Source organism: Thunnus albacares, chromosome 2 (assembly GCF_914725855.1).
Source record: "Thunnus albacares chromosome 2, fThuAlb1.1, whole genome shotgun sequence".
In the NCBI taxonomy this organism is placed as follows: Eukaryota; Metazoa; Chordata; class Actinopteri; order Scombriformes; family Scombridae; genus Thunnus; species Thunnus albacares.
The window spans coordinates 30,838,764-30,910,852 of record NC_058107.1 but is presented as its reverse complement, the minus strand read 5'-3'; the positions used below and the strand labels follow the sequence as shown (position 1 = coordinate 30,910,852).

The window sequence follows — 72,089 nt, the reverse complement described above, 5'->3', positions numbered from 1 at the left end:
AGTCTTGCATATTCTCCAGCAGACTCCACCCTTCCCCCTTTCCCCCTTGCCGGAGAATGGCTTATAAATGGTCGGAAGATCTCCATTAGTATCTGCATGTGTGATTTATTGAGCCCGGCGAGACTTCCGCTGAGGTCTAATGTAACAACTGTACAGTCAAGGCTGTATTTAGCCCCAATATAATGGATAACTACACAGAACAGCAGGCAAGAATGTGCTGAAAAGCCAGAGATTAAAATGCAAAAGAAGAAGACAATGTTCCCGAGGATAAAGAGTTCTTTCATGTCACGTTGTATACTCTGTGGTCCAAGATGTACAACTTTTTTCATTCCCAGCCAATAATTGATATTGTTATGTAAAACTGTAATTGCCATGTGAACAGTGTTTTTAGGTATAAAAGTGTCACCTTGACATTTTGTGCTCTAATCTATCACATGCTAATTAACATAATGCTTCAGATTTATGCCTCTGTGAAGGTTGGCCTGCCCTCATCACAAACTCCCACAACTATGCACCACTCCTCTGATCATCCATTCTGGCAGCAGTGCTGGGCGTTTGAACATCAACTGCCCGTAAACCTTCCTGACAGGAGAATGAAGACATATTTCCCTCGTCTGTCCATGTATCCCTGGTGATTGTCTGGGAGGATGAGAACATCATCAATAACGTAACGTTAGGAAGTAGGTGGGTGGCTGTTGCAACACACACACACACACATACACACACAGATGTAATAGTTTAATATTTACAAAGACAAAAACAGAGTTCTGCTCCACCTGCTTGTTTCAGTGTCGGGTTGTGTGTCGCAAAATGACAGAAACCAATAAGCACCCTCCAATTTGTAAATGTATCAACACAAGAGGAGAGTCCATCTGTTTCCATTCTCCATACGTGGCCAAGTGTACGCTTACCTTTTGAAGGCATCCTCCAAGTCAATGCTGGCAAATTACAAAGAAAGAAAGAGGCAGCAATTGAAGGCTCAGACCATTAATTTCCCTGGAGAAAGTGTGCACTCTGCTTGGAGGGCCAGAGTGACCTTTTGCTGACAAGACTGCAGCGGCAGAGACAGGCGCAGTGGACAAATGAGATATTAGAATACAACAGCAAGTGAGGATGGAGAAGAATACAGACAACGAGGTATGGATATGTAATCAGTGTATGCAAAGCATGTTGTTGTGACTCAGATGTATCTGAGGAAAATTATGATATACAGTAATAGTGTTGTTTTTTGTGTTGTCATTATATCAATGCCTTTTTTAAATGTATTTTTATTCATAATATTGTAATTATTTCTGATTTAATCAGCGATACCCATCCTGTGTTTTAGTTTATATAGAAAGATGAAGTTCTGAGGAAATAAAAAGCTTGCAGGCAAATTGCCTTTGGTGCTTGTTTTTCACTCAAAAGCATTTGATTCAGAACAAAGAAATCTTTCTACAGTACCTCTCTAAATCAAATAACAATCTTTTTTTCTTTTTTTTTTTTTTTTGGATTGCATCTTAGCACATATACAGTTTGTCAATCATGAATCCACTCAGGGCGCTCAGACTGCTTTACAGCTTTGAACAGAACACTTTAAAATAGCAGCAGATTGAGCATGTGCTTGCATTTTTTTTCCTTTTTTTTGTTTTTTTTTTTGCTATGTACTATTTTCTGGTGCTGAGAACAAGGTTTTGTGATACTCATTTAAAAATATAACCAGCAGTACTGTACAGCTTGTCACTCAGCATGATGCAGATGAAGTTGAATTTAAGTTGTCAACACAGGTCTTATTGAATTTATCAGCTTTAATAAAACTGTATTTATTATATATCTATTGAAAGAACACTCAGCAGTTCTCACCAATCTGTAAAAAAGTTGGTGAGTCTTCTTGATTTTATTCTTTCCTTAAATTGATTGTTTTCTTTGTTTTAAATGTTAGATACTGACTTGACCAAACTAGACTTTATCAAATGTGCTTGAAATATTGTATTTCTCCTAGAGTCCTAGTAGAATTCAAGTAAATCATTTTTTTATATTGAGCAGAATACTTTTTTTTTTAACAGTATATTGTTGCATATACTTTTAAGTGCAAATATGGGAATCAAGCTTTTCTGTGGAAGGGAATCTATATTTCAACTTTCACTTTTGAGGAAAGACACTGACTGAGATGACTGTCTAGTGCTCCCCGAGAAATCATGATTGTTTTGTCACAGTCCTGGTCAACTGTGGTTCCAAATCTGGTTCTATACCTAGCTCTCAAGTATGCTGAGAATTGAGAATTTATTCATGTGCACATGTGGAAAAAGATAAAACAGAAAGAAAAAAAAAGAACAGATTATGCAGAAGAGATTAAAAAGAACCCAAGGGGGTTATAAAAACTCCTCACCTCAAAATAAACAAAGACACACAAGTAAAAAAAAATGCAAGATGATAAATAAGAATAAAACCAAAGTTGGACTGCAACACCTATATGGCTCAAGTTAGAAAATAATAAAAGTAAAGGGGGTAGAGCTATATGACTGAAACCCGAGCCCATAACTGTCTCTTGGACCAAGAGGCAATTTTATGACTGTGTAGCATGTGTCATTTTGATGGACAAGGTCACCCTAAACTGTATACGAGTCTGTTGCAAGCTTCCTTCAATTTTCTCATGTGAAGCTCTCCTGTGAAATTTATGTGTATTGTTTGCTTTGAGACCATACTTACCTGGCAGGGCTGATGCTATGAGAAGTAATAAAGGTAAGAAGCAAAGCATTGTGAAAGTTATAACCAACCTGTGTAGTGTACAGGCGAGGCTGTAGCTCTGGTGTCTGGTGTCATTCAAAGCCACTGCAGTGATGTTTAGGAAGCCTGATTTCAAGTGGACACTACTTGATCATTATAGGGTACAGGGTCCTAGTTTTGGTTTTAAAACTTAGGTCTCATTTTCATGGTTTTGGTCATCATTACTATTGGTACAGTAAAAATATTTATTTTCTCAATGAGTCAAATGCTAATACATGTATCTGAGAATATCAAAAATATATCTGATGGGGCAAGAAACACGAGCAGTCAGACAATCATACGGATTTTAAACAAATTTTAAGGTTAGCCAAGCTTGTTTGGAAAAGAAAACACTTTCAGTTTCACTTAAAGTGGTTTAGATCCCAAAATGAATCAGAGGGGACCCAAGATAATAAAAGGGATAAGAATGTTTATTTATTCTGACTTCTCTCTAATGTTTGTTTTTTTCAAGAAACACTGGATTGAACACTCTAAGGCTATAACTTATGATGAGGGGTCACACGTTTGCACTGCTTTGTTTATAACCAAGCCAATCAGGTAAAAAGAAAAAGGTTTAGGTAATGTTGGCTTCTTTACAACCTGTCTGATCATCTGACCTGATGGCTAAAACTATGAAAATACTATAAAAGTCACCTGCATATATCTACAATACATTTATCTTTATTTTAAAAGCAAAACTTAATGTATTTTTGTCCCTATTCCTTTATCAAACCATTTTATCTTATGAGTCTTATTAGTTTCATTATGATGGTGATATTTTAGGTATCTGATGCTTTACATACTTAGATGCCTACAGTAAATGGATGAATGGAGGCATGTATATCTCCCACTTTACTTCTCCTTCAATGTTTGGCTCTCAGTCGTGAATTTGAATTTGAAGACATTAAATCACTTTTAAATGCCTAAAGAAGGTCTATCTTCCTATAATAGTAACAGTATACAGAAAGCCTACCTTCTTGATACATCAAATCACAAAACTTCAGGAGGCCCATCAGACAAAGAACAAGCACAATAAAGTACCTTTTTCAAGAGTACATTGGAGAGTTTGCATGGACTAAAACCAGCAAGCTTTCAGCCAACCTGCAGTCCTGCATTAATTATAACTGTGAGGATGTGAGGATCAGTGCAGTAATCTCATAATATACATCCCCTACCCACACAGAGAGAAAATCAACAGCAACCCCAGCAGTGACTAATGACTAACACCCACTTGCTTGGTCTAAAGAACACAGTAGCCACTTCAGTTCAATGGATATGGTGCACTAATGCACATCGCTGTGTTGTGTACTAGAAATATATGACAGGTATGGACACTGGAAAATATCTGAGAGGGCACTTAGGCCAGAATGTCTAAGGCTATATAATATAGAAATCAATTGGAAAGCAAAAACATAAGGGTGTCATAACCGGAGTGGGAAATTGTGTTTTTGGTCAAACAGGAATAGTGACTGGTGCCAGCTACTCATGTTCTAATCAGATCAATGCAATTTTAACACAATGGGAGCAATTTGAGGCTCAGTGTCAAGCTCAGTGACACTTCCTGAGCAGGGGATCGAACAACTACCCTGATTATGACCAGAGTTTTTTTATTTATTTATTTATTTTAAAGAAAATTTGTAGAATTGTGTCTTGTGTGACAATATTTCTAATAACTTTCACAGAACATTCTGGCAGCATTCCAGTTAGGTTCATTAGTTAGGATTAGGATTCAAGATTTTGTCACATGCACAAGCAATATGTGCAGAGAAATGCCTTGTGGCATGCCTTAAGGCTTTGCTAAAAGACTAGCATGAAAAATAAGAATTAAAAAATATTATATACAGTTCAAAAATGAATGGATAAAAAAATCTAAATAAAAATGTGCATATGTCACAGTTGCAATACATTGTTTTTCACACATTTAGTGCAAATGTGCAGGACAGTGTGCATTTTTCACAGAGGACAATTAAATTAAAGACTACGGTCAAGACCTGCTGTATATGAAAAGCACGATGAGATAACTTCTGTTGTGATTTGACACTGTATAAATAAAATTGACTTGATTTTACTTGACTTGACTAAGTAATACGCTGAAGATATATACCGAGTTCACCATCGTGATGACCTAAGGAAAGAAGTTTTCATTTCAGTCTCTGTATGTTGGAGTTACAGCTACAGAGGTGTTTGCCTTTAATAGCCTATTGCTGGGGTGGTGAAGATCCTTCATAATTCTACAGGTTCTGCACCGTCTCTCTTCCTTTCTGCATGGTTTTAAAAATACCTCCACAAAAGTTTCCATTAGACTCTATGCAACTTCATACTACTACTACTACTACTACTACTACTACTACTACTACTACTACTACTACTAGTAATAATAATAATAAAAATTATTTATATAGCACTTTTCTTAGCAATGCTACCAAGTGCTTTACAAAAAGAAAATAAAACCAGACAAGGCAGATAAAAAGAAAGTAGAGATAATAAAATGAATAGGATCAAATAAATAAAAGCATATATCAAACATTTCTAAAAGCTTTTACAAAGAGAAAAATTGTAAGAAGAGATGTAAAAGAAGCTAGCGAACGAGTGTGTCTGAGTTCAGTAGGCAGAGTTGCATAGTGTGGGGGCTTTAATAGCAAATGCCCGATCACTCTTAGTCATCAACCATGACCTGGGAGTAACCACCAGGGCTCCATCCGCGAATCTTAATGGCCGAGAGGGCACATACCAGGTCAATAAGTCAGAAATGTATGTAGGTGCAAGGCCATTCAAGGCCTTAAAAGTGAGCAATACGATTTTAAAATCAATGCGAAATTTTACAGGGAGCTGATACCCGAGTGAAGTGCGTTTCAATAATCAAGCCGAGAACAGATAAAAGCATTTACAACTTTTTATAAATCAGCAACTGATAAAAAACTTTAGAGAGTACTTGAGCTGGAAGAAACATGACTTGACAACATTTTTGACTTGACTGTCAAAACATAGGTTAGCATCAAATATCACCCCTAGATTCCTAGCTGCCTGCTTAATATTATTTGACAGATCATCAAGATTAGCACCAAAAGAGCTGATGAAATTTCATTGTATAGTCTGCAATGCTTGGAGAACAGCAACAGTTACCGTAAAGTTCTCAAACTTGGTTAAATCAAATTTCAAGTGATTGTATGACTGGACACACACATGTGCACTTACATACAGTACATATGTTAGTTGTATGAAATATGTCTGAGAAGGCAAATAAATTACACCATTGACTGTGTTCAGGAAGGAGCCTTTAATTGGACCTGAATGTATTGACCACTGGCTGCGTTGGCTACTGAGGGTAGCAGTCAAAGGCGAGAAACTGCCCTCCTGCCTACATCCTCAGTTTCATGTTTCTGCCCTCAGGTCATGGATGAGTCTGTGTATCATGAGCAAATGTTCATAGAGGAGTCCAGTGTGTTTCCTTTTGAGGTTCCTGGTGGAGTTGGCAGCTATCCTATACCTGTCTCACAATACTAGAGGTTCAATTTGGTAAAGCGTTAAGCCATTTCAGAGGAACAACTTAACACAAGCATGGAAAAACACATTCATTTTCTCATCCGTCTCACTAATGTCTCCTTTTTAACAACAGCTGGATCCATTACAATGTTGCAAAAATGTTCAACGAGTTGATTGTCTGTATTTTGAGCATTTACATTTTATCCTAAATGTCATATACATTATAAAAACTGGATTTTATAGAATTATTAATGAGCAAAGTAAAATTGTTTATTTTGAAGTCAACCTCAGAAACCTTATGTAATACTAATTCATAAATTAGCATTCATTAATTGCAATTAATTAAAAACAAGATAAAATGTTACAATTAAAGATTATATACTGTACCTAAATTAGCTCTTGCATGTTGTTTTACATAACTGCAATCAAAGGCATATGATTCAGAATTTATTCAATTTTCTGTGACACCCTGTACAAATAGTCAAGATGCTATAGACATACCTGTGAAAAATCTAGGCATGTGTTAATATACTTGCGTCTTTGATGTCGTGGAAGTGGATCATAAAGCTAAGACTGCTGTTTACTAGCCATAACAACTACATGGAAATGCGCTTCCTCCATGTGTTCAAAGGGGACATCAATTGCCATTTTGCATATATCACAGAAAAAAAAACATGATTTACATGAATATAAACACATTATTTTACATAAAGAATGTATGCAGTCATGGGATTTTCAGCATGGCAGCTAAAATGGACCAAAACATCTCTCCCATGGAAAGAGCTTCCATGTCCTGACTTGGTGTGAGTAGTGTGTTTTTTGTTTTCGTGCAAAAGATTGCCACTAAGACATGATAGTGTTGTGTCATTTTATGTATGGGCACATTTAAGCTGTACATTTCTTTGTTCAGCTGGTGTGAATCACGCCTGAAATAACCAGTTTCATTATCACAGCCTAATTGCAGTGAACAACATAGCATGATTAATCAAAGTGTTTTTCCGAACCTGCTGGAATTGCCTCTCTCTCATTTAGAGGAGCACATCCAATCATGACATCACAGGCACATCACAACAAATTAGATGGGGCGGTTTCCATCTAATGATGTTTATCGCTTGATGTGTTGATGTAGGGACTTAATCACATTTCCTTCACTTGGTGTGAAAGTGTTTATCCTTGAGCCGGGCTAACACATTTGTGTTTAGTGATGTTATAAGTGCATCATGACTGGAAAGTTATCTACAGAGGACTCTCAATTACATCTTGACAAGAAGGGAGGTTTTTCAAACTCTACGCAAATGCTTCTCTCCTTTAAGCCAATTAAGGGCTTTGGACGAAAACACTTCTTTCATTATTCATCATAAAGCGAGTCAAGTAGGACTGCTTTCACCCTGATCTAAGTGCTGTTTAACACAACACCACCGTGAATAGTGAAACGTGTCAGAAACACGGATACTGGCTCCGGGTGCTGCCGGTCTGTTTCCACCAGCCCCTGCCAAAGATTTAGTCCTGTGAAGATGGCCTGCCGAGCTGACGGTAATTAAACTCCACATTTCCATTGATCTCCTTCATCTCTTCCTACATCCTCCCTGCCTCCCTCCTCATTCCCATTCTCATTGTAAGGAGGGATCCTGAATAAATGATGCAGGTTTCCAAGTGCGGGTGTGTTAATTGGCCTGTCTTTATGAGCCCAGAGGGTTCCTGCTGACCTTTTGCGGAGATAGCCAGTAGCCCGGGGCCAGACGCCTGCAGAGAGACAAAGTGAGAGCTGTTAGCCATGGGATTGTATGGAAGCAGCTGCCCAGATCTTCTGCACTAGCAGGGATAAAGTCCAGGCTTTGAGCTCATCATGCCAGGTCTAATGCCACCTTAACTGTGATCATCCCATGATTACCATGATTACTCCAAGACTTATTCATGGCTATCTTTATCTAAACCTTTATTTTTGTAAGTAATTTCAATGAAGCAAACATCAAACAACAAATAAAGCTTTACTTTCGTGTATGCACTGCTGCACATTCACAACAGGGGGCCTCCCAGTACAAGCTTTTTGACCACTACCCAGCAATTAATGTGCAGCACTCCATACAGAATTGAAGCCCACCCATAATCAATCATCATGTTTTTTGATTAATGCAACAGATGATCAGTACTGTTATTTCAAGTATGTGCTTGGAGTACAGAAAGTAGCATCATTCAGGGTTGGGTTGCCTTGATTTAACTTTTAACTGAATTTTCTACATGATGAGGTCTTTCTTATTAACAAACTCAGTAGAAATTTAATTCCTATAGTGCTTGTTCTGGGCAGATCTGAGGGAAATCAACAGTTGCTAGCAGCTAGCCAGAGAATTAATCAAAGTCTGAGCTGGACTAGCAATGAGGTAAGTTGCCTTGATTAATATTTTGGCAAATAGGACATTCTTCATGCTTACAGTTTCACTTCCACCCCAGACACATCTGAGCAATGAGCGAGGCAAACATTTTCATGTGTCTTTTAGTGATGCATTTTGCTTTGCTTGATCTTTTTCTGTATGACAGGTAAGAGAACCAAGGGGTAGACACAATAAATTTACCATCTCATCCACTGATTCGGACCAGAGCAAACAAACTATAGGTTTGAAAACACTCTGCTGTGGAATAATATCTACTCTTATCTATTCTTTTCAGAGATGAGATGCTACCATAAATGCCCAACAGAGACACTAAAATGTTACCCAACGGTCCATCCCCGCGTGGTGCCTGGCTTTGCAGATGGCAGGTTCAAGAGTCAAATCTGTGACTGCAGGACTCGTGAAGTGTGTCACAAGCTGACATGTGAGCAATCAATCACTTATGATTTTTTCAAAGATGTTTTGGACACGGAGAGGTGGCAATGGACTACTAGCTGACCCTAGAATATTAGGATCATTTGTCATTGTTTTTGTTGTAAACTGGCACGTGTCATGAGTCTATCCATACATACTCCCCTGGCGCCTTTTATGGGTAATGTAATGGACTTCAATCCATTGTTCATTAATTTCTGCAAAGCATTGAGCTTATAAGCGACTCATGTTCACATGAAAGAACAACATGTTCTCCTTGAGAGATCATACTAGCAAGGGTAGTCGTCATTATTTCACTTAGAGTAGATTGTCATTGGTTTTAATGTAAATAGGGGCAGCTCTGTGCATCTTTGGATACATTTGAATGTATTGAATTTGAAAGACCTTGGATTTACCATCGTCCTCTTTCTTGGATAGATAGAGGATCCTCGAGCTACATCTCCTGTGATTTTCTATTAATTTCATAGGCAAAGCTGGTAAAGTGAAAAGATGCAGCCTGCCAGGCTCAGGGCTACTCGGTTTTCTCTCTCACTTCCTGCTCAGTGCTACTTTGAAACCTCCTGTGCATGGTCCAGTTCCTTAAATCAAATGGACTGCCTCATTTGTTATTCATTTGGGCAAAGTTCTCTTTCAGCACCTGTGAAATGGATAATGAAGATTTACACAGTATTTCTTGGAAAAAGATGTATATTCATATGTTCCACTAAGAGGCTTTTAGGGTTTTTTAGGCTTAAGAGGTTTTTAGCAGTCAGAGAAGATTTCTAAAGAAAATGAATAGTTGTGCAAGCCGGACTGGCAGATTAGTGACAATCAGAGAAATATAGCATGTTTTTTGTGGTTAATCGCCATGTAGGAGTCATCTTTTAGTGTCCATGGTGATGCAATCTTGATGTTCATGTCTTATCTTCTTTTGTAAGCTTAGAGAAAAAAAGATTTAGATTCTATGTGAGATTGATTATGCATTTTCACAGAATCTCAATATCTCACAGGAAACTATATTATTCTGAAAGATTCAACAGCAGACTGCATTTAAATTCTAACATGGACATGCCATCAGACTGTATCAATCTGCGTCTATAACTGTGCAATACATGTATACCACACATTATTGATGTCGTCGTATGATACCATCTGTATATCTAGGGAGTAAGAAGATCTCATTATATGATTTCACATCATAAACTCAGTAACTGTGGCCAGGGATTGCATTTAAATTTTAACACTGAACTCCAGTGGATTCAAAGATCTTCAACTGATAAAGCTCTCTGAAATAACTTTGTGCCGTATCATGTTACATTTACTGAAAAGGAATGACTTCAGACAGTAATTGTCTGGAGGAATACAACAAATCTGATTGTGCTGGGAAAAAGCACTGCATCATTGCACTCCTTGTGATGCTTTACCCAAGACTAATACAATGAGAGAACAGAAAAAAAAAATAGCCTAAGCTCATAATCCAGTCTGATTCAGAACTACAATGAGATCTGCCTTCACTCAGCTTGTGAACAACAGAAGCTCCAAAACAGCCTGGAATTCGGTGGTAAATCCTTGACTTCCTTAATAATTTGATAGGTGGAACTGAGACAACCTTTGTGCTTTCACCATTTCTTTTATACCAGCTGTAGTATGTAGAGAGTGTAAGAAAACTAGCTTCTGTGTCTCAACTACCATAATTTGGACATGACATCCTAAACATATTTTCAGGCTCTAAATTTAATAGTAAAGAAAAAGTCAAGTGAGGGAGCAGTTGAAGTGATGTTGGCAGTAGAGATTACATTGAATGAAGTGAGGCAAATTACCTAATTCCATTTTAGAAGCAGTGTATAATCGGCTTTATCTGCTATGGAGATGGTATTAGAGCCCTAAATAATCCGGAATGAGAAGGACTTAAGAAATAGGAAACTGAGAGACTACTGTCTCAGATGGTGCTTGTCAGCTCACCTTGTAGATTTTTAATCTGACCTGCATCGACCTAGAGTCCGAGGGAGCGCAACATGGCTACTTTATATAAGGGCAAGTTGGCACGAATTGTTCTGCTGTATGGCTGTTAGTAACATACACACAAAGCAGACTACATAAAAGACATGTGTTTGATCTTAAGGGGGGTTTTGTCCGCTTTAAAAATGCAATGACCACACACTGCTAAATAAGAACCAATAAATCCTTGTCTTTTATGAATAAATAATGTTGAATTTAAAAAAGACTTTCAAAAGACAACAGGCTCAAAGAATAGCAGGCGGAGATGTGTGCAAAATAGAATATTTAAGAGCTGTGGATATGGTCCTTACAAGATGTTTAATTATTGCTTTATGTCTGCCAGTCCGCCACTTTGGTCCAGACTGAATTATCTCAGCAAGCATTGACTGGATTGCCATTAAACTGTGCAGAGACATCCATGGTTCCCAGAAGATGAATCCTACAGACTTTGGTGATCAACTGACCTTGTATCTGGTGCGACCAGCAGTTTAAGGTTCTCACATATATCTCAGTATTTAATAGATTGATTGACACAACGTTTTGTACAGACATTTGTGGTTCCCAGACTACATATCCCAGTGACTTTGGTGATCCTCTGGACTTTTTTTGTCTTATGCCACCATAAGGTTGACATTCATGGTTTCCAGTGTGATGTCTAGACAACTATTGAATGGATTGCCGTGATTTGGTACAGTCATTTATGTCCCCTTCAGGATTCATTGTAATAACTTTGGTGATCTCGTAACCTTTTTTCTAGTGCCACCATCAGGTCTACATTTAAATTTGTCCAATTCGTTGGTTTATGATCAAATACATGCAAAAATAATATCATATTTTCATAATATTTGTGTTTGACAAATGTTAGCATGCTAACACACTAAATTAAGATGGTTTATATGATAAACATTTTAGCTGCTACACATTATCATTGTCATTGTGAGCTTGTTTGCATGCTAACATTAGCATTTATCTCAAAGCACCACTGTGCCTCACAGAGCTGCTATCATGGCAGTAGACTCTTAATCTTGTTCAATTACACATACTGTATCTCGTAAACCAATACTATGCAATTCGCTGAGCACATTCATGCTCAATAGTAAGAATAATAATAAGAATAAATTCTGGTGTATTTAATGGCCATTCATCCTCTGGAACCCTCAAGAGGAACTTGATATTTTTTTAGCCCTCAGGCAAGGTAAAAATATCAAGATTAACAGTATGTTAATCCAACTTTCAAACATTTTTGCATCATGAGGTGTAAACAATATTGGGGCCTCTGGGAGCTGCTAGACCTTAAGCCTTTTTTATCTAATAAAAATGTGTGTAATAAAAGTGTGTGTACTTGCCAACAGTTTTTACTCAGGTTTCAAACAACTTTGTGAACTTGTTTCAAATTCATTTTAGAAACACAAATGTTCCTCATTAAGTACTGACATACCAACTAAGATACTAAAAGACAGCAAAATGTCTGCCAGCAGTGAACTATTCTCCAATACTAGAGACTAGAGACAACTTTTGTGTGACTTTAAATTTTACATTTCCATTTTCACTGAGAATTTGGAATCAGGGGTCTGTTTTGCTTAGATATGTGAAAATTATTGATTTAAATGCTCCTGGGAGCAAGGCCTTAATTTTTACAACAATGTACACACGTTTTTAAGAGTTATTGCTGACAGACAGACCAAAAAACTTTGGATAAAATCATGATCTTGCTTAAGGTAGTGAGTTGTCATCAAATATAAACCCATATTTCCCTAAATTCATGAATTGATTCTAAAGTGAGTTGGGAATTTTGGTTTACATAATTTAAAAAAAATCCAATTCATTTAATGAAGTTAATTAAAGATTGTGTGTGTGTATATTACTGTGGACTGAAAAAGGCAGCAGGAAGAAGTCATGGCTGACATCCGCTACCTGTGCCCTATCACCCAGTAGACAAGACCAAATCAAATCCACATGAGACTGATGCACAAAGCCTGTGTTCATCCAAGCATCACTCTGTCTCACTGTCTCTCTATCTTTCTTTCTCTTTTTTTCTCTCTCTGGCTCTGACTTGAAAAAAAAAGAGAGAAAATCAAGGTCAGGCCACTGAACATGCGAAGTTGCAGGAGAATAAATTTCCACATACTTGTCCTTTGCGACCCACTGACAGTCTCAAGGAACGTAGCCTTGTCAAGTTAGGTAATATATGACTAGTGAAGACGTATGGCATGTTTGCACTGTCTACCTTCCCCTCCCTCGCCTTTTTCTCCCCTCTCACACGACACTCAAATCCATAAAGGAAGTGATGGGTGGGTAGGTGCTTAATTCATGAGTCAAAGGCACGTCCACATTGTCAGTGTTTGAGTAGAGGAGAATCTAATTAAAGTGCCAAATGGAAAGAGAAGAGAGAGAGGTAGGAACTGAGTGAATCAGCATAATTACAGCTTAATGCAAACAACTCCACATTGTCTTTATTCCAATGAGTTAATGAGGTTACAGACTGGAAAAAACAATTCCATCACTGCTATTGTCTTCTGCAGGCCACCAAGGAAAATGAGCTGTCACCCGATCTTAATGGCGACAGAGTTTTCACCCAGGCCAGAATTAATATCTGACTCCCAGGCCTAATGAGCAAGAGCTGGGAGAGCAGAGTGAACTCTTTGTCCTGCAAGTTTGGAGAAGAAAGAGAAGGAAAAGCAAAAAAATAAGACAAGTAAGAAATAGAGAAATGGAGAATAAGAAATGGATGGCGCAGAGAGTAATGGCACTTGTGAGGGAATACATTGCTGTGATTGGATTCCGCTCCCCAAGGGCAATTTGAATTCAAAGATGCCTTATCAGTGTGACGATCGGAAAATTAACAATATTCTCAAAGTGTTTCACTTTACACTGCAAAATTATATATACAAGGACTTAATTAGGTGGTAGTAGTTGTAAAGCTTACTGTTTATGTCCACCACCTGCACCTACTATCCTAAAGTCAGGTATAACGTACACATATACATACTGATCCTAAATTCTCAGTAGTTACAGTATATGCATACATATTCATACACAGGAACGCAGTACACAGAGTTGCAGGGCTATAGCCGTCGCTGAGGACACTGAGGTTATGTATTTTTTTTCTTGGGAATTAGGAGATTTTAGCAACTTACAATACAAAATTTCCATATTGTAGACATTTTACATGCTGATTCCAATATTTTGAGACTAATTATATTCCAATTTTACTACTTTTAAGCCAACTAAAATAAGTAAAAAAATGTATCTATTTTTTTATTCCTGGCTCCAGGCTTTGAAACAACATTTTTTTTTTTAGACTTTCATGTTACGGAAAGCATAATTGTACAGTTTACTGAATAAATGATAAAATATCTCAGACCTCAGTATTTCTAAAATCCTGCCTGTGGCTCCAGTAAAATACTAGTTCAAGTTCAAGTATGGTTTATTTGCATGAATGGGTAGCCACTGTTGCAAAAAGTATATGCACACATACACTGTAAATTGGCTTCAAAGTGTAGATAGACATTTTTGCTCCGATGGCAACTGAAGTCTGCAGATAATGTATTTGTGTTTTTTCTGTATTCTCACTCACTCGGGACACAGACCTAACCTTTCACAGCTAATTCATACAACTGTGCTATTTTGCCGACACTTTTGGGAAAAAATGCTGCTCATCTTCTATGTGTCCCAATTGAAATTGAAACATGTACTTTATCTACCTACTGACATGTGCTTATATCTCTGTTTATTTATCTTACTTTATCTTACATGTACCCATCAATATCAATATGTATGTATATATATATATATATGTGTGTGTGTGTGTGTGTGTATATGTATATATGTATATATATGTATATATATATATATATATATATATATATATATATATATATATATGTGTGTGTGTGTGTGTGTGTGTGTGTGTTTGCATAATGTGACCTACAGGAACAATCCACCAATTCCTTTATTATGTGCAGCTTTATGAGACCATTAAAATAAAAATAAAAAACTCTCATTCCGATGATTAGTGTAAAAAAATATAAAACAACTAATCCTGTGACTGGTTTTACCAATCATATTTGAAAAACACATACTGAGGAACTCAGCCAGCAAGGATTCCCTCCCCAAGGAGAGTTTGCATTTTCTCTTTTTTCCTTTACACAGGTTTTTAAATTTTTTTGGTTCCTTTTATTAAATTCAAGCATTTTTATCGTAGTCACCCCATGCTGCGGGTTTGGAGGGGAAGTTGTAAAAATAGTGGTATTGCCTAAAGTGACAAATGTACTATTCCGGCTCAGTTATGGACTAGCAACGGCCAAATGCAGCAGAGAATATGCTATGAAGGCAAAAGCCAGCATCCCTTATACCATTCTTGAATATTTGCATACGTTGGAGTACTTTTGAAGAGATGAGGAATGCTCAGTCAGGAGGAAAAATGAATATGCCACAGTAACGCTTGATTTGAGTGTATGATGGATTTATGGTTCCAAACATGTACTGTATGCCCCTCAGGAAACTCTATGACCTTTGATAGTAGCACTACAGTACACATAACATGTATGTGGTCACTTGAACACCTACACTATGTTTTACCTTTACACTAATCTAGAAAGTGAGTAAAAAGCAGCTTACATTCATATAATTAACACTCTACTGTACCGTAGCTCCTGTGGCAGTGGGACACAACTAACTTTCCCATTAACAAAGGAAGTCATTTATGCCCCTGTTCTCCTTTTGATCCGTTAGACTTGTGATGAAAAGAATAGTAGAGCCTCAGCCTGGGGACCCACGGCCTTTGAGACTCAACAGCTTGACTCATTTCATTACTGTCATGAATTAAAGATCCCCAATCTCCTTTTTTCATTCGCATGGCAATGATCCACCCTTAGTTAATTTACAGTTGCTCGTTGTGCAAGGCCTCTAGCCTCAAAGCTCCCATGACAATTTACCTGTGTCCTTTTCACTTGCTGGTGCATATCATTGTGATATGATATAATGGAATGAGCCGAGGACTCAGGAGTGAGTGGGCATGTTGTATAATGAACTGGGGGAGGTATAGTAATCAGTTACAGTATACCGTTCACTTCCTGGCACAAGGAGACATCTTAACCATGTGAGCCAAGTGTTTTTCTAGCTGGGGATATATTTAGGAAGAGTTATACTCTGGGAATGTCTTGTTGTGGCCAATTTTTGTGATCATGTCAACACTGTACTCTGTGACTTCATTAAGATCCTGTTTTATATGCGACTTGTGTTCTTGTCCGTTTAATGATGTTTCTGTTTTGAGCTTAAGAGTTACTTACCACATGCAAAAAAGTTATTTCACAGCAAGTATACAAACATGTCTCCAGAACTGGGTTAGAAATCATTTTCGATGGGCTACAGTCCTGAACATTTGATTGTATGCGCTGTCTGTTGCTCTTCGCCGTGTTAGTAGTGGTGGTAATTCTCATCATAATTATCTTTTCTCTTGTGAAAAGCCTAATAAAATTGAGTTCAAGAAACTGTTACAGTACGGTGCTCTTCAGGGCACACAAACACACGGCTCACAAATGCATGACACGATAATGCACATGCATGTATTTGCCCACATTAATGCATTCCGATAAAGCAGGAGAGACAGAGATAACTGTGAAAGGTGACAGCATTTCCTTTTCTCACGGGGTGACCTCGTTCTCAGCAGGTCACTGCGGTGGCTTTGGACTGTGTCTCTACTGGCCATCTGGCCCTGCCGGTCTCCACTGTGAGCAAATACCAGGCAAGTGGCTCACTGACATATTTCTGATGGTGTGATTCAATATTGGTGGTAGTTGTAAGCTTGGGATTAGCCTGCTGCACATACCTCTATTTCACTCGACTACACAAACCCACCTGGCTGTGGTTTCCATTCACCTGCTCCCTATGGTAATCACTAGATTTTTTTTCCCCGTCTCAGTGTGCTCACTATACTGTAATTAACGCAAGCATTTGATCTGCCAGTGTGCCTCATAATACACACAAGCTTGTATTGTGTGTATGTGTCACCATTTAATAACTAAGCTGCTATTCCAAGCAAAAGATTAAGCATTGAATGTGCAGTTTGGAAACTTTACCATATTTAATCTTCCATGCACATACCAGCAGATGGAAATATACCAGGTTGCCTTATAGTAAATGTATTAATATATAAAACATAGCCTCCACAGTGGATTCAATAATTTATCTGCTACAGCTTGCACACATATATGATTCCTTGCTGTCTCACAGTGAAAGCAGAGAATCATTTTTCATAGATGAGGCGTTTCTGTCTCTGTCCATGGTGCTGAAAATCCATTTTCATGTTTGCCGGTAGGGGGCGTGTGGTACCTAAAGATAATATCCTGCTGCTGTGAATCCAATCCCCCTGGGTTTCAGCAAACCCAGCATAGCTGCAGACTAGAGCGACCGTGAATTGGTCTGTGGTCCAATCGGCATTGCCAGAATGTGTATGTGCTGTGCAATAATCTAGGCTTAATCACTTTGTAAAAGCAACCATTATCACATCAAATGCATGCAAATGCATGTATAATGTTGGATTCTGTTGCTATGCTTGCAGGCATTTGATTTTCCATATGTAGAAAATGCAGAGAAATAAAATGTCTGCCTAAGTTTAAAAATATGATCATAATAATATCAATAATGATATAAAATTATATTTTCTAGACGATTTCAAAATATAAGCAATAAACTATAAGGGGGGACTGAAGTGGATTTTTTTTTATCAATTGATGTAAAGCTTTACATTGAAATAAAGATCAAAAACTGTCTGGAGAACATTTAGCAGTAGCCTGTAGGTCTCATGTAAGTATAAAGATTTAAATGTTATCCTTTCTGTCCAGTAAACCAAGCAGAACTGAAATCTTTGTTTTTTTTTTCCCTGCCGGTTTTTAACAACTCCGCCTACGACATCAGACCAGCCAAATTGTCCAGTCCCCGGGAGGAAGCGCGGGTCCCACCAGCAGGCCTGGCTCTTCGCCTGTCTTTTGGGGGTGTTTTCGTATGCATGTGCGTGCCTGGCTGTGTCCGATCCAAATAGATTCGCCTCACGTCACCTTCCTACCCACCCACCACCCCCTGCACATAAAACATTCATTAGAGCGCAGCCCTGCGCTGCAAGAAATGTCTGTCTGAATAAGTTATTAAGTCTCAGATTAACTCTTCAAATCTTCCATCAGTTATGTAAATTACTTGTTTTTTCCATTACTCGTCTATTTGTGTGTGGGGTTTTCTATAAATAACTTCAGGTTTCGTGAAACCAGGCAGAAAATGCAGCAGAAAAAAATTAATAAATAAATAAAATCTCTTTGCCTTGGCTTGATTGATGTGGAAATTCCACTTTTAGATTTAAGAGGATTTTTTTGCAGCGTGATACAGACCCATAAAACATTCATCTCTGAATTCTTTCTCCCTCTTTCTCTCTCTTTCCGCCAAACGCACCTCACTGCCCCGCCCTCCCTTTCCACCTCCCCGTGGTAAACGCACACTGACGCGCATCAGTGCGACCGACATCCGTGCGCATCCACTCACTTTTCTCCGTGTACTTGGGAAATATACACCGGGGCAAGTGATCGGACTGGATATGTGCTGCGATTTCAAAACATGGATCCAATACTGATTTTTCGCCTGTGTCGTTGATTCTCCACTTGTGCGTTAACACTTTGAGCTCTTCTCCGGAGCTGTTTGCGCGCCCTATATTTTGGGGAGGTGTCGACTGGTGTGTCTACTGATCCCAATTTGGATGTTTATCGCTGACTATTTTTTAATCCCTCGTCCAAATGACTGAGCTCGGGTGCAGCCGGAGACGTGGCTCCCCACTCGGGAAGACCTACGGCTAAAGTTTGAAGGGTGCAGGGGTGCTTTAGGCTGTTCGTCTCCCTCCGTGCACTGGATTTGCAATTACCCATAAATTGCAATAAACAGCGGATATCCTATCTGTCTCCACACGCGCTGGGATACATTCGACTTGGATTTATACAGCTTCTATTTTCACCCCCATCTAAATCATGAAGACCGTTATTATTGATGGTGAGTAGGCTACACATTAGACAATAGGGCGTCTGTAAAGTTTTCACACAAGGCAGACAGGGGGATACTGATGGGTTACTGCGCACTGATAAAATCCACATCGGGCAATGTCACTGATCTGAAGAGAACAGGCACAACCAGTGATAAATCAGATGTCCTAATTGGAGTTTACTCTGCTGGCTCCTTCGGGGTTTGGTTAAAACGGTACATGACTGACAATATGCGCATAAACACCTCGAATTTGTACAATCACCTAATTATCGGTTTATTTTTGGAGCAGACTAACGAGCAGCGTCTCTATCAGTTATGGATATTGCGACTGTAAACGACCTTGACTCAGTGGCTCTTAATTGAGCCATAATTCAGAGCCGATTTTGTGCGCGCCCCTTCTCTTTCTCTCTTTGTGTGCGTGTTTTATTAGTGCGCGAGCAAGAGAGAGCGCGCGTGAGAGAGTGAGAGGCCATGTAGTGTTTGTGGCGGTCAATATGCTCTGCGTGATATCGCAACTTAACCCGGGCATCCGCTTCATCCCGTCTGGACGCTGTGGGCTGAGCTTTTGATGAAGTCTGCAGATGGTCCGCTTGGCGGCCCAATAATACCGCTTTACTCTCCAGCTCCTTGGCTTATATTTGGTGTTTTAGTGGCATCGTCCCACTCGGGGTGCCGCCAAAGTGGCAGGAAATTAGGCCTTGTAGCTTTCACCGACTGGACTTGGAGCTATTCTAATGAGGGCAAGACATGCTCTCCCATTCCCGCTGGAAATAGCTAAGAATTTCATTTCTTGGCAGTAGCATGCTGTAGGCTTTGAGTGTGCGCGCGCGTGCACAGATAGGTGGAGGGGGGCAGGTGCCTGTTCTCTGTAAATATGTGTAATGCAGCGCAGTGAGGATAACACTGACATGGCGTGTGATGTTTGATATGCAGCACCACGATGAGATAAGTGCATGTATGTAACATTCAATTTGTTCCATCAAGAGCTTGTGGAAAACCCTTATCTCCACCCTGCCCCACCCCTGCACACACTGCCTTAGCACACACACATTCAAACACACACACACACACACACACACACACACACACACACACACACACACACACACACAGACACACACAGAGTGCTTATGCAACATGCTGTACACTCCCTCTCCCTCACGTTGTTCATTACTTGGCTAAAACTGCAGGATTATGGCAAGAAAGCTGCAGATTATTGTGGGCCTACAGAGTAACTTTGCATTTCACAACTAGCAAAATCAAAGAGGCACATCTACTTGTGCATTCTCTTTGATATGTCACAGGGTGATGCAAATTCAAGTGCACACCCCTTCATTGGCACAGAATGGCTCTGGGTCCCACAGACCCTACAGCCAGGTTTTCATCATCCAACTGCTGGTGTGATTTAGCACCAGGCTCCTGACACACACCTATGTCTGATTTTTTTTTTTTTTTTTTTTTTTTCCCTGCTGCAATTATAATTGGTATCCATCTCTCAGCTTCCTGATTTGGTGGAGAAAATATGGCCTGTCATGTCTTGTGTTTAAAGTGTCAGAGTGAGGAGGGACTTTAATTTACACTCTTTTTCACCCAGTCAGCATATGATCAAATGCCTCTGTGGGAAAGCTGTTGCTCGGGGGTGCTGTTGCTCCCTGTCTACTGCCAAGCAAAGCCAATAAAGCCCAAATGAATGGATAAAACCATTATGGTGGAACTGAAAGCTTTCTCTTCAGGAGTTTTAAACCACTACACAATGAGGGCATTTTTTTTTCAATTAGTTAACTTTGTTATTGTTTTAGTAGTGCTTTGCCAAAAACTCTGCCCTATTTTCAAAAAATAGGCCACAAGATGCAGCATCTGAGGTGGCGAGATAATTGTTTGGAACACATCAAGCTGTAAAAAAAAAGATGGCACTCACACACACACAAAAAAAAAGAATAACAATACCTCATTTGCATAGCGGCATTAGGTGGGATCAAACATCATGCCATAAACTGACAATGAGACACGGCATCTTCCGCACCCTGAAAGGGAATGTGAAATTGATCCATCTTTGTGTTTGTATGGGGGTGTATATGAGCACAGAAGGAGGGCTGGGAGGGATAATGTGTGTGGGTGTAGTGTTTATGAGTGTATGGGGAGGTCTGAGGAGAGTCTGTGAGTAAGTAAATGAAGAAAGAATGCGTGTGAAACCGAAGGTTATGTGACCTATCGTGCCTGCCGTTTTTTTCTGACTCACCTTCTATGCGTTCTTTCAGTTAAAGCGTCTTTCATCACGCGTCAGTATGTCAACTGCATGGATGCTGGGGCGAAGTGAGAGAGAAAATCATTTGTAGCTCTGCATTTTTCTTTAACAACGACTCCATCAATAAGGAGCAGTGTTTAGATTCTTGTGAGTTCTAGCCGAGACTTTGTTTTCCCTTTTAATTGGCCAAGGTCAGCAATGAGACCAAGAAAAGCATAACTCTTCCCCTGAGGTATTAAAGGGGAAATATGTAGGATTTTTGCAACCCATAAAAGAAAATGACTGTGATTTATCTGTATCTGGGAAGGTTGTTGATCAATACAACTGACTCATTGATTACTCTGCCAGGTGCTGAGATTTCTGGCTCTCATTTCTAGCTTTTCAGCCTGAATTTCAAGTCCCTCCCAGTCTCCCCGTTCTCATTTATTCACTTTTTCCAACTCTTTAACAATTGAGGATGGTGCTATGAGCAAGACCTTTTATCTATGAAGTCTAATACACATACAAATCCATTAACTGACATGCGCCTCCTTACCTACAGGAACTGATCATACCACAAACCTCCACCCGCACCCTCAGAACTGCCGGCAGCTTGCTCCTCCGGGCCCTTAGTACTAAGCTCCAGAGGATCTGGGGATTGAGCCTTCTGCTCTGCTGCACCACGCTTGTGGAACAGCCTTCCTAACCATTTGAAGCAGCAAGACCTTAGTCTCTTTTAAAAAAGGCCGAAAAACCTTTCTATTTGGGAAGGCTTTTTCATCTTATTACTATTTTCTTTTTGTGGTGTGTTCTATGTTATTAATACTGTAGCACTTTGAGTTTCACTATGAATGAAAAGTGTTGGACAAATGAAATGTATTACTATTATTATTAATAAGCCTCATTACCTGTGCTTGAGACTTGTGCAGCTCCAAGAGGAGGAGATAATAAGTCCTGTTACTGTTGTTGCAATTCCTTCTGGTCACCAATAGAGGTCGATAAAGGTCACAGAGTGGTTATTGCCCCTTTGTCATGAAGTTTTAGGGGTCAATAGGAGTCAACACAGCTCTGCTGAGTGCAACATGTGGTTTGGCTGCAACCCAAGACCAAATTACATCAAAGGAGGGAAACAATAGGTTTACCTCGGCAATTCAGTTGTTTACTGCTACAAAACAAATCCGCATTGTCTTCGGGGTCCCCATTGGACAATGAGGGTAAATACAGAAAGTAATTCAAGGGTAATTGGCTCCAAACAATGCAGACATCCAGTCATGCCTCTACTTGTCTTATCTGCACAACACTGCATTTTTTGTTCCATCACAACAGAATTTCTTTGTCTCTCCTTGACATTGACATGATATTCCCATCCAATTACCCAATTACCTGGTCATCCAGATTCATAACTAAAGTTTCTTAGCAACAGGCAGTGTAATAACAGTTTATAAATGATAAAGTTTTAATCCCTCTAAATATGCCCAAAACATAATTGTTCTCTTCATGTAATGCACTACTGAATAACATAATCATGTCTTTGGAGAGATGTTGATGAATTAGAATGAAAAGAGACACTATTTACACTTCATAATGAGAATTGTATGTAATACATGACAGCTTGTGCAGCAATATACTAATGACCCATTTAGTTGGCATTTTATTGCAATTAGTTAGTTTTACAAGATTATAATTGTTTTATTAATGTTAATTCGTATGATTGTTTCAAATTTGATGTTTTAGTGATGATTTTATATCATATTAGGACTATTATTAATACTAATTTACCAGTATTATATAATTAATATTAAATTACTAATATTTGCATTTCAAGACACATCATACACACACAGTGCAGTAAGATACAAGTATTTGTGCAGAATTAGTGAATCATATATCAACATGTCTTGGATTCCTTATACATTTCTGATGATGTCAGCTATTGTATTCATATTTCTTATTGATTACAGACAGTCTAAAGGATGGAGATGTCAACATTTTGTGCTACAGAGCCTTGGTGGTATTAATGCCTTAGTTACAGTGACAGACTGCAGCAGGCTATCTGAGAGTGGATCTGCTAGTATGTTCACTGCATCCTGATGAGCATGTTCCTTCAGGGGCTTCTTTTAATTGGCCGCGCCTTCAAGTAGCACTGCATTTGTTTATACAGTACATGCACACACACACACACACACACACACACACACAGAGATTCCCACTGATACACACAAACACACACTGATGCAGAGGCATGCTGGCCTCAGATATCCTTGGAACCATCCGCTCTAGGTTATCCCAGTCTCCCAGCCCTTCACTGCTAATCAGCAAGACAGAGAAACTAAGTGGATAAACGAGTAAAATTCTATTTGTTTATACAGAGGAAGCTAAGGGGCGAAAATATACAAAAAGCAGTAGAAATGGAATACACTATCCCCTCAGATTACCAGTCCTTAATCCTCTCTGTGCAGAAAATGCACTGTAAATGCTAACCCCCATCTCCCTACATTCCCCTTCTAAAATAAAAAGATTAAAAAAAAAAAAAGTAAGTGTTGGCTCTTGTCTTGAGGAGGGTGTGGGAGAGGAGGGGAGGACCAGATGAACAAGCGTTATGCAACTTTAGGGTGGTGGGGCGGGTGGAGTCTTTATAGGGGATTTATTTATGTCTTTTTCTAAAAATCCACTCTGACACTGTATCATAATCCTTTAAAGGTGCCTACGCATGACAGAGCAGATCAAACCTCCCAACGTGCCTAAGCCCAACCCTTTAAAAAAAAAAAAAAAAGACAAGTGAAATTTTCACACAGTATGTAGTTGCATCAGAACTGTGTTCACACCAGAGTCGTGATATATATCCACCAGCTGAGCCAGCGAACAAAACAAAAGCCCCCATCCCTCAGGGGAGCAAATATGCATCTGTTGATTCCTTTGACACGTCAGTACCATATAGCTGCAGCTCCTAGCGTGCACAAACATGAGCTGGCTAATTTGTTGAACACGTTGCCCATCTCACTCCACTGCAGTGTCATCTTTCAATCTGGGATTTCATACTTGTTCTCGCTGTGTCCTTGGAACTCACTGTGCCCACTTTTCTGTCCGTGTATCCATGAAAGTTGCATGGTTGTTCTAATCCACTTGCAGATGTGAAAGTGCGCCGAGCTGCCTGAACGTCGGTGACGCTGATTATACCACAATAGGGAGGCTGACTGATGGCCTAGTAAATTGTTAATTAGACAGAGCAGAAGCCGCTCTTAAATTAGACGCATGAATGGAGCCGTTGTCAGCCTTATAAGTCAACCCTGCTCCATGCCTCTCCTTGCAGGCTGCAGTGCCACTCAGATAGATAAAGTGGCTTGCTGATCCAAGTACAATGTCATTGATCACACTGTTAGGAGGAGGTTTAGCAGAACTGATTAACACCAGATAGATAGATAGATAGATAGATAGATAGATAGATAGATAGATAGATAGATAGATAGATAGATAGATAGATAGATAGATTGATTGATTGATTGAATTTGTTGGATATAAACTATACAGTATGTGTATATAAAACATCTTCTCTCATAGATCTACAGCAGAGAGCTTGATGGTGGCAAAGAGGCAGGTCCATCAATACTTGGCTTCAGTAAACTCAGAGGATATTTTGATATAATTAGCCACATTTTGCTGACATATGACCTAATCTGAAGTCAGCACTCAGTTAGTATTGGCAGAACAGTCAAATATTCAATCAGGATATCCTGAGGAAGGACCTTTTTTTCCCCCTCCATGAGCAGATAAATATTCTTGGGTATTTTTAGCTGTGTTGATCTCATTAGCGCTAGTGACGCAAAATGGACTCCCTACCAGTCCTTCTGATCATCCTGTGTGACTCTGCCTGTTTAGTGATTAGTGATTAGTTTGCAAACTCGACAGATGGGAGTTGGGTTTTTTGATGCTGTGTCTTACTCAATCCCTGGCACCACGTTGTTGAGGCGCATAAACCGAGGTGTCACCTTTCTGTATCTCATGCATTGTTGGAATCCTATTCTTCTCTTATTTATCCTTATTCAAGGCAGAGTTCTACAGGACCAGCTCAGGAAGACTCTGACTTGTGTAAAGAGTTATGTATATGGGGGTTTTTTTATGTAAAGGAGAAATTGCTGATTTCAGAGACTGCATGTTTTAGCAAGCTTTAGCAAAAGGTGCTTCTATAGCATGGGGGAGAGAGGCTTAGATAGATAGACAGATAGATAGATAGATAGATAGATAGATAGATAGATAGATAGATAGATAGATAGATAGATAGATAGATATAATGCTGAATTTTACATTGCACCATAGTTCCATTAAAGACTGAGTTAGAACAAAACCTTTCAGAAACTCAGCGACAGACTGTGCTTTCGTACAGCCACACTGCAACACATTCACGACTGTCATGTGTCTCCCCGTGAGCTTGGTAGGTAGTTCACAGCTGAAATATGTATGGGGAGCCCTTCAAAGGAAATAGGTCATCACTCCATGGCTCAGGAGAAATTGATCTGTTATAGAAGTGAAAGCCCATTCTGTAGGTGCTAAACATATATAAAATATACCTGTTCTGGTGGCTTTATACAACAATTCCACAAATTTCCGATGGCAGATATAACTTTCTTTCATACACAAATCAATGTCCTCAATGGCAGGTGGGAGTGAAAGGATTTGTCGAGCAGGAAATGCATAATCCCGCAAGTGCTGCAGGAGCACAGTAAGACTTTCTAAACATACTCAGGCATAAAAGTGGAATCAATGAGGATCCCACTCATCTGCTACAATAAGTGTGCCCCATAACCTTTGCTTTCAGAGAACAACACTATTGTTTATCTACATGTAATTGGACAGGCTTGCCCTCGCAGAGCAAAGTACAGTATGAGGGAAAGGCACCTCCCTCCAAGCTAAGGTGTAACATCTGTGTTCAGGGACGTCTGTGTGAATCCGGTTTTGCTCTTTGTCATCTCAGGGGCCCAAAGTAGGTTATTCTTATTAAAATGCAAATCTGACCAGTACGCTTCATCAGTACTCTCCTTTTGTCCCTGCGGATTGTGTGCTGAACACATATTCCTTCCGATTCTTTACAATCTTTCCCTCACTCTCACTTTCTCTTACTCCTCTTACATTGTGATGGTCATTCTTCTCTCTCTAATTCTATTACCGTCTCACTCACATACACACTGTCGCTCATCTTTCTGTCTTCACTCTCAGGTGTAAATGCTGATTATCTTGTGTAGATATCAGGCCACGGCAAATTAAATGTGACCGCAGCTAGCCTGCCAGGACGTCCATTATAATGATATCTGTAATCTGCTGGGCTCAGGGGAAGCAGTGGGGAGGGCAGGGAAGATAGAGGGATGATGATGGAGGGGGATTCAGTGTGGATCTGGTGGCTGGCAGGAGAGAAGCGGACATGGATTTTCCTCCACTGATGAGGTTTGCGTGGACATCAGGACCATATGTCATCCGTGGGTTTAAGTCCCACAAACCAGAGTCTCATCCAAAGCTTAAACAGCATCCAATGCTGAGGTCATGACCTATGTTTATGTTTAGCTGGTGGAAAGCTGTTTCTTTCCCCTTTTATTTTAGTCTTTTTATCTTTTTTTGGCTACATCTGTGCTATGCATTCCTTGTAGCTGTGTCCATAAATGGTGGTTTGACATCGTAATCCTTGTATTTTCTCATTTAAGTGTGTGTTGGTTTTTGTCTGTTCAACCATATGGTGGCAATCAGCGATTACCCGACATTATGTATTAAGAACAGTAAATATAGATGTCTTTTTCTTCCCGATGTGTTTCAGTCAGAGTCTCAAAATGGAAATTTATCCATCTGAAAGTATTGAGGATGATTACATCAGGACACCGTGCAGGATCGAAACAACAGCGTTTAGATCCTGCGGTGTAGCATTTTGACACGTCTCTAAACGCATTAGAGAGGGAGGTAGACCTGTGTAAAAAAATTCCCATGGAATCCCTTTGACATTCGGTATGAGAGAGCACAAAAGAAGAATTGATCTGATGAGAGAAAAGATTGTACTGGGGATATGACGATTTTGCGGGCACGTCAGCTTGGCTCAGTTTCCACAACCTCTAATCAGAAATGGTGCTTGTTTTCTCATGCCTGTACGTGTTCCCAGCAAAGCCTATCATCACAGCAATTATTCCAATGAGGGAGATGAGCACTGCCAACACTCCATCTACGAGCTGTAAACAAATTATGCGGAGGGGTCTTGATGATGTCTGTGTGAGAAACGAAATAGTTTGAAACCATTTCTGATGGTCCCGCTGTGCCATTGTGGGTCCTCAGCCAGCAGATACCCATGAGGGTTCACAAGTGAAACTGTGCCACCACTGGAAGGAAGCTGGCTGTTACAGCGGTGCCTTCCAGATGTACAGTGTATGTGTAATGTATTGTTTTTTGTCTTCGCAAGCTGCATCTATGTATTCTGCATCTCTAAACAAAAGTGCAGACCCCACTCTGCTTGTTTGGATAATGAGTTTTGACAGATCAGCTTTTTTCTCTGTTTGCATAAATCAAAGCCCCAAATATCCACCTGGCACTTTCAAGTAGCAATTGATCAAGATACAATTGCCATATGCTTCCTTAAATGTAATGTAATTCAACTTGATGCCATTAAGTCAGAGGAGGTTAATTTTATTGACGTGATTTTGTAATTAGTCAAACAACCGGTGGCTTATGTTTTGATATATCACATGTTTAAACTCTTTTGTCTTGTGGAAATTTCAGGTGGTTTTCAATAAATCTTTCAGTGGTTTTGCTGTGGGTAATTGACAGGTTATGTTTTCTCCCCCTCCATCGCTCCCTTGGAAGGCATTAGCATATTGAGTTTCGTGCTTGACTGTGAAGCGATTCCCACCATGCCTTTAAAAGGCATCGCATGAATAGGCGGTACATTATACCGCAGAGAAATATGAGACAGGAGAGAGGGCACACTCTTCCTCCACTTTACTCTCGGCTCATACACACTTCAGCGGGATGAGCTCGACATACGTGCATGCACACGCACACACTGGCTGCTAGAGCACCCCGCTGCTTGCTGACTCACACAAGGTTTAGGGGGCGGGCCGTATTTTCAGGAGGGGTGAGGAGTACATGTTACATTCCCATCTCCCACAGTTAACTCCGAAGAACCAGCCATGAAATAGGTACACCCCCCTCTTCAAGTCAAAGACACCTGAGACTCCCCACGTTTTTTCCTTGTTTATTTTTGCCTACACTACCGTTTCACTGAAATTAGGGCTGGAAACTTACAGCATCTGATCGACAGAACTGCTGGACTACTGATAACCTCGTGATCAGCGTGGATGATGCTGGGTTCTTTTCCATGAAGTCTCAGAGTACTTTCAAGACCGCAAATTAAAAGTACTGGAATGGTTTTCTGTCAAGTCAAATACCAGAGTTTAGATCTACTGTCAACAGCTCAATGTACCATCAAATACATCTCTAAGACAGCTAATAAATTATCTGTAATCTCGGACAGTGTTTATTTCATTAATAACATTGATTTACAAGATTTTGACTCACATAAATTAACACCAAAATGAACAAGAGAGCTGTACTCTTACCTCCAAATGTCTTCCCTGAAAATATCTTCATCAACATAAAACCAAACTTCTTTTGAGTTATATAGGCTACTGTATAGAAAAAGACTTCCATCCTCTGACATCCATTTCTAAATTATCATTATTCTAAGGACCAGCAAATAACAAGAAAGTATAAAACATATAGATGCACATACTTTTAAATATATGTCTACAAGAGAATACAGAGAAAACATCAATTCCATGTATAAAAGTTAAGTGGTTAAAAAGCAAAAAGTGTTGTAAATTGCCTTTAATAAAGATATATTATTACATGACTGTAGATACAAAGATATTTGAATGCACGCATTTAAACAGAAGTGAATTTAAATGTCAAGTGAGACTGCACACTTCATGCAGTGTCAAGATTGAGATATTTGCTGCTGAGATTTTTTTTTTTTTGGTGCTTAAAGAATCTAACAATTATCTCTCAAAAGCAAAACGTCCTTCCAGAAATAATGTCCTGGTTACTCAGGATGATCCAAAGACCTCACTGTTAACACCAACGACTGAAACGTAGTTTACATTTTTTAATTGCTCTACATATTTGGATAATTTTGAATTGTACAACAGAATGATTTGGTTTTTTTTCAATTTCATTTTTGTTTGTTTATTTCTATGTTTGTCTTTGTGGAAAACTTCTGATCTAAAGTTCGTAGGCCCTTTGCCTAAATTTTGATAGAATACCTATTAAATTACAGTTGACTTTGACTATTGGGAGCTGTTTTTTGGTGGAAAATGACTTTCATCTTTTAATAGAGTATTCTAGGGGCTTTATATAGAGGTCTGTGTGTGTGTATAGATGATCAATAACACCAGTTACCAGCCATTAAGCTGTGCCTTGAAAGTTTGCCTACTTCATGAGCTCCTTCTGCAGGTAGCCAAATGTCATACACAGGTACTCTTCCATTAAAAGTGGTTCGTTAAATAGCTCAAGACATACATTCAGAAATTCTAGGAGGTCACTTGTGGTATTACAGTATTTCCCGTCAATGGATTCTATCTGCGCATAACCCCGTAATAGAGACCTGTTATTTCAAAAGCTATAGCATCATGCATTAGAAACCATAAACAGCCATTAGCTTCATCCAGTGTGAGAGCACTGCACCTCACCACCGGCTGGGCAAAGCATTACTCAGCAAATGGAGACACTGGAGACTGGAAACTTCATCGCAGATGAGCGGATGAAAGCAAATATGGTTTACTGACATGGACTTTATGGGTCTCTCTTCCTCAAAGTAGCCCCATTTACTGAATCTGTAAGGTTTTATTGGGGAAGCATTTATTGGGCAAACATTGTCAACTACAGCTGAATTAAGGTTGATGTGTTTGGATTGGCGGTATCATTTTAGACACCTGTCAGTTCTGAAAGACGAAAAAAGGCCTGTATTGTTGTTTTTTCCCAGTTGTGATGTACCCATGTTCTTTGTCTTTCCACTCATCCCGAGGACATGTTTACTTTATCTGACAGAAAGATAACTCCCTTTTCCCTATGTTGTATAGGCCCTACTGATGTTTCATTTGCTCCAGTGGAAACTTTTTATATATTATGTAACTGACATTGAAACAGCCCCTCCATAAGGATTTCTCTGTCAATACAGCAGCAGCACTCTAATTATGTTCTTCTCATATCAGAACAGTGAGTGAGTGCTGTCTGATATGCTGTGGAGTATGTGATACCTTCTTTATTACTGAATGGGTTTATCCAGCCCGCCCTCAAACTATTCTCCTGTGCACCACCTTCCCAACTAGATAGAGTTGGACCTGTGCGTATTGGGACTGTATTACAGTATCGACTCCTCATCCACTTAACAGGAGAATCAGCTCCGTTTACGACTAATTAAAGCCATTAAAGAGGGCACACGCTAATGCATTTTTGCACAGATAACAGAAACATGGGCGGCAGTGGCAGCCGGGCTCATTTTACCGGCAGGTCAAGATGAGAGTAATTAACTGGGTATTAAAGTTGTAGCATGACGTGTTCGCCAGCTCTTAGACAAGACAAGATGGAGGTTCGGGTGCAGAGTGCTGATATGGGTGTCATCAAAACTCTGGCGGATTGCTTCTCATACTTCACACTTTTTAGTTCAAAAGCTCTGCTCGAGGATCCTCTGTTCCCTCAGCTGCTCTCAGAATCAACAGTGATGAAACAAGGAAGCACATAAAATGTTTTGCTACTGAGAGTATTAGATAAGTAGAACTCATGCACCTGCATTTATTCTATCTATCTATCTTTGAACGCCATTTACAGGATAGTGATTAAAAGAATATGTTAAGATAAAAATACAAAACTTGCAGCAGGTAAAGGTTGGGGAGGTGGGTGGTTGAGGAAATGATGAAAAAGCTGTTTCCAAAGTTATTATAGCTACAGATGTAGCTTTTACTGGTTTGTATTGCAGTATTTGCTGAAACTCTGTCTCACTGTGGAGCAATTCTCAAGAGTAACTCTTGGGAAAAATTATAGGTTACATCATCAGAATTTACATAAAATTGTCTGGCGATTAACTGAGTTTTGCACTGCGGTGTACCAAGTTATGTCTACTTTATAACATTTTCATTATCTACAATTCTAATAGAGAATTATTCAGGTTAAATGCATGAAGGACTTGCATAATGGCTGCGACCGCACACATGTACAGTCTGTGCAGCCATTATTCAGCACTATGACAGCAACCTGCAGCCTATAAGCAGAGATAGTTTTGCTTCCACCTCCTTGATGTACAGCTATATCACATCCATTGCACATTCCCGTCATACAAATCGCAATGATAGTCGATCTATACTTATGAAAATCCAGCCAGACAGGTGCAGTCAGTGTCTCTCTGCAGGGAAGGGTGTATGAATAAGCAGAAATTACATAGATAAATATTTAGTGTCCAGATGTAGATTAAAAAGACAAAACAAAGCCTGGTTTCTGCCACAAGGAGCAAGATGAAAGCAGAGGGCTTTAAGAGTTCCTCCACCCAAGGTAAGCTGTTGCTAAGCTGAGTCTACAGTATCTCTTATCCACTGTGCTGAATACAGGAAGAGGGGAAAGGGAAGGGAAAATAAGGGCTAAGCATTCTGTTGCCAGATTGACTCCATCTTCAAAGAGATATTAACATAGTGCCAGTTTCCCTTTTATCTTCCTTTAATTTCAAGGATGCCAGCCCAAATTAAAATGCAATGTGACTGAAATAAACCTAAAATATCAGACACAAAAGAAGGAGAGAGGGAAGGAAAATAAAAAAGCCAGGTTGGAAACATTGATGTGAAAGAAAGAGAATAACATTTTTCATTAACTGGGGCATCTCAGGGCATATTTTTCTATTAGTCCATTCCTGTATTGACTGCATTTTATTGCAACAGACCAAATCATGTGTGCTGATGTTCCCCTAATAAATATATTAGGGGAACATAAATAAATAAATATCAGATACTAATGGGCTGTTGTAAATCCTTACTGATTACAGAGAAAAGTACAGATATTTTCAAACCATGCAAGCCAGTCGCAGGTGTAACATTTCACTTACAGAACTGTCAAACTCATTAACATTCAGCTAGAAAAAGATCAGCTTTGCATGAAATTTCAACAATGCCAAATGGGACACTTTGAGCTTAAAGAAATTATTATTTGGTGATGGCATCATAACACTCTAATAACACTGAATTTCAATATTTACCAGGGCAAGCTGGTTTGTGTTTTCACAGGATTCCCAGGTGACAGTGCGATTCCACTGGTACGCAAAATGGGCTCCACAAACACTCCAAGTAACTGCTTTAATGACTGCTTTCCGTGTCCGCAACAAAAACTCCAGACTTGCAGCTGTTCCCCACTCAGTTTGTTAAAAAAAATTAGCTTCTGAATGCTGCCTTCCAAATGTGGTGTGGAAATTAAAACGAATGAAGCTGAGTGCAACTTGCTCTGAATACTAAAACAGAGGTTTCAAATAAAGTCAACATGAGCTAGCAAAGGTTGCCTACTGTATAGGTTGTTCAGATCAGCAGGGAAATGGAAATAGCTTATTCTGTATCGACTGGCAACACAATACAAAACACACATCTAGCAGTGTGACTGCAAGACAAAACCCCCTCTCTCTGTCACCCCATCTCCATATATATTTCACTGGCCTTGCATTTCTTTGAAAGTTTCTTTGCCTTCTGTGTTTGTATCTCAAAACTTGTAGTAAATTTTAACCATGTCCCCTCGGCAGGAGTTTACATCCTTCTTACTTCTCTGCGGAGCCGGCAGCTGGCAGCATAATGTTAGAGATTGAGTGTCACAACAGTTTCTTTAGCTTCTCAAAAGAAGATTTCAGCTTCTCTTTCCCCATGCGACATCGCTGTCACAGACATAGCATGTTTAAGATAAAACAGGGAATAAAAGATCTTGGAAGATGATGTAGCAGGGCTGGTGATGGCACAGAAGATCAGCCTGCAGTAGAGAACCATGGGAAGTGAGAAAGACAGAGAAGGAGAGGGAATCCATGCATACTAATGCCACCCTCTGCATTCTTGTCTCTCTTTCATTACTTTACATAGGGGTCTTTATTTCAGCTTTAAAATTAACTATCTTCATATAATGATGCCTCCTATACAATATTCCTGTTTCCATATAACTTATTCACTGGAGCACTCGTGAATCACCAAGCTGGGGATGTTTCTATTCTATGCCATCAATCTGTCATCCTGATTTCCATCCAACTGCTTTTACCTACATGTCAACCTGATAGTGGTGTCTGCACTGCATAGAAGTAATTTGCCTATGGTATAATGTGGGTAATAACCGACACAGCATATTGACTTGGCTAATTGACTTAGAAATGGTGGTGATAAGAAGATAAATGGTGGGGTGTCCGTAGTATATTTGTGTCATTAGCCACACACTGTACCACAGTGAATACCTGAGGAGGTGCTCAGATGGGTTATCTGTCTGAGGAGAGGCGATGAAAACAGATTGAAGTGATTCATGCTGGTGTCCTCACAGCATGGAGGAGAGGCAGAAATATAAGGTGTAATTTTCAAAGACACATATGGTAATACATGACCTTGGTCATTTGTTGAGATGCTCTTTAAAGGGACATTTCGGTTTCATGCCAACTAGATTTTATTTTTGTTTCCTTGGTCATCATTTCTGTCCTTAATTATAACATCGTGCTCTTCAAGTTAATTGCTGAGACCTTGGAACATGGCGACATGGCTAGAAGATGTCCAATGGGGAAGAAACACAGTCAGACGATCACACAGGATTTAAATAAACCCTCAATAAAATTAGCAACCAAACTGTCTGTCATGAACATCCATCCCAGTTTACAGACAAGCCTCTTTGTTCAGCTTTGACCTACAGTACTAGCTGTTACTGTATGCATGTGCACATTTTTCCTGTGCAACGTGGAATTATTATGGACATTTTCGGTGCACACACTTAGGTTTTACCTCCAAATAAATGTATGGTTTGTTTACAACCTGTCTGATCTTGTGTTTCTTTCCCTGTCAAGCTTTATTGTATCAATTTGCTATGTTCCCTGATCTCAGCAATTGCTTTGATGTTATGTTTTTTTTTTTGTTGAGTACATTCTGTAAATTGTTTCTTTTACTTTGCTGAATTTGTTATCATAACCAATAGAATTGACAGACAAAACTAGGAACTTAGACTGAATTACAAACTGTAATTTTCCTTTAAAGGGTTGCACCAGTAATTTACTTTCATTCATATACTTTTACTTTCACTTGCACACAATTGGTGAAATCATAAGAGACAGATTTAAAAATAAATAAATAATCAAAGCATCAGGGGCTGAGATATCCTGTCTTTTAGTCCCTAGCATGAATCAAGCTCCAAAAACACTGGATCCTACACTTCCCATAATGCAACCTGATGACAACTTTCACTAGACCCTTCCTGCCTGGGAAATACCCATTTCTCAAACTTCACACCAACAGCTTGCAACACAGCTTTTTGTTATGAATTTGTACTCTAAGACCAAACCAAGACAACCCAGATGACATCACTATGACTTCATTAGGGTTATTTTTTTTTAGACTATGGAGTGGACCCTTCAGAGCCACAAAAGACATTATACAACTGTTTTCACATGCATAATAGTACTCCTCATTACAAGTCAGTTCAAAGTGATTTGGAAAATTGGTGGAGAGCACCTTTAGATCTAGAAAGACTTTATTTTCTAAGACGGAATTTCTGTATCAACTTTTAGTTCACCTCAAAATCCTTTGGCTTTTTCAAGCTTGGAGGAATGCAGCATGCCACAGCGGGGTGGTATTTTTAAAGTAAATGTGCAATGTGAAAAGATTTGACTTGACTTGTGTGAAATACCAAATGGCAATGTTTAACTGCAGGGTTTGATGTTGGACAGAAAATGTCAAAATACGGTTCTGAAAGCAAAAGTAGGTCAGAAGTCGGCATGGGACTTCTGTGTAAATACATTCACACCACCAACACAATGCCTTCAAACGAGTAAAGGGTTCCCAGCAATATAAAAGCAGTGTGCTCCTAAGTAGCTCACAGACACATGTTCAAATTTCGGGTGACATCCGTAGTCAACAGGTGCCAGAACACAACAGCTGCTGCTGCTGTGACTCGCCTGCTCTGAAGTTGCCTTGGGGAGCCTGGTGCCAGAGCTGGTTTGGGTTCATCACGCATCTCTGTTTTGAATTTCTGCAAAGTTTGTTATGGCAGGAATGAGACGTGACAATGAAAAGGCTGAGAGGAAGTAGAAGTTCTAGTATGGAGGGGGGTGGACTTGTCTTTTAATATCTTCCATTTTATTAAGGAATAATGTGCATGGCATTAGATTTCCTGACTCTAAGGGCAGATCTTGTTCGAAGCAACCACTTCAGAAAAAGCAGGTGATAAAAAACGAAAAGAGAGAGAACTCTTTTTGGAATTCAGAAAGTGATTGGTTCTCAATCAAAACGGTATAATGACCTCTTGACCTATCTCCAAATAAGAGAGATGGAGAAGGTCTCCAGTTGGCTCCTTTGGTGCCTATTTAAAGAGCCGCCAGTCTGCGCTCCCTATTTTATCTGAGCCACAGAGCGGCTATTGGAGTCCACATGATTGATGTGGTCTCATCTCTCAGGCTGTCACGCTCTCCTGATGAGCAGATACTTTATCGACTCAGTTTTGGGAGTGTGTCTAGTCTCACCGCTCACAAGAAAGTATAAGCTCTTTTAGGGAATAGACTCCAAATGGTGACCTAAGCCCAGATCTTCAAAGTGTCGATTCAAGTGTAAGGTCCCATCAGATAAGTTCTCCTGGTAGGATAATAGTCTCGAGGAGAGGGAAGAAACCAACAGTCTGTTAGTGCTCTGCGCCAGACCCTATTGACAGAACACAAAATACTGGAGTTTGAATAATGGCATTAGCTAAGGTGACAACAGTCCATTGATGTCTGCTTTTGATCTTGAGTCTTCTTTTACAGTGAATATTGGCTCCTTTCTATAGTCAATAATGTCTAGCTGGTCAGCTTGAAGCGCACATCAATCCTGCCAGCTTTTTGAAGAATGGAAGTATGGAAATGCCAAACAAGACACTATTTTAAACACAAACCTATTAGTACATTTAAATGTACAAGCAGATTTCCCGCTGTTGTTTGCTTATCCCTGCTTTGTGTTGTGATGTTCAGTTCGGGGGAAAAATATTAAAAGACTGTAATCCACAAAGTCTCTCTTTCCTACCAATAAGGTGATGGCTTTGCATTTTCGCTCCTAAGCTCTGCCGGCTGTATCAGAGGGCAGCCTTCACAGAGGAGATTGTACAACCCCATGTAATAGGCTACTTCAGTTCTAAAAGGGCAGCTGCTTATCTTGTCCATATAGGATCCTTTGGTCAGACTGATCTGGTGTAGAGACATTAGGTCATAACCTTCATGTCCAGTTCTGTGTCAACTGACCATCTCTAGTGGCGGAACAAGCTCTCAAGTGAAAAACCAGAAGAAACACTCTGAGAAAAACCCATTCAATGAGAAGCTGTCTTTTGTGTGAAACTTGCTTTTCTTCCCATGCCCTTTCCCCCTTTTGTATCTTGCACTGTGTAAGGGAGTTGTGCTTAAGACAACCAATTTGTTCCACTAAGGGAAGCAGAAATGCTTAGATAATAGGTCTAAGTATCAGGGGGTTGTCAACGTTGTTTTTCTATGCCCTGTTAAATCATTATGAAAAGACAAGACAAGAGACGAGGCTTAAATTAAGAATAGTGAGGTGGAAATCAGTTAGCAACTTCTGATTAGGATTTACTAAGTCGTGACCTGCTGTTGCATAATGCTACTGCACCAAGACTGTGTGTTTCATAAGGTTACAATGGTCATCTACCACAACCTGTCTGGCTTTTACGCCACTGTTATGTGGACATTAAAAATGTCTTTCACTCCAGTATTTAGCCTACCAAAACTTTAAATAGTAGAATTTTTATTGTGAAATCATACAGCCAAAATAAACAACCTCTGTTTCAAATGGTGAATGGATTGCACTTACATAGCACTTTTCTAGTCTCCCAACCACTCAGAACACTTCACACAGCATGTCAACATTCACCTATTCATGCAAACATTCATACACTGATGGCAGAGGCTGCCATACAAGGTGCCAACCTGCTCATCAGGAGATCTAATGTAATATTCATTCACACACACTCATACACTCATGGCACAGCCTTCGGGAGCCATTTGGGGTTCAGTATCTTGCCCAAGGACACTTCAACATGCGGACTGGAGGACCCGGGTATTGAAGCACCGATCTTCCGATTAGTGGACGACCTGCTCTACCTCCTGAGCCACAGTCAGTCTCAACACCAGGCTCTTGTTGCATGTAGGCGTTTCCTGCCCTAACCAAGAATTGGCCTTCAACAAGCGAGAGTTTTGACTGAGAGCCAGCATCATAGACAGTCAGGATTTCCAGTGTTATGATTCCCAGACTACAAAGCCAGGGAAAAAGTGTAGTAACAGAGATAGAATCAGGCCTGAATGCACCTGGGTGTGTTTGTGTTTGCTGTCCATCATATGAGGTCTGAATTTGTTGTGCACGTTGGTCTAGTACTGAAACAATTAGTTGATTAATTGATTAGAACTATTGAACTTTTTTGATTGTTAGTAGAATGTTTTTAATCATTTATTAAAGCAAAAATACAGATCATTCTCTGATTTCATCTCTGGTTTCATATTGTTTATGTGAATTGTATATTAAAGGGTTTTTTAGGGAGTTTTTCCTTATTCGAGGATGTTGTATTGCTGTTTAGACTGTAAAGCCCCCTAAGGCAAATTTGAAATTTGTGATATTGGGATATAGAAATAAAATTGACTTGACTTCGCCATATTGAATTTTATGGGTTTTGTACTGTACCAACAATATTTTGAAGATATCACCTTGATCTATGGGAACTTGTGATTTTGGCATTCGGCATTTTTCACTATTTTCTGGCATTTTCTAGACTAAAACATGTATATTTGTTGATTTGCAACTATAACATTTGTTTATTATTATTACTTTATGGTTAGACTTCGGTTCAGACACCAGAAATATTTGCAATATTTCAGTGCATCCTTGACATACAGTTCACTACATTCATGCGAGATGTGAGACCTGACATTTGAAAAATGAATTTTAAAAAATCAAGTCATCGCTGAGCTTATGGCTTGGCTTGCTCTTTGTTTTTTGTTTGTTTACAAATGGAGTATTGATCAGATTGTGTCCTCTTGTCTGCTAAAATGATTACCTAACTGGAGGATAAATCCCCTCTTGACAAGATGTTGATTATAGGAATTTACCTTGATTAGGGCTATTGACACTTTTCTCTGACATTTTTAAAAACACCATTGATAACCATGTTAAGCTGATGGCAGCTAAGCTGCTACAGTCACTTCACTGGGATTTGCCTTTTATACCACTGGCTACTGGGATTTGAGCTGTCAAATTGCAAAGCTTAGCTCTAAAACAAAGAAATGGAAGAGAAAAAAAACAGTTTAGCACATCCCTCCGGAGTACAGCATGGACACAAGGGCAACATTTCTCATGAATCTCCATTCTCACATACAGTATACAGACAGACATTGCATGGGTCACTGGAAAAGGTTAACATAAATGGGAATTAACTGAATGAAGACAAAGAGCACTACAGATGTTTCTCTCCACCACTGATGATCACAGTTTATTTTGATATGTTATATGACACTAGTTTTTGTTTGATTGAGCTTTGGTACTTTCTAATTTATTGTTGGGCTATTGCTCATGAACTTTATATTTATGGTATTGAGTCATGTTAATCTTCCAGTGTCTCCTATTAATTTCATTTTCATTAAATACATTTATGTCATTTTCTTGGTCCAAGCATGTTGACTGTAAGTGGTTTTGTGTGTTTTCTTCATTTGACTTGCCTGGTGCTGGCATTTCAGTGTTGAATCATCGCACATTATTAAATCAAATCTGCTGCTGGCAATACAAAATGGAGAATTTCCAGAGCCGAGTGGAAGAAGGTCTAGTTAATGGATTGCATTCTTTTTTATCTTTCAAATAATGAATCTTTCTATTAATGTAGCACTGACTTTGATGTTGATCCACAGGCGTATACACCATTAGTCATGAAGCTGTCTACTTTTCACTGTATTTTGTCTTTTTTTTTTTCTCCACTGTAGCACATATTTTTTCATGGCCTTTGATGCCAGACTTCTTTATTATTCATCAACATACTTGTAAACCCAGTTATGGATATTCATAAAACATATTCTTAATCTAGATTACCATTTCCACATCTATCTATCTATCTATCTATCTATCTATCTATCTATCTATCTATCTATCTATCTATCTATCTATCTATCTATCTATCTGTATATATATATATATATATCTTTCTATCTATTCCACCAAAAGAGTTAAAATATTAATAAAAATATTATTAGCACTGATGTCTGTAAAAAAAGATCCTTAACTATTAAAAGTAAGCCCAAACAAACGTTAACCCCCACTGAATAGTTCTGAGAAAAAATGAATCCTCATGACTGATTTTGAATCAAACTCTTCCTGAAGACAAGTTCTGGTCAGATGTTTCCACTTGCTCCCAATGCAGCTTTCCTTCTTTAAAGAAATTTCTTAAAATCAGCATAATTATCTTTAAAAAAGACTGGAAAAAGCAGCTTCAATAGAATCAAGGAAATGACACTATAAAGAAAGAATCTTGAAACATTGTGATTTTTTTTTTAACATCATGTTTTTTTTGTGTGTGTCTGTGTTGAAAACAGGTCAAATATTAATACCACCTGACTTGCTTTTGCTTGATTTAAGACAGTAAGATTTTAGGACATAATAATAGACATAATGCTTTGTTAAGAGGTAGATTTCATCTGTTGTTTTGATGCCATCAGGGACTGGGATGAACACTAGGGGGCAAGCTTAAGCCTTTCTCACATATCCATAGCATATTTAGACAATTAGATACCTTCTCTCCTCTTCCATCCTTTAAGACTTTAGCTTGATGTGTGTATTTGCTTCACAGCGGTATACGCCTGTGACAGACTGAGAACTCATACGTTTGTTCGTATTTGTTTGGGTGTGGGCATGTGTGTGGTGAGCCACCCACATTAATCTTAATCCATAAATAACATTCATGGGGCTATTTAGCATTCTGATTGAGGCAAATAGTTTGGACTTCTGGCATCTCGGTTTTAAAAATGGATTGCATCCCCAAATCTTTCCCTCCCTTTCTTTCTTCCCCTCCCTCACTTGTTCTCTCTCTCTCTGCACACCTTACACAGACTGTCAAGTCTCTGTTGTTGGTGGCTGTCTCTTTCAATACACTAGCGTTTCCCTATTCTCTCCTGCTTTTATACTATGTGTTAATTCTCTCTCATTGTATGGTCGCCTCATTCTCTTTCTTTCTCTCTCCTCCGTCTCTTGCCCCATCCCGTTGTCTCTCTTTCTTCTGCTCCCTCGCTATCGAGAGTCTCTCTCATTGCGTGGCGGCTCCTTTGCAGTGTCTGCTTCAATTTGCATCATTCCTCAGTGTGCGGTGTCGGCTCAGGCCTCCTGATCAAATCCTTGCAGCTGATGACTGCTTTCATCCCACATTTAGCAGCCCTGCATCCATGTAGCTGCCTCCCTGTTTCCCACAATTCTTTGCTGGTGCGGGAGTGCTGCCCGCCTGTGTCTGCTGGTCTGTCTGCTGCGTTGGTCTGTCTGTTGTTTGTTGCTGGGGATCGGGGAACAGATGGTGCGCTACGTTTCCCCCTGCAGAGAGTCAGTGCTACAAAGTGCAGCATCATGCAAGATGGGTTTTACTGCAGAAACAACTACCTCAGTGGATCTCTTATACGTTATGTACTCTTTCAGTACAGATAAATACTAATATATCATGTGCTATACATAGAGTTCCCATCTCATCTCCATACTTACCTGCACACAGCAGCATTCCCTCTTGTTCTTTAAGAGGTTTATCCTTGTATGACTTTTTTTTGCTAAATATTTAACCAAGGATTCTCATCATGCCTTGCTAAAAGTTTTCACACCAAATTAAAGCTGTAATATTGAAAGGATTGTCCTTGACTGTTTTCAATAGATAACTGGTGAATTATTAAGGGCTTCGTTAGGGGACCTCTTTGTATAATACTCTAGTACTCTGAGATCTAAAGTAGTTTGACAGTTCTAGAGTTTGGTGGAGATTATGGACTTCAGCAAAACTCCCTGGGCAATGCTGCTGTAGCTAGAAATATATTTGTAGGAAACTAGCATCGGTTCAAGCATGTAGGCAGGACAACCCCTCGGGAGGATGAGTGGGCTTAGTGTGGATGATAACTCTCAAGAGGCCCCTCTTGCTAAAATATTAACAAGGTGGATGAATTCATTTCACTTAAAAGGCTTAATTTAATTTCCTGCCAATGAGTGTTGCCACTGATCTTGCCAAAGCACATGAATGGCAGAGATTGGTAGGGACTGGGTGACATAAATATCCATTCAGCCGCCATCTTGCAGTCCTGAACTGTGCCACAGCAGAGGTGCGTTTTTAACTGCTTGTGAATCGGTTGTGTTTGGTCCATTGCCAGGCACTCAGAAGAGAAGATTAAAACTCTACACTTCCTAATCATAACAAAAGCCATTGGATTAGTCATTGGAAATAGAGTCAAGGTCCTTGCCCACACAGCTAATTGAGCTCTTATCTTGGCCCAGCCGGTAATACCATTAATCATAAATGGCATGTCATGTTCATGAAGAAGTGTGGAAGCTCCATAAGCTCCTGATGATGTCTGAAAGTGCATAGAGCTTTGTTTTCAGAAGTCCACACAGAGTCTTGTATGATCGTATGATGATCAGCCTATCGGGGTGTTTTGTTAGTTAACTTGAAGTCATACAGAAAGGTAATACAAACACGCTGTGATTTGTTGCTCTTCTTTATGACAAAATTTGTGGCAAAAGCCACAGTCTTGCTTTTTCCTGGCTGGTGAGACTAATGATAATCTATTGGAGGATTGTTGCTGAGAGCAGACACAGAGCCTCTATTTTCTTGTTTACTCTACTTTACCGGAGGCGGTTTAACATAGATATAGCCAACAAAAGTGGAAGAGCAAACATAATTTATTGTTAACCACTGCAGTTGCTGCACAGCTGCTATTTCTAGATGCCCTGTAGAAATGCATTGGTACCTGTGAAGCTACATGTAGCTCTCCTCGCTTTCTGTATTATCTGCCTCTGAGCTATTTTCCTCCTTGGGAAACGTGTGTGTAACCACATACTGTTGTCTTATGACCTTTGATTAAACAGATTTTCCCCAGGAGAAGGCAAAATTATTTTCTTTCATGCTCCTGTTTCAAATCATGCTTAACTTTAATTGCCAGCCCATGATAGGATCTATGACAAAGCTCTGAAACATGAGTGCTCACATCAGTGTGCACTACTAAATTAGCATGACAGTGGCGGGTGGCTGCATTGGTAGTAAGGGAGAGGCAGTGGTGGAGACGAGGTTATGAGCTCAGCAGAATGATTGAAATCCCTGCTGTCAGGTGATGGCTGCTCAGGTGATGTGGCAGAACGTTTGCGCCTCTCTAAGCAGAATGCAGACAGAGAGAGAAGACTTTAGAGGTTTTAATATGAGAGAGGATCAAGGGGGATTAGCTGTCTGTTTCTCTTTTTTTTTTTTTGTCAGGGCAGCGTGTCACATGCAGCCTACGAACATATGTATATAATGTGAAGAGGCATACAAACCGCCAGTTAATACAAATGCATGGCACAGACAAAAAGAGTATATATCATGCCAAATACGTTAACAAAAACAATCAATCAAAGGATGTTAAATTGAAAAGAGGATTAGCTTGAAAGACTTTATGGCTTCTTACAATCAGCTCCTTGGATGTGTCCATGCCAAGTAAGCAATAGACCAGGATTTGTGGACTGAGACCAAAAAGCTTTAATATTGTTGAAATTGATCATGAGACCAGAAGAAAGACTAGAAAGGTTTCTTTTCAAACATGTTCTGATTCTGTTTAGGATCAAAGTCATTTTGCATTTTTTTGTACTAATCATATGATCAATTTATGTGATGATAGGGTGCAGATTTAAAATCGAGAATGCAAAAGCTGTTCCAACACTTTGTTAGTGTGGCAATTTGTCAGGGATTAATGATATTTTTTATGCATGAAAAAGAAAATGTTACAAGAAAATATTACAAATCAGAGCACTAGCAGGTTCGAATTAATGAAATAAATCAGGTCATCATTATTTTCCTTACAGCATTTATTGCAGCCACAATCTTGACATTTAGGTACATCTCAGGCCGTACTAAACACAGGAATCTAATAAGAATGCAATGCATAATAATCCATTACACACTCAAACAAGAGGTTCTCTCAAAGAGGTTTATGTAATTTTCACAGCACCAGTGGAAGACCTATGCATGGACATAAAACTTTTATAATGTGGTATTGCTACTTATAGTTAACTAAAGGATCTGAATACTTCTTCTACCAATGTCATTATGTCAAGTTCTGATTTCAGTCACTGGCTACATTTAAAGAGCCAAGTGCCAAGAATTTTTTTTGGATTTTAAGGGTCACATTTACTGTTTAAAATGTTGACGGGCTGTGTGATTTAGTGACAGATTTGCTCACATTTATTCCCTGAAGTGATACTCACATGCTTGTCCTGTACTTGTTTAGCTCTTGAAATCCGCAGTAGTCACTTGTATGGATGAAAATCATGCTTTCTCACACATGAGTCAAACTAATATTATTCCCTTCTTTTTTTACAATTCCAAACACTTCAGTGCTGTTATCTAAAAACACATTAATAGTACCAGCTACTGGTTCATTTTTGAACTCACACATATATGGTATTTTGTTACATTGTGCAGAGCATTAAGTCTTAATCAGCGGGGCATGGATGGACCAGGAGTACCATTAAAAGCACTGTAATGCATTTGTATTATTCAGACATATCAGGCCTATTAGTACAACCACTAGAAATTGCATTCGTATTACAAGCCACCAAGAGCTTACAAGCTGGAGCTCCAGGGAAAAAGGAACAGCTGAAGGATGCAGTTTAAAAATACCAGATTGTTTTTCTCCAGGGCTGGAATGACTCATTACCCAGGCAGCAAAGCAGGAAGTCTTGTCAGTCGGGTCGTCCCACAGTACAGTGACACGCAAATTACGCCAGCGCATCACTTACAGTGCTACAGTCGTTTTGGGACTGTGACAACAACAGCGATGCACATATACACATCTTTGCACAAACACACACACACCTGTGTTGGAGTCCAGGGAAGTGATTTTTGTTTTTTTGGGAGGTAGGGTAAAGTCTCAAGTTGCTGCCATATGCTGACGTGTTTATCCCCTCTTCTCATCTTGTGGTTCTCTTGTTCAGAAGGGAGGGGTGTTTGGAGATAGCCTGACCAACCCATTGCTCAGATAATGTGGTGGCACTGTGACGACTTGCCACTACAGGATCTTTACTCTGGTCTTATCTGATGCTTGCTCTGCTGTGAGGTGTTGTGAAACCAGTGCTCACACGTCACCAGCTCTCCTTCTATCTCTCTGGATGCAGCCCAAGGAGGTGTGAGGGGGATGTTGAAGGGGTTAGAGGGCATATTGGGGGCAGACTGGCATGACATTCAGCCTTGGATCATCCCTCACCTGGGAGATAAAGAGCAGGAATGATGACTCCCCAGCATGAACTGAGCTTGGGGCCAGTGCTCGACCTTTCCAGTAAAAAAGGTGACTGATCCGTGGAGGCCTCTGATGTAAAGAACTGCCCTTATCAGGCCAACAGGGAGGAAGAGGAGGAGATAGCAGACAGACTGGTGCATGGAAATTGAACTGATTCCGGGACTGGCTGGGTGGGGATGTTCCTGTCTCTCTTTCTTCATCCCCTCCTTTCTGTTTTCTATCTTTTCCTCCCTCTATCCTTCTTATCTGAGCTCCTCTGCAGAAAAATCCATTTTCCTGCAGTAGGCCGCATTGTCTGCACAGGGTGCGGCGGTACTGAGGCGGGTGGTAAATAATGCACAAGTCTTTCTCCTTTAATTCTTCCAAAGGAGGGAGCGCTCACTATTACACCCTCTCTGAAGTAGGCTTATTAAACCAACCAGAACGCAGCCATTTCTTTCCCTTTTTGGGGGATGAGGTGGGGAGAATGTCCCTAAAAAATATCCACTGCAAGGACCCATTATCCCACTGCCTTAACCCTTAGGCATCAAAACTAAAAGAAGAATCCAAATGGGAGACGCATAGAGTTCCCAAAGTCACTAAGTGTGCCTTAGTTGTGGTGCACTGCAGAGATTCTGCAGTCAGGTTGTGCCTGATCCCTTGCTGAAAGATAAATTGGCTGACTTGCAACTCAGACTTTGCCTTGTAAATTTTGGTTTATGACATTAAAAACAAGAAATATGAAAAAAGATGACCAGATGGCCATTGTCTTCTGGACAAAATTCAAAACTAAACATTGATAGGATTCAAGTTTGGAAAACTTGCTCACCTTGTCTTCCAAGCAGCTCTATAACCTTGACATGAAAGTGCTGAGACTTATTCAGGCATTTCACCTTTGTGTTATTTTTATTATTGGCTTATTTTATCTTTGATCTGCTGTTTTTGTTATTCACCTTCTATGTTCACCCTATTCTGTATTAACTCCAGTGGTGTTTCATTTTCAGTTAAGATACCGCAATGGTTGTCATTTCTCTTTAAAGCACAGCAGAGAATAGAGACCTTCTAGTGTTCTTCAAGGTCTCTATTCTCTGCTATGCTTTAATATATACAGTAAATACTGTTTGAGTCAACAGAGGCCGGCCAAATTCAGTTTCAAAGCTGCAGTTTTCACACGCTTTGGGTTTAAGTGGAAGGTCTAGAATAGAGAATGAATCAGATGTATGCGGAGGCAGGGAAGATATGAGATCCTATGCCTCACTAATGTCAAAAATCCACCTACATACACGCAGAGAGGAGTATTGCAGCCTCCACAAATATTTACCGGATTTTCAATAGTTTTCATTGCGCAACAAATCCCAATGTATCCCTTTGACAACACTATTTTGGAAAAGAGGCCTGTAAAAAAAACATTGTGATGGGAGCAAAACACTGTTGAGAACACTTTTCTTGTTACAGGGCAAAAACAGAAGAAGTAGGCCTCATGTTATCGGCCCTAATTTGCTTGCAGGAACTGACTCAAAAGATGAAAGGAAGGGAGAGGTTTGTCTTTTTCAGGTCAACATGCCTCCAGGGCTGCCTACACATCCAAAATAGATGGATCTACAGGAATGCTGGCCAGAATTAGTTAATGCTTGCACAGTGATCTACCTAATTTATTTATTTTCATTCTTTTCAGTTTCTGCTCATCGCAGGCTATCTTTCTTCCTCTGGCAATCTCTCACAGATGCTCGTGGGCACGTTGTGTCTCTGTATTCCTTCCACTGTATGTCTTAAGAATCATGTGCAGGGATCTAGAAGGAATTAAACATTGCTCAATCATTGTTAGAGATCATGGGTAACTAATGGCTACCTTGACATGGTGCTTGAGCGCATATGTGTTATATAAGATGCAGTAATTGGATATGCGGTAAATGTGAGTCGAGTGATTAAACATGCTGACATTCTGATGTGATAAAAACAGACCATGTAAATACCACCCACACAACAACAATCCGGTCAGTCACCATGAACTGCAAACTGGATGCCACTTGCCCACATCGTCCCACTTATCTGTCCCATTCATCTTCTTCCTCTTGAGATCTCATTGACTTTCCTTTCTTAGACAGCAATTCAGTCGCTTTCTGTCATTCACACGTCATTAAAATGTCCCGGTCTTTCAGAAGGCACAGGCCATATATCCCACGTGATTCCCTTTTCATCTCCTTCAAAGGAATACTCTCCCATATGTCGCAGTGTAGCTGCTTTTGTGACTAGCATCACAGATAACAGCTTGATGAGCACTGTGCCATATGACATTTCATCCCATAGTGAGATATGTCATTCTTTCTGTCTGCATTTTAAGTGTGAAAAGTAACTTTGCAACATTAACTGACTTACTGGAAGAGTCTGTACTTTATTCAACCAGTGCATTTGTTGTTGGTGTTTAACAGAAATATATAAAAAAAAATATATATAGACTAGACACTTAGATGTTCAGCCTCTGAAGGAGGTTGCTTGTTAAACACAGACATCTCAAAATGAAAGTAAATATCAAAAATGTATTAAATAAGAACAGAAAGTAAGTAAGTAAAGTTTATTTAATATAGCACCTTTCACAGAGCAAGTGTTTCATAAAAAATAAAATTGTTAAAGACATAAGACCATAAAAATAGTAAAATGTAAGAAACAATAAAAGAAACAAACAATAAAACATAAGCAACAACATACCTTAAAAACACACAAAATACAAACACTGGACACTATGAGGCGAGACAAAGGTCAGTTTGAATAAATGAGTCTTCAGGTGTTTATTAAAGGCGTCAACAGATAGTATGTCTATAGAAAGTGTTCCACAGTGTTGGAGTCACCACTTCAAAGGCACGATCATCTTTTTTACAAACCTCTCTTCCAGGGTTCGGCACTTGACAGAAATTAATTTTAAAGGTATGTTAGATTTGCTCCTAAAATTTGAGAAACATATTAAAATGATGAACAAGGTTGCAAACGTAGATATTAAAACTCATTAGAGACTGTTTAGCATTTTACGTTGCAAATAGTTTTCCATAATCTTTTCACATTTAAGTTATTGTGTAACTTCTTGGCCATAAACAGCTTCTATTAAAATTGGGTCTTTTAAGATGATATATAATCTTTCAATTAAAAGTTTGGGCAGGAAGTTGTTTAATTAAATTTCCTAATATTAAACTCATCCATTAATGTCTAAATAACAAGACTCCTAAGGTGCTCAGTGACATGGTGGTATCACTCAGGGTTTCTGGCTCAGTAACTCAGGGTGCATTTATAGGAAACTATAAGATGCACAGGAATTCATTACTTAGAGAAATCAAAGTGGATTATGAATGGTATCATTTTCAACTCAAATTGACAAAGACAGATGAGTCATGTAGACATTAATGATACGGTGTTTGTCATTGAGTTTTATGGTAATGTTATTGTATTAATGTTTGTGTTTTGTGCTGTTTTGAATGTGTTTTCATGTTGAGTTTTGAGTATTTGAATAAAAGCCCATCTAGGCACGAACATTACAAAATAGCTTATTGGTATGGTATGCTATGGTATGTAGCATTAGTCCATACTATATTCATGGAAATAAACATGAAATTTAAAAAAATAAGAGGGGTTCTCTAGTATTAACAACGTGTGTTTTGTTATGTTTCTTCTTCTTTTTCTTACTCAAATGAATGTAGAAATTCAGAAATAACATGTATGGTTAATTGTACATGTTTATATCAGGGTAGTAGATGTTATTATATTCTCAAATCTTTTGAACCATATGGATCTATGTATGAGTGTGTTTGTGTGTGTGTGTGTGTGTGTGCGTGCTTTTGTTTCCCGTGCCATATGGACATAGTATGCATTGTATCCACTTCAGTGAAGATGAGTTCAGTGATGTTTTGTGGTTCTTTACTTGCCAGTTAAAGCATGTCTTTCCGGGCTTGCCCGTTCTCAATAAGTCTGAGGTGATTGCAGATGACATATTTGCAGCCAGTCTGCATAGTCAGCTAGCCAGTCCGGCAGAGTGCAATACAGCGAAACTGGAGAAGACTGAAGAAGGTTAGATGACACATTATGGCAGTAAAAAGGGTGTCAATAATGGTTTGTCTTGTGAAGGATTTCTCAGGCTCATTTTCTCCGCCTCTTGCCTCCGGGCAGTGGATCTACCTGTGTCATTCATTGCATTTTCATACGAATGAGAAATCTGCCTACTCAAAATACCACTCTGTGCTGTACAGTACATTCACGTATGCATAACCTTGGAATGACTAATGTGTGTGCTTGCAAATGTTTCTATCCTGGGCACAAGGGCTTTGCAAGGTTAAGTTGAGCCTCCATGTCAAGAACAAAGGAGCAAAGGTGCGGTTAATTTAGAAATACTTTTCGGTTTCCCCTACAGCTACTCTTTCATACACTTTCTCCAAACCAACTAAATAGATTACTCACAGAATGACTTTGGTTTAGGCGAGACTGTTCAAAGATTAAGTGCTTGTTTGATGTATTTTTCCCCAATTGTAACTCACACACAAACAGCATTTCATCCAGAGCTAGTTTCTCCTCAAAAAGCACAACAAGTGCCAGTCTAAGAGAGCTGCTGCCAAACACAGGAATTTAATGAACCTGTCAGAAAGATGTGGAGTAGATAATGCTTACACCAGCTCCACTTTCAAATCTGGAAAACAGAACAGACCATTCTTTGAGAGCTCAACCATGCCTACAGCAAAGACAGGCTACAATGACATCAAATTAGCATTAAACTGTGTAACCAGTCATTACAGCATGTTCTTTGCTCAGACCACCTCAATGTATTTTCTCATCTTTACATGCCCATATATATGAAGCTGCCTGTGGGTGCTGTCACTGCCCTCCCTCTCCAGTTGACACTTCACATGAGGAGGTGTTAGCATTATCTGAAATTATCATCCAATATTTACTGGGGCTGTTATCCTTTTTAGATAATAGAGCAGTGATTCATTAGGCCTCATTTGCTTTTATGCCAGTACAATGCATTAACTGTGAGGGCTCACAATCCTCAACAATTTCAAAATGTTGACACAATAGCCCCAAAACAGCATGAGAGACCATGACTCAATTTTGGGAATGATGAGTAATGATTTTTTTTTAAACACTTGAAATGTGAGGGATGAAATTCTGGGGTTGTGGTTAACCATTACACCCCTTCCTCACAGATTCATAACATAAAGTCAAATGGGAAACATATAAACATGCAATACTGTTGGGATCAAGAACACTTACTCTTTCCAGTGATGCCCATATCTGTTGGTGATAGATTGGATTGATTTTTATTTTTTTATAACACTTGTTACAGCACCAATAAGAAATTATATGTTGCAGACTTTCATAAAGCAAAATTGCCAAAATGTAAACAAAATATCTGACAGGACCCAGGTGTAGTACCACTCCTTGACTCCAAGGCAATGTTTACATCACACAAAGCATGTTGTGAACTGTAATGCCAAAACTCTGAACAATTTAAAATGGAAAAAAGGCAATCAATAAAGTTTTTACAATATTTATGACAGTATTAGGTGTAAAATTCCCTCATATTGGAGCACTGTATCCATTCAAATACAGTTAATTGTGGTGTGTTGAAAACCTTTGGACATACAGACAAATTCCCTAAAATAATTTCAAATTGCACAAAATGTATCCTAAAACATGTATAATCTCAACTCACATGACAAACGATGGCATGTCTGAGTAGCCCAACTCATCCTGGAAATACACATGGCACAACCACATTAGACATACCTGTATACTGATTGGGATATTTGATGTAATATGAGTTCAAGGCTCAACCGATTCAATGCTTTGTGTATTTCTGTGCAATAAAGATTTTCACACAAATCCTCTAAGGTACTTGAGGAGGATGACATGCTCTGTTTTAAATGAAAAAAAAAAGATGCCTCCTAAAATGTTGTTAACACCTGTGCTAAAGTCTGCCTGAGAGCTAAGCAACACCAAGACACATGGGGCATGTATTGCAGCTACCCTAATTTATTTTCTCTCCAGCCATGTGTAGATAAGATAAAGCCTTATACACTCTGTTAAGCAAAAACGCTTGGCTGCACTACAAGCAGCCCGCACACTACAAAACCCAAAGTAGGGCATTCCGAATTTTTGCTCCTCTGTGGCTTGAGGAGTGCATCTGGACACCCCCACACACTCATGCGTGGCAAACTCCTGCATTATTTTCAGCTTACATTACTTGAATTATACATTTTACATGGTTTCACATGTGAAAATTGCCCATGTCTGTGACATGTGGAGGCGGGCACAAAACTGGATTTGAGCCATTCTGCAAAACCTCACGGGTAGACTTGACTCCCAACGCCTTCTGTGGAACATTTCATAGTGAGCTGTAGCAGCACTGAGGGCAACTTGGTTTGCTGCCAACTATACAATAGAGTTATGAGGAATGTGCCATTTTTGCCCTCTAATCCAGTGGCGCCATGCCACCACACTACAATTAATCCACTTTAGTGTCATTTAAGCATACCTAACTCTATTTTAGCTATCTTTAAATGCAACTTAGAGTGTAACAAATTGCCATTTTAGCAACTAAGTTGATTGATAGTTGCAGGAGTGCTGCCCATATATACAGTCAGTGGTGGAAGATGTGTCCATCCTTTACTTTAAGGGACATTTCACCAATTGCACATGTCAAAGTCAATTTACTAGTCATGGGGAGGACTACACACTACACAGCCTGTGGAAACAGTTGGCTGTTCTTTTCTGTTACTATAGAGGAGCTAGTCTATGAAAATTACTCAGGTAACTTTTATTGAATGTCTCAGGCTGGGCTTACAGACTAAAACATTTTAATGCAAAGCCTGCATTTCAAACGGCATTGGAGTTTGAAAGACATGGGCAATTATCAAACAGTGAGGGTCCAGTGAGAGAAGCTATTGATTTGCATTGTTGTAATTTCTTTTCTTTTTTTTTTTTAGCTTGACCTACGGACTAAAAGTCAGAATATTTCATCCTCTGCTGCATTGATTTTAACCTTTCAGACCATAGATACACAGTAGTACCCCACACAATACCACAATATAAAAATATCAATTCACATTGTGCATTCAAACACTTACTTAAGCACTTAAAATATCAAAACTAAAAGTACTCACTATGCTGGCAGCATGGGGTGCATAATAAGTACTGAATGTTATGTTGGTATTACTAATAAATTAATGTGCAAGTTGCATTTTAGTATTGAGCTGAAACTAAATTGAACTATTTTACAAACTATTGCATAATTTAATCTATAACAACATATCAAATGAGCTGTTGATGCAGTTTTGCATGTTAAATATACTAATGAAGTGGGGTAAAAAGTATAAAATTTGCCTCTCAAATGTAAGGAAGTAGAAGTATGATGTAATGTAAGAACCTCAACATTTTACTTAAGCACAGTACTTTAGTAAATATATACACTAAGTGCTTACACTGTTTGTACATGTTGAGCACAGTCTTGATATTACTCTTAGTGAAGATCTGAGCAGTTGGGAGGTCAGTGCATCACTCAAGGGTCGATGGTAATTTGATGGCAGTTGCTGAAAGGGAGAACTCTTCACTTCCACTTTCACATCCAATTGTTTGCTAGTCGAGCGGGGATTCGATCCGACAGCCCTCTGATTGCAAGCTCATTCTCTCTCTGTCAGGATATTGCCAGCCCACTGCCTATTGTTACTGCTGTCACTTCTCAGTAGTATGACATGACAACCTATCTGCCTACCACAGCTAAGCTGAGCTACAAATATTTACTGTATGTGCTTTGCTATTGATTTCATCTTTCCTTTGCACGCAGAGACCTCCATGTATGTGCAAACATGTTCACACATATATAGGTATATGTATATATATCTTTTTACACACACACACACACACACACACACACACTGTTGCCTGGCTCTGTTTTTCCTTCTGCCTGCCGACCTCCGGTTCTCTCAGTTATTCATGAGCCATCTGCTTGGGCAAGTGCTGTGTCAGATGTGTGTCAAACAGGACCTCATCTGTCCCCCCTGTTCGTCTTCTAATTGTGTCCTTATCTGCATGCTGAAGCCGCCACTGATGCCCCTGCAACACTCCATGGTTAGCCAAGGGACTCAAGCTCGACTCTCTGGTCCATCATGTCCTAAATAACCTGTTTGATCTGATGTGTGCATCTTTATAGCATCTGGTTCATCAATGTTGTAAGGGGATGCACAAATCTGTCTTTGTTTGCTTTTGTGTGTTCATTTAGAGTGTGTGTGTCCATTCTTCTAGGAAGTGGGTTGGAAATGAATTATGGCCCACTGAGATATAGAAATATACCCATTATTTTCAAAAAATAAACATTAAATCAGGTGACAATTCAAGTCAAAGGCAAATAGTACACTTTTTTATTAAAACCAGAATCCCATCATAGCAGCTACGAGACACTAATAGGAATTGAAATAAGACACTGTCAAGGTTGAAAGGAGCACTGGAATGGAAAAGTGAAATATTGCTTAACCTAGATGTAAGAATAATTGCACTGAAATCTGGGTAAACGAAGAAAAGTAGATTTTTTTTAACACTATTCTCTCAGTAACAGTGTAAATATGGTGACCATAAAAGGGCCAATGCGGCCTTCTGATCACAACCTTTTCCACATGAATATGCCTTGCCAACTGACCCCACTGCAATTCAGTGATGCTTTTGAAAGTGAAGACCATCTCTTTTCTATAATAAAACTTTTTCACAGCCTTATGAGGGGAAAGAGGTTCAAAGCAAACTTAAATGGAATATTCTCCTGCTCTGCCATGGCAGTGTAACTGTAGGCTACTCTCTAATTCTCACCTTTACAAAAGTATCAAAAACTCTACATGAGTGAAATTAGAATTACTGATTTTTGGAATGTATTAAAAAAAAGTTGAAATACATACTTATAATTTGTTGCTTTCCACCTTGGACAGCCTCACTCAAGCGCCATCAGAGCTAAAAGTGAAGGCTAAATTAATCTTTGACATGGGATTAAAAACATGACCCTAGGCCCATTTTTAACTATGTGGCACTTAAAGGAGTTCTGGGCTGTCTGTGTGTCCATTTCTACAACAGATGTCAATTTCATTGCAGAGTCTCTGAAGAAATGTCTAATTTGTCATAAACCAATCATAATCGTCAAAGGTGGGCCTGAACTTTGAGAAAAATGTGAGAGTGTGATTGAGGAACATTTTCACATAGCTAACTACCTGCTTTATGCCCAATTTAAAAGGATTTCATGTACTGTAGCATGATAGTCAGGTCATATTTGTTTGTCATAGAAAATGGCAATGAGCACCAGAAGGAAGGGCAGAAGGAGCCATCAATATGACATAATGTAACATAACAATGTATTTGAGAGAGAAAACAAATAAACAAATTGGCACATACAAAAAAACGTATATATTAAACAATAATTGATACAGTGATTGGTGATAGAGTCCCTGCCACCTGCCTTTCTAAGAAAGGTAAGCTATACATGCCAAACTTCCCAAAAACTGACCCCTAGAATTCTAACCCTTGAAAATAATGAAAAAAAAATGAATAAGAAGTCAAACTGTAGTTTCTTTTTCTATGTAATCTTCACTATTTTTGTGTTCCTGCTCACAACAAGTTTGTTTTTGCGAGTTTGTGAGTCTGTGCTGCATTGAGTTGTTGGCCTTAAATACTTACAAAGTAATTTATAGCTGCATTGGCTGTACTAAGATCGGGCTTCATACAACTGTCATATCCAACACAGTTTCTCTAAGTAATTCATTTCATCATGATATAAAAACATTTCATTTATGCATGGACGGATTCTCACAAGATACATGACCTTACAGAGAGGGATCATGACTATATTAAATGCAGGCCCGTCTCTGAACAACACAATAATGTATGATTTCAGAAAGAGGCCAGGAGGTCCCTCTGGAGAGCTACTGTGATTCATCTCTGACAGAGACATCACTTCCACTCTGGGCCAAAGGGATAAGACTGTCATGTTAGCCGTCCCTGCCCAATCCCCAGCCCTTCAAAGTAAAGCCACCGTGATGAATCGGAGGCCCTCTGAATGTGCTGTCCCGACATGCCCTCTGTGTTCATTGCGGGTTTCAAAGTATGAGGAAGGGTTTGGGTGCTTGTCATATTTTTGCAATAAGACAAAAGAGTGCTGAGTGTTTGTTTAGAGCTCCAAACATGCCAGTGACACATGCAAATGAGCGAGGAGTCTGGCTAAGTGATGCAGTCATACAATAAGTAAACAAAGCTGTCTGCGCCCACTCATACCACTCCTGTGGGCATCTCTCTGTTTTGCTACTGAATGTAGTGTCCTCTAGCTTCACTGATATCAGTATTTTTGGACTGAAGTTGCACTTAGCTGATATTCATTACTTATCTACAGAGCTGATATTTCCACATCCAGGGTTTGAGAGTATTTTTTTCTCTCAGGGTTTGATTTTTTTTTCAACCATGGGACACCAAAACACACCTGAAATCCATACTAATGAATTTCTGTTAGGTGAGTTGGCAGCACTTTAAAGAAGAACAAAGTAGGTCTCAAAGCAGGTCTTACAGATTGTCACGCCAGAAGATTGGTGACTAAAATCATATTGTCACCTTCATGACACCTGCAAGACACTAAGAGGCCAATATCCAATTTTTGGTAGAGGACCAATATCAGCCCAATTTAATGGCCTGACCGGGGTTTTCTAGGCCACATCACATGATTATGGGGAATTTGTTTTGACAGCTAGTGTAATTAAGTGAGTAAGTCAAGTATTACCAGAGAATACTGCTCGCCTGCAATTCTTTAACCTGCCATATATTGTCAGGGTCCTCTTGTAAATAGAAGTGCTTGTCTTAGAGGAGAGGAAGGGTGTGAAGTGATGTACTTTACTCAAAGCTGAAGGGGCTACAGTGTCAGTCAGGAGGAAACAAAGAGGCTTGTGTGCTCTTAAACAGAGTGATGATTGCTATTGTACAGTAATATAGCTCTCAGAAGAGAGGCCACTGGCAGGGTCTGAAACAGGAAGGGAGTGCTCGGAGCCATGTTTTGACACAGCAGATAGGGGAAGATTAAGTGTTGAAACCAAAGCTGGCAGAAGACGATAAGGGATGGCTTTTTTTTATTTCCACAACCTTGATGTCATATTTTAAGACATTCAAGTTTGTGTCAACAACTCAACATTAGCTGTGAGGACAAATAGCCAAACAATGTTACTTTTTTGTGCAATGACTGCCACCAATTAGATTGAAAGCAAAGACAAAGAAGTGATGAAAATAAAAGGGCAAAGACTGGTTTTCTTGACTGATCGATATTGTGAACACAACTCTTACATCAGCTGTTTATAGATAGAGTGGGAGGTGAGAGGTCTAACTGTGAAGTCATGCAGAGGTTATTTGGAAATGTGATTATGAAGGAGTGAAATATTACAAAGATGTCAGGATGCAGTGACACCCAGATTTATGTTTGTAACATATGGTAATGCAATCAGTGTGGTGCAGATGCAAGGATGCTGTTAGTGAGCAAAAATAATTGGGATGGAGTTGATGACATTGTGGGGCTTATGCTGTCATTCAAACAGATGCTAACAAAGACAAGACATATTATGCCAAGAGCTGAGGAAACCGGGCTTTGACATGCAACGCGTGGTTGGAAATAGCCTGTTAATGAATAGACAGCAGAGAGGGGGAAAAATGAAGACGGCAGAGGAGATACATGAAGCGTGCTGTGCGATAAAATATTGCTATTGTTAGGCAGTGCTGAGGGAAAAGTGCTGCGATGCAGAAAGAGTGGAAAGTCTTGACAGCTTTCCGGTGGCAGTCTGACGGCTGAGCAGGGAGATTGGAAGGAAAGTGCAGCAGAGGGCTGCTGTCAGGCCACACCAGAGATCCATTTAACAAGGTCCAGAGATGACCTGCACCACAACACATTGCAGAGGAATGAGAAGAGGGGGAGTGGGGCTGGAGGAGGGGCTGAGTAAGGCTCATGTATTTTTCCAGAGCCTCACTACCTGTCATGCTTGCAAGCTGGGATTCCTCACATGTGCATGGGAGCAAAGATTGGAAATCCTCTGTAAGAACAGGATCTAAAGAGGATTCAGAGATTTGGAGGAGTACCTGCCATTATATGCTGATACTTGGACATGCCTGTGACACTTTGGCATCTTCATCTCTACATGAAGTAATATATGAGCCCCAATAGATACACTTCATTTTTACCTCAGTGGTTCTTACAACTGTGTAATGTCAGAAGTGGTTATTCATGTGGTAATCCAGCCTGTGTCGCCTATCATGGTGCCGTGTAGCACACTGATCTGAACCATGGTAGAGGACAAGTAGAAATAATTAATGTGAGCAAATGCAGAATATGTCTTATTTTAAACATGGATGCCTTCAGGGCAAACACATACAAGAATCTTTACAAGCCTTCCTCTGAGCACTACCACACCTCTTGTATATCTCATCTTCATGCTGCACTTAAAAAAAATGCTTCAATCATGGCTCTACAGTGGAAATTCTAGCAGGGTCTCTGTAGTCCTCTTTCCACCTTGGCCCCAGGCATCAATCTCTTAGCCTGGCATGAAAGCTTATCTCCCAGAGTCAGGCTAAATGTCAACCTCAGGAATGCTGAAACACCATTAGTTATGTCCACCCTATTAGAGAAAGCTAATTCCACATAAAAGCCACCCACCCAATTTTAAATGAGCGTATCTTCACAGAGCTCAGCTTTTTATGTCTTCATGTCGGTAGGGGTAGCAGGGAGGTGATGTGTCCCTAGATCCAAATAACATCACTGTTGAAATGCATGTTGAGTCACTGTTATGAAGAGGATTCCCTATTCTGTAGTAATATGCGGAACGTTACACTCTATGGAAGAAAATGTTATGGATTTTGTCTGCTTTGTAATTTGGTGGTGTACAGCTAATTATTGCTCATACAGTGACATTCTTACTGCACTCTAAAATGTGTTTTTACCAACAATATAAATACCAAAACATCACAAGCTAAAGCAAAAAAAAAAAAAAGATAAAATCTGATGTAACTACACGCACACACACACACACACACACAATACAAAAAAAAAAAAAAAATATATATATATATATATATATATATATATATATATATATTAGGCTGATTCTCAAGCAATGTTGTCTGGTTAGAATGTCAGTGTTCTTTAAAGGGTTTATGCATATTACATCCTGACCTGAATTCATCTCTTTCTGAAGATTTCTGCGACTATATTAGAACTGTGACTTTTAATATTTACATACATTATTTTACTAATCCACTGATTCTCTTTTTCTCTGTTTCTTTAGGGGGGCGACTCCTGTTTCTGGTGATGTGGCTGAACCTTGTGCCTCAAACTGACAGCTGCCCTGCCAAGTGTGTGTGCTACAGTGAGCCCAGGCCCACTGTGGCCTGCCAACAACAAGGACTGTTTTCCATCCCTACTGAGATTCCTGTGCGGAGCCAGCGGATATTCCTCCAGAGCAACAAGCTAACAGTGGTGAGATCTACCAGCTTCAGTTCTTGCCACAACCTCACTGTTCTCTGGCTGTACTCTAACAACATCAGCTACATTGAGGCTGGAGCCTTTTACGGCTTGGAAAAACTGGAGGAACTGGACATTGGAGACAACAGCAACCTCCGCACCATCAGCCCCACAGCTTTCCGGGGCTTAACTAAGCTGCACACCCTCCACCTGCACAGGTGTGGCCTGTCAGAGCTACCCGTTGGGGTTTTCCGAGGAATGTTCTCCTTACAGTACCTTTACCTGCAGGACAATAACATTCTAACCCTGCATGATGACACTTTTCTGGACCTTGCCAACCTTACCTATCTCTACCTGCACAATAACAAGATCAAGATAGTAACGGACAACATGTTTCGAGGCTTAATCAATCTGGACCGGCTGCTGCTACACCAGAATAGGGTCATTTATGTCCAGCCAAGGGCTTTTAGTGATCTGGGTAAGCTGAAATCCCTGTTCTTGTTCTTCAACAATCTTACTGTCCTGACGGGGGAGACTATGGATGCGCTGGTGTCCCTCCAGTATTTGCGTTTAAACGGGAACCAGTGGATCTGTGACTGTCGGGCAAGGACCTTGTGGGACTGGTTCAAACGTTTCAAAGGTTCCAGCTCTGAGTTGGAGTGCAACATTCCCGAATTCCTGGCAGGAAAGGACCTGAAACGACTGAAAAGCGAAGACTTGGAGGGGTGTGTGGAAACGCCTCAAATCCAGACCAATCTCTTCAGCTCCAAAGGACAATCTGGGAAATTCCCTTCCACTGAAAATCCTCTGGGAGACACCATTCCCAGGTGTTGCCTTGGAGATAACGACAAGTCTTCTATCCTGTCTGGCAAAAGCCGCCAAATAACTAACAACCCCCTTAAGGAAAAGGAGAACATGTCCAAGACTAAATATAAAGAGCCGGAAAGAACGAAAAATGAGACCCAGAACAAGCAGAATGATGGACCACTGGGAACCTTGACCAACACCCTGGACAAGTCTTTGGAAAATCTTAACCCCGACCTTATAGACAATCTGGAATCATCTACAGCATCAAACAAAAAGAAAAAGAAGTGTTCCAAAAAGCCCAAATCAGACGCCCACTGCATCAAAGGCCGGGCTTCTACTTTGCAAGTGCTGCGCTTTCTCTTCATTCCCATGATCTGGATATCTCTAGCCATGTCTTAGGACTCCTGATCTCTAAATACAGGACTCAAGATTGTTGATGCTCATGACAATGATAACAGAAGATGCAGTGACATCTACAACAGGCAGTGACTGAAAAGTGAGGAGTCACATTGACCCAGTGCGGGTGACGACAAACAAAAATGAAGACGATAGAGTACATTTAACAAAATGGATGCCTTTACAGAACACTACAGATCTAATGTATATAATGAATTGGTGCCCAAAATTGTTTGTTCTCTATGTACTTAACTGTACTGTGTCTAAGCTACACTTTGGAGACTCCTCCCTTTTTCCCTCTCAAAAGCTTTTATTGCTTAGACAAACCACCGGACAACAACAACGAAAAAAAGACAAAAACAAAAAATCGAATACAGGAAATCAGAGACAGAACGCACACAAAGAATGTTGGGTCCGTTTAATGAAGATAAACAATCTCCACCCCATTATTTATTCAAAGTGATGCATTTGTTGGGTAATGTTATGTTTTTTTATGTTTATAAAAACAAATGTTTTACCTCCCCCAATTTTAGTTCTATTTTCATGACAGAAAGGGTATATGGGTAGCATTTAACAAAAGAATGCTGTCAATTTGTTTATGGAGATTGCAATGGAACCATAGATATGCATTTTATTTTACTTGTGTACAAGTATGAATATATTATGAATAAAAGTTCTTATTTCGTAGATCTTTTTGATATTTGTGTGGTATTTTCCAGGATGTAAGAACACATAGTCCAGGCAATATAGCAGAAAGCCTGTGATATCATAGTACAACCTGAAAAAGTCTTCATCTTACAGAGACACTATATTTTATATATATTAATGAGGTAAATTGATCAGATATAATGCCATTGATTAGTCATTCTACAGAAATTTCATTGACAACAATTTTGATGATTAATGAATTCTTAAGTAATGATTCTTCTTGTTAAGTCATTTAACAAGCAGAAATGTCAAACTTTTGCTTTTTCCAGCTTCTCTAATGTGATGATTTGCTGCTTCTTCCTATATTTTTTGGTGTTTTGCACTATTGGTTGGACAAATTAAGCTATTTGAAGACATTACCACAGGCATTTAAACAGAATTATTGATCTGTTAACTGCCAAAAATAATAGTTTGATTAATTAATAATGAAAATAATAATTTTTTGCTGCCTCAAACCTCAAGAAAAATAGTGAAAAATTATTTGAAGCTCATGAAGATCTTTTCTACTCTGTATTCTGCTCTATTGCTGGTGTACTGATTTAATGAGATTAAGAAAAATTATATTAGAGGGGACTTTATTTTAAGATTCAGTAAAACTGTTCTAAATGGGTACCAAAAGGCATTTGTATTTACAAAATGCATTTAAATTAGCAATAACCACAGCTCATATTATGTCTCAGTAACCATGTTGAGAGCCAAACAACATTCCTCCTTCCAAACAGATGGTGGGCCTACTGTGGCGTGCTCATTGTTATGAGGATTGTTGGGAGAGTGATGACCAACAACCCTGTCAAATCTGGCCTCAGTCCAAACCTCAGGGGCCGTACTCAGAAATATTCTGAGAATACTCTCAGAGAGCTCCTAACTTAGCCTAAAAATGTCTAGTTCTAGCTTAGGAGTAATTTAGGAAAAGGCTCAGCTTTCATCAGTTTCTGTTGGTCAGTCTATATAAGTAGCAGCGTTGGTTACCATGTATATCTTTTTTTTTCCAGCTGCAAATATCTTAGTGTTGTGATCATTTCTGGTGTTATATCATTATTGCATTGTGTGGGAGATGTGAGCACATCGCTAATGAGATCGACCACAAACATTATCTCTGCATGATCTAATCTGTAGCGTTTCATTAACTTACTGTCATTCAGTGTTTGGAGAATATTTCTCCCGCCTCTTTGTCTTTCTGCCATTTTCTCCTGTGCTTAAGAAACTCATAAGCCTCTTAAAACTCCCCCTCCCTGCTCCTAACAGTTTTTCACCTTAGGAGCTCTCTTAAGGGCAAAGATGCTTTGTGAATAACTTTAATCTTTACCAGGATCTAGTCTTAACAGTAAGGGGAAATTCTTAGAAAACATCATAATTCTAAGAATTTTCTTAGAATTTCGTCACTAGGAGCAACTCTTTGTACTTGGAAGCTTTATGAATACGGCCCCAGGAGTCAAGATTTTGTTTGTGTGTTTTCTTCTCAGCCTCTTCAGGATGCTGGCATCACAGTACTTAAAACATTCCAGAGAAGACCTGCAAGAGCTCAGTTACAGTGAAATAAAAAGCAAGATAGAGGGACAACATGGATAACACTTTCAACTTCGCACATTTTTAACTTTTCACCCCTGCTTTTCAAATTATGTAACCAAATCTTTAAACTTTTATCTTCTACTGGTCGAGGAACCACTGGTCTAAGAATAACTCACAGTGAATTTGTATTATCGGGCTTCTTTTTGATGTTTTTTAGTTACAACCTATGTTCCTCATACAATCTCCTAAGGCCTTCTCAAAGATCAAACAAATCAATAATTATGCTATAATATGCAATTTAAAACAAGGTCAACATCCAACGTAAACATCTATCCATGCAGCATATTTAAAAGTCTTAAGTGACTGCTTCACATACAGTGTAATGATGTTGAATGAAATGCCCCAGGCAGCTTAACAAATTCAGCATATGATTAGACCTAGTTATGTTTATTACAAACACTGCCACAGTCCTCATAATTTTGACTGAATCATTAAACAGTCTATGAAAATGCTGGGGGAATAATCAAAAACTGACTCTTCATATCATGACCTTGACTTTGAGAGCGGCTCAAGGCATCATATTAAATACTATTTTGCATTGCTGACCTGGAAAATACAGTATGAAACATTAGAATTTAAAATAATTTAATCTTTGAAATGTCACCTTGTCATACAGTTCTGTTCAGGCGAGTTGCCTGTGAGACTTATATTCTGCACCAAATTAAGTCGAGATCTTGTCAACAGGCCTCAATTTATCTCTCACAAAGTGAAAGGATTAGAAGGCAGGGTCTCCACAAATCCCTGGAGCTTTCCATTGTCGTCGATTAACCTAGGAAAGTAGGAGGACTGAAGGGGACCTGAGAAGATATTGATCTTGAGTGAGAATCAACAGGGAAAATCAACAAGACCCTTCCAACAGAGTCCCACTACCCTGCACTGATATACAGTACAAGCAGCTGCAGGCTGAGAGAGTGCCAGTAATTGTGTCTGACTAAGTCAAACCTCTCCTGTCTATCTGCTCAGGAAATTATCAAAACAGCACTCTATTTCAGTCCAATCAGTGTTAAAATGATTGTCATGTGTAAAAGGGCCTACTACTTCTCTGTTAAATAGCTCTTAATATATTTATGCCTAATCCACATAACAGCATCCTTTCTTAAAAATATTACCTTCCTAACATGACACTACGCAGAAAAATTCCAACCATTAATGCCACCACAGATTTTTGAACACTCCTCTAATCTGGGCCCATCACATGAAAACTTGCATACAAGATACAAAGGTATCTTTGTAATGTATTATGGGGCATATTAAGTGATACGTCTAGTACTGTATATTGTAAATATACCAAAGAAAAACAATTATTACCTATTTCCAAAACTTACTTCCACATATTTTACAATACTCAATTACTCAGCATTCTCCCCTTCTACTAGATTTTGGAATTCTGTCTCCAGTAAATGACAAAGATGACAGTGAATGCTAAGCCCAGTCCTAGTTTGAAAATGTCCCTTCAGAAAGTAATGGGTTAAGTCACTGATGCTGTTTCCATGTTTTTTTCAACCGCCACTGTTTATGCTACCATAGCATGCATACTCAATTCTGTTTATTCCAAACAAATCAATGTTGCTGTTTTTCATTCAAGAGAAATCACTGTTGATGCTCTCGCAATCATAAAACCTAATTCAGTGCGCATGAAGAAATCATTACTGCATTCTGTGTTAGAAGTCCTTGTCCTGGATTATTACTTGAAAGGCACTTCTCCGATAAAAATATTATGAAACACCTTGACTTTAAGAGAGCACTTTTGAATTAGCATGATCATCAGAAGCATTTCCAAGCTAGCAAGCACAAGGGCTGTGAATCTGAGACTTTGACAAAGAGACCCATACTGAGAGGAAGCGAGAGTTCTTCTGAGCATAAATAACATTTGGAAGATTTAGAAAGATACCATGATTTACCCTCATGAGTACATCACAGCTCATTCAGACACTGCAATATCTTATATCTTTTCCTTCTACATTCACAGATAGTTAATTTAATTTCATGGTGTCTTTCAACCTCTCTATATCTCTTTATACTCTCAGCAGATTCTTGCTTGTCATGTTGCTCTCTCTTGATTTTTCTGAGCATTTCTCCTAATTTTTCTAGTAATATTTTGAAAACAGAAATGCATTTTTATAGTTAGACTATAGGTATGAATTTATAGAACTGAATGAATTGCGAGCACTAACTCTGGTAGGCTGAATGTTATATCTTGTTATGTGGTGATAATCCATGGCATCAAAGGTTGACGGCATAACAGAACATGTTCATGGGGATTATAAATTATGGTACTTTTAAAGGGTATCAATCATTGTTCCAAATGCACTCTCTTTTCGCACGTTTTCCCCACTTTGGAACAGCCAAATCCTCTTTACTGCATGAGGTCCTTGTCATCACTAACTCCTCAGTTGGGGGTGTAGAAAAATACCATGGTGCCATCAACCACTTCTTTTCACTTGATAGTGGAGAGTGTTACCAGTTTACAGCTATGTTCAGACCAAAATGAGCACTGTTTCAAAAGAACTGAGACCACTCACTTTGCAACATCAAGGATTTTAACAATGAAATCTCTGGCAAAACAAAAAACAAGCAAAAAAAAAAACTGAGGTTCATCCATTTTCAACGACTACCACAAAACAATGCAACGTCATCCAGCAACACACTGTGTTGGCCAGTCAGTTATGTGCAAGAACATGTTCTTGGTAGATTACCTGGTGTGTGATGTGAACCATGTTATACTGTTTACCTCACAGTCCTCAAGATGAAGTATAAAATGATGGCTGCCATAATAACTTTGCAAATTTGTACAATTCAGTCCCACTCTATCATAAATTGTGTGGCGCTTTGACACCTTTACGCTCATGGATATAACTCAAACTGGACTTTCTGGATTGTATTTCATCTTCTTCCCAGTTATCTGTTACAAAATACCCAAACCAACCAACACTTTTTTTTGACACAGTGTTATTTTGGGTCTGAAAATGGTATTATGCACATGGAGGTTCACACTATTCTGCTACAAATTACATTTGCTTGACTGGTTGTTGTGTTCACTGAAATGTTCATTGGAATATACTGTTTGTTCCTATTTTTGGACCTTCAAAACTGTATCTTGCTGTCACATACACCTTCACAGTACATATAGTATTTGTGCACGTGCACTGATACACACCACAGGATCACTGCAATTTTCTTCCAGCTGGCCGCCCAAGGAGACTAAAAACCCATCAGCCCTGGCCTCTTTACAAGCCCCTAAATTGCCGGCGGAGGCTGTGAGGTCTGACAGCAATGCCATGCTGGGGCCACAGCTCCATTTAACAGTGCCTAAAAACAGGATGACCCGAGTCTACAGGCACCTGGTGGACATCAAGAACTTTCTCATCAGACGTTGCAACAACTGAAACGCACCCCTCAGTCATAGTGTATATCTTGGTCTCAGTAACAGTTTTACCCTCCTTTTGCACTGATGAAGGAAAATGAAGATAATTATGGGTACTCCATCTGCAGTGGTTCCGGATGCAACATGGATTAGCATCTTGGCAGGGAATGAAAATAACTACAGGCTATGGAAGAAACTCTGGTAAAGGAAAATAATCAGCATAACAAAATGTAGCATTTAGCTTGCATTCTGCAGCCAACATCATGTGAATCATGCTTTCAACATACAAACACCAATAAACATTATACGTCAATAATCTATCCATAAAATTGCAGTTCTAGCTATAATTCAACATTTATGGGTTTTGATGTGAATATTTTTGAACAGAGGAAACCGCTGTCTAGTCTTATCCAACTAACCATGATAATCCCAGAAAACCAAAGAAAATCTGTTTTTCTCCAATCATTTCAATTGTTACACTATAATTTCTTTTAGAAAAAGCTCTCAAAGCAATAAATATCTTCAATGTTTTAAGGAAGGTGAGGCAGGTCCTAACTGCTACTTCAGATTGAGAAACACTGACTGATTGATTCTAAACTCAAAGGTCAAGGGGACGTGAACCAGCTAGAACAGTTGTAAGCTTCTCACTGTAATTTGCTCAGACAGCATGTGGTAATACTTCCAGTGTGCACAGCCCAGCTGCTGGAATCAAAATAGCAAATATTAAATACATTAATAAAACATGATGAAATAATCATATTAATACAGAAATATATTTAAAAATGAACCCATATATTATGAAATCATTCAAACACTCATCTCAAATGTTATTTCTTCATTATCTTCACCAGTAACAAAAAGGGCAAAAGAAAGTGTTGTATCTTTCTTTTGGTTTCCTTAGTTAACACAGGCTAGCAGCTCAGACAGGCCGTGGGCAGGCAGTTTGCTGAAGGGCGAGGGGGCAGATTGGTGATGACAAACTCATAAAAAGTCACATGAAGTAAATGTCCAACTGAGAAAATGCCACTAAGAAATAATGATGTACCATCTCAAACAATCTCATACTTAGATTGGTGATGTTACGTAGGTGCTTCTGGGCCAGCTCCCTCCTGTGGGCCCAGAGGACAGCCCAAATCTATACACAATATATGAATGACACAGAATATAGGAAAAATGGTTGAAGGACAAGGGGTCACATTAATGGTGATGAAGGTAAACTGTACTTGATCAAGCAGGCCCAACCCAGTTTACCAACTTGAGAGCTTTCCAGTGGTGCCCCAAACCCCATTATGCTACCTCGGCCCAGACCAGATGTGCTGCCAACACCCTATGGACCTGAATGACTCTGTTTTTTTATCTTATTTTATCATTGCTATTGCTATTAACGTCAACATTTTATTTCGTTTTTTTGTTGTTTTTCTCCAGCCCCTTGCCTGTATTCCTTCTTTTCTCATGTTGTCTTCACTCTTTTACACATCTACACAGACTGGCAGACTGAAACATATCCCATCCTCCCACACACACAAACACACTCCTATCCACAAACACCATATCAAGAGAGTATCTTTTTTTTTTAAACCCCAAACCAATACAACCACACAACCCATAAGCCCTCTCAATATTGCAATTTCATTTTTTTTTAAGGAAATAAAATGAGTTTTTGAAAATAACAGTTTTTAACTGGAACTTTAATAAAATAAGAATTATTTAAAAAATCTCTTGTTATACTAATTAGGGGAGTTTTTAATAATCTATACACCACCATCATTTGTTGGTTAAATTATGTATTTCTCTATATTTCTCCATGTGATTATTTGTGTAATTCCTTTATTTTTATAGGCCAATTTTGGAAATACAAACTTTTCCTGACAACTTAACATATTCTAAATATGTCCACCATTAATTCAACAACATAACATAAATAAGAGAGGACAAATATCTTTCATGAGATTTATATTCATGAGCAAGTTCAAATTGTGTTATGTATTCCCACAAGGCGAGAGAGACCTGCAAAGAACACCAGTGAGTGCAGCAGTCAAAGATGTAACGAAAAGCTTTGTATCTAGGAATTTACTGGAAGGATTTAAAGAAATGAAGGTCAAGCTCATTTTCTTTCTTTGCATGTTAAAGGTTCACGTGACCTCACCTAGAGAAAGAGTTTAAATTATTCATCCCTAATATTCATATTTAGATTTCATGTAGATCTGTTTACCCATGTAAACTTTCTTCAGAGGGAGTGAGCTTAAAAGCAGGGAAAACAACGAATCCCTGACTGTTTCTGGACGTCTCTTTATTCACTGAAAATGACCGGCCTTCAACTCCTAATGCAAATTCTAGCAGACGCTCCATGTCTCCTCCAGAAAACACCAACCTTTGATCATAAGTAATAAGGCATTTTTTTCCTTAGCTTCAGTGAATGTGACTGAAATATTTGAGTTCATGGCTCGAGGCGAAGGCTTATAAGAGAAAGTTTAGACCGCTCTCTGCAGAGGAGTCCCAGACTTCAACAGAGGGGCTAAGAGTGTTTGCCTTTTGTTCTGCATACTAAACGCTCCAACGCTATCACGCTCTTTTTCTACCAAATCTCACTCCAATTCCCTTTCTGTCTCTGTCTATTTATTTCCGTCACTCTGTACCTCTCCACCTCTCGCTCACCTTTCTCCACCAGCACACACATGCTGTAATTTATGCTTGGGAAATCACTTTGAATAATATCTAAAGGATCAGCCGCTCAAATAAGTGTTTGATGTGTTTTGAGGCTGTAAAACATTGGCAGCATTTGTAAATACTGCATAAAAATGAACAGAGAGGTCGGAAAAGTTGAAAAAGTAAAATTATTATCTAGAGTAAAGTGTTTTAAGCAAACTGAGTAATCCATTTAAACTGTGCAAGTAAAATCATTCCAAAAAAATATCATGGAGTGTTATAAATTTCTTAAATTGCTCTTTCAATTTCTAATCCAAATAGTATTCAGTAGAGGCTACGTTATCTGCATTTAAGCCAGTTATTTAAGCAAAAGTGCAACATCTTTGGAAATATGGTATAATGTGTTAATTAGTGAGTTTTAGAGGTGCTGGTAGGTGGATTTTGTTACCATGAAACAAAGCCAGGGGCTGCTAGCTTTAGCTCCATGTTTAACTGACAGACATGATAGTGGTATCCTTCCTCTCATCTAACTGTAAGCCAGGCACCTAACAATATGAGCAAATAATAATAATAATAATAATAATAATAATAATAATAATAATAATAATAATAATAATAATAATAATAATAATAATAATAATAATTGAATAATTTCCTAATATGTCAAACTATTCATATTCCTATATACCATTAAAATAAATAATATAACCCAGGTAAACCAATACTTTGATTATAATCTGGACTGGTCTACCCATAATAAGTAATGGGTTATTATAGTGATTTCCATATAACTAATTGTATTGTAAAATTACAACATTTTTTTTTTTTTTGTTTAAAGCATGCATGCAAATGTTTTTATTTATGTTAAGTTATGTTCAGAAGTGGATTTTTGCCATTCATTATTCATGCACATTTGACCATTAGACTGATTGTGTACTATTTTGTGTTTATTAACCTAAAAGCCAATGTACCAGCTGCATAAATTCTAGCTGTATGGCTAGCTAGAAACGTACACAAAAATCATCTTGCTGACACAAAAATCATCTTGCTGACTGTTATTTCCCTGTCATGGCTTTTCTGTGACACATGAATATAATTGAGACATCATTGATGTTATCAGTAACACCTGCGCTTTTCCTTCTTAGGCAAGTCAAAATGTCTGCTGTAAAAAAGGCATATGGGAAGAGCAACTTGGGAGGTTTCGCACATTATTTCAAGACGATTAGAACCGCTACTAGCCATGTAGTTACACCAAATAAATTATCTAAATTATCTTTTGTTTTATTGTGGTGCATAGATTTTTGTAGTTTGTCAGCACGTTTAACCAGATAAACTGTGTAAACTATATGTAAAATATATGCTGTCAGTAGTTATTTTGAAACCATTTTGGCATCACCTTGTGGACACTATTTCCTGCTTTGAGATATTGTAAGTCTTATTCACCTGTTCACGTTCAGCATTTTTTTTTAATAAACGGGGGACTTTGTGCATTGGGCCATAACAAAAACATAGCTGACATGGCACACCTCTATCAAACCATAGAGCCTGAACTTTGTGTAATAAATAAAGTGAGAATGTGCATTCATATCATCCAGGGATTTCACACATCATAGAGCCCTCCCAGTGGGATACAAGATTTCATATATCATGTGAACAGTTCACTCACATTCTGAGTAGGCCACTAAAATCTTGTAATTTCACAACCTTCACCAATTTCAGTGATCTCTTGAGTCAACTCCAGAATTGTCACTGTATTGGCTTTAGCCCCCAGAGCCCACTTTAAAGGTCATATCAGCAGGACCTTCCTCCTGATCCTCTTTTAAACGATGAGGATCATGGTTTTATTTTTGCCATTAGTGCTATCATAGCATGAAATGCTGCTAAGGGATAATCTTTAAGCATTTGAGATAGGAGTGGACAGAGAATGAGGCTTTCACCATCCAGGGAAGGTCAAAGTCTAGGAGGCTTTCACAATATGTGTACCACACTGAAAATGATGGAGGATTTTTGGAGACAAGGTTAGAGAACAATCTCTAGATAGCACAAGAATCATTATGAAGCAGAAGAATTATGGTTAGATCTACATCAGTACTGAGGACCATCATCTGATGAGGACAATGACATGCCGTAGCTTTATCCAGGCTAGTTATGTTCATGATAAGTCTGTACATTATGAAACCATTTGACTTCCTGGCCAGGAAAGAGGTGAGCTGTATAATTCAGTAGGGGATAATCTCGTGAACCATTTATGTGGACTGAGCCGCTCATTATTTCTCAATCACGCCTGGATTTGGGAATGTAGAGTGGCAATTTGTTCTCAATCCTAATTCAGCCAAATTAATGCTGCACGTATGTTCATACCCATGCCTGCACAGAGGGACACAGAGTCCCCACCAAATCTGCAACTGGAAGCTGCAGAGCCTTTGCAGTAGATTAGGCCGATATCCAATAGGATTTGGTCCCATACACCTTATGAAAGCACTGTGTAAATGGGTCCGTCTAATGATCCAACTTAATATGATTAAAAAGAATAAAGCTATACATATACACATCCTCTCTCTCTCTCTCTCTCTCTCTCTCTCTCTCTCTCTCTCTATTTCAGTTGGTCTGTTTCACACACAAACACACACAAACACACACACACACACATACAGCGTTACCCAGGGCCCTTCACATTACCCAGTTCTATGCTAGTTCGTGCAGCAATCAGTGCTGATGTGTGGTTATCCTCACAAGGCCAACAGCACACGCAGAGTCCCATAATCTTCGCCAAACCAAATGTCCACAATCCGAGAGCAGGACTCACACCACGCCTACTGACAAACATCCACTAGCACTCTGAGCGGCTAATCCCCTGTGACGTAACACACAAACACAAACCAGGCAGGATAAATGTTAAGTGATAATCTGCAAATATTCATGTGCTTATTTATGAGTATATGATTTTGTTCATTTCTTTACGCAATATTTTTGGTGTTAAATGGTTATTGTTTTGCACTGCCAATGAAATGACTCATTACCTGTCCTGTGACGTCTTTTTCTATGAATTGTCTGTTGAGGCAGCTTCATTTCCTGGAAATGGTGCTCCTTTCCTTGTCTGCTCAGATATTAAAGGCAAAACTCAATACAGGGTGTACTTGTCATGGTGCATGTCTCTGCAGAAAGACACAATGGGGATAATTGTATCTTGCAGAAGAACCAAAGTTTACACCCTTGAAATCTTAACTTCCTGTTGACCATACTTGCAGTGTCGTCATTTATCCTGAATCCCGTTAATGCAATTTGCATATTCTAACTGCAGTGCCTCTTTCTAATGACAATGCTTGCACAGTGAAGCAAAATAAACCCCCTTTTTAAATAATAATACCAATTATTATAAACAGCGATGCTAAACAAAAAAATACACATTTGTAAAAAAACACAGCCACAAGAATACAGTCTAACCACACATGCACAAGTTAGTGCATTTATGAACCAATACAGACAGTCTGAGTATCAGCCTTGCTTATGTCTGCTACCCAGTTCTTCAGTTTATTTTTGCTGTTCTTGTTTCCAAAAAAAAAAAAAAAATACATTACTGGATGTTTAAGGAATCAAATGCTGCAGCATTCATTAACTGGATACTGGATTACTTTAGGTTCAATTGCAGAGTTATCTCAGTTGATAGCAAGTACAGCAAAAAGATAATTTTTTTATATGAAAATGTCATGGATTATCTCTTTAAATAGGACTACAGGATTGGGAAGTGTGAGTCTTTTCATCAAGACTAGCCACCATCCAAACCCATAAGCTACAGGATAAAATATAGCCGCAGGACTCAGCCAGCATGGAGTAACATGTTGCATTAATGTACTCTCTACTGCGAAGCCATCTTCACGGGCAGTACATGCTCTTAACTGGGAGAGCTTGGCAAGCCAACATTTCTTGATGTACCTCAGGGGCTTAGGGGGACTGATGTCCAATTCTTTACACTTCCATGGCTCCAATTTTCACTCTCTAATGGAGTGAAACATGTTTCAGTACTAAGGAGTTAAAAAAATGGAGCTTCCATTCCCTACAGCACTGCAGGGCTGTAGAGTCGCAAAACGGTAAAAAAACATAAATGGATCTAT

The 72,089-nt window shown here is 39.1% G+C and overlaps 1 protein-coding gene across 1 annotated transcript; it reads left to right on the top strand.

Moving 5' to 3' along the window:
• The first annotated feature begins 18,541 nt into the window (after positions 1-18,541).
• On the top strand, positions 18,542-60,377 carry rtn4r (reticulon 4 receptor). The gene is made up of 2 exons (XM_044337553.1): positions 18,542-19,055; positions 58,312-60,377. Exons 1-2 carry the CDS (start codon positions 19,034-19,036, stop codon positions 59,691-59,693), a joined length of 1,404 nt encoding a protein of 467 aa, XP_044193488.1. The 5' UTR covers positions 18,542-19,033; the 3' UTR covers positions 59,694-60,377.
• The last annotated feature ends 11,712 nt before the right edge of the window (positions 60,378-72,089 follow it).

Excerpts from the sequence above, each read along its gene's own strand:
- rtn4r (XM_044337553.1), top strand. The coding sequence starts at position 19,034 with ATGAAGACCGTTATTATTGATG. Across the intron at positions 19,056-58,311 it reads GAAGACCGTTATTATTGATG|GGGGGCGACTCCTGTTTCTG; the intron begins GTGAGTAGGCTA and ends CTGTTTCTTTAG.